A 60,948-nucleotide genomic window follows, 5' to 3' on the forward strand; every position below is an offset into this window, starting at 1 on the left:
GACATCAGAGAGACAACCACGGAGAAAAGAGAACTGCCAGCATTGCCACCCAGCATCCTAAAAGTGCTTTATTTGACATGATTAGCACATTAGTGTGGAGAAGTGCTTATGCATTGTGTTGTTTTTTGCTTTGATTTTAGCTTACATTACATTACGGTTGTTCAATTGAGTCACAAATAAATTAACATTTTGGTAACAACAAATATTTTCTATTTTCATCTGTTCATAAATGCACATGAATAGTTCAGTTTTCAACAGAAAACACAGTTTTTCATTTTTCTAAAATCCTGTTTGTTTGTGGTGCAAGTAATATCAATCAAACTGGAATTGGGCTGTTTTAATTAAGTTATAATAACTCAAAATATACAGCTAACTGAAATACAATAAAAACATGAGAACAATGTTAAACATGATTTTTAAACATTTTTGAAAATGATCTGTTCTTCCAAATTAACTCTTCACATGTTCAGTCTCTGGAAACCGGAATGTTCCTTAAACAACACAAGGCGAATAATTCACAAAAAATTCACATAATAATACATCTCATAAAAAATCTAATATTCAAAACTTTTATAAACCTGTAATTGCCTAGTCGTTTGTGACACACAAATGATGAATATTTGATGAATATTGATGCTATTTTCTATAAAATAAAAAAAGAGAATAAGAACTAGAGCCTTCAAGTTGACAAAATGGACCGTAACTGTTTCAAAAAAGTAAAATGTTTTGAAGAAGGTTTGCCAGGAACATACTGTAAATGTAATTTACAATTTTGTTTCAAACATAAACTTACCTACGGAAGTTCTTATATTTTCTAAATATCTTCCGTCCGTTTTCTTGTTATGTAAATGTATCATTATTTAAGAAGTTTTAAATAGTTTTACTAGAAAACGAGATAAACATGCTAAGGAAGAAGTGTTGCTGTGTTAATGCCAGAAATGAGACCAGTATCTTCTTGCTCATTTTGAAGTGCTTTAATTTTGATTAAAGTAAGGTTTTCTCAAATTGAAAACAGTACTAATAGGAAAGTAGTATTAAGTAGTACATACATTTACAGTAAGTTCCTGGCAAACCTGCTGCAAGACTACAGCAAAGTTTCACAGTGTGAGGCAAGACGAAAAAAATCTGAATGAAAGAACAAATTGTCCTCGAGTATTCCCTCACGAAGCAGAGCAAGAGCAATGTTCAGACATTTCAAAACATATGGCTTCATGAGACAAACGACATGTCATATGGAATCAAACTTTTATGATAGTTTTATGTTATTTTTTAGGTGTTTTATGTTCTCTTGTACTTGACAGCTCCTACCCATTTTATATTCTTTTATATTTAAAAGAATGGGCAGTATTTTCCCTACAAGATAAAGATTTTTTTTTATTTGAAACATGAGAGGGTAAATACTTTCTTTTACATTTCTATTTACATATACAAATACATTTCTAAAAATGGGCTCAAAATTCATATTTGTACGGAGCCGTGGAAGGGACATTGGCAAAAATAATAAATCCGAAGACTTGCGCATGAGAAACTCTCGCCTGCGCTCGAGAAATTGTATTCATTTTCATTTTCGCCAATGTCCCTTCCATGGCTCCATATATTTGCCCCAAAATCCAAGAACCAAATTCATCAGATTTTCTTCCTTAACCATCTGATTTTCATATACTAAAATGTACGAATTACAACAAATTCATACGAATTAGCCAGAATTAGCAACATTGTATAAAGTTGTAAAAAAGCTGTTAGACTGTGTTGAATTTTCTTTCTTAACCTACAAGCATCCAAAGAGCATGAAAATACTCAATACTCTACTCAATTCATTGGAACTTTTTGTTGCCATACGAGAACTATATAGAGAGAAGACACAGCTCTACAAGCAAAGTAAAACAAAGAGAGAATAGGGACTGTGTATTACAGCCTCGCAAAACAAGGAGGTCGCCTAAATCTTTCTGCCGCTCTGCCTCTCTCATGTGTCCGATGACAACTCCCCTGGTTCACCTTTGTGCCGGGTCCTCACCCCAACCACTCCTTGGGGACTGGCGGTCATGCGAGTCTGAACCCTGCTTCCCTCGGACGACAATACAGAACGCCCTAGATCCCTCTCCATTTCCTTGAAGGGCTAAGCATGTCCACAGTGAGGTCAGTGGGGGCATCCCAAAGTGGATAACAAAGCTTTGAAAAGCATTGCCACTTGAAGATTGCCTGACAGAGCTACTGCATCCCTTCCCCCCTCCTATCGGCAGCAACTCAAAGTGTGGCCTGTCAGATTTGCCCACCCTCAGATCAAGCCCTGCAGCTCTCTCTCTCTGGCCGTCAAAGGAAGGCCTCGTCGAAGAGAATGAACCCACTTGTCTATATACAGTACATGCTGTAACAACAGACATGGCAAGACTGATGAATGAACAAGTGTGTGTGTGTCTGCGTGTGTGCTCGTGTTATGCTAACAGACAGAGCTACTGAACGCTGATCGAGGTTACAGTTCTCTCCAAATGTGGATACAGTAAACCGAAAGGAAAAAGTAATTGCATTATGAAATTTTCTATTACTATTAGGGCTTATGTTTTGTTTGGTTTTACATTTTATCATTGAAAGGATACTTCACCCAAAAATTCTGTCATTACTCACCCTCAGATTGTTCCAAACATGTATACATTTCTTTGTTTCCAAATTTCTTCCTGTGTGTTCAGCAAAACCTGAGGGTGAGTAAATGATGACAGAATTCAAATTTTGGGGTGAAGTATCTCTTTAACTACTTGATTTGTTGATTTAATACAAAAACTTTTTTTTAATTTAGCTGAAATAATGTTCTTTTTTATTAACCCATAGTGAGTTGAGATGGTTGAACAACTTTCAAGAAGCTAATGACAATATTAAAATGTTTTTAAACAAGTACTGATGTACTTTGGTATAACAATGCATCTTTTTGTCCCAGTAATTGGTTTTATTGCTTTTTTTTTCAATTGCTAAGAAGCGTTTGCCAATTCTTAAAATACTTTTTCTAAACTCTTAACACAGCAACACACCTACATCACAAGATTAGCCAAATAGTTAATTTTCTGACCAAAACCACAGTTTGTTAAATAAATACAAACTCTACATTTTAAAACCCTTAAAAACTTTTTCAATATACACTTACTCTATCAAAACACTGCAAACCTGTTTCAAAATCGAATCATTCAGTCAAACTTTAGCACTCGTTTTCTATCCAACATGAACACATAGTCAATCATACCGCAATGACTGTCAAAATACTAACAGTTGGTGGCATTACAAAAACTGCATTACTTGTCATGTTTCAGTTCTTTCTGTATAGAACATACAGTATGAATTTTTTTTTTTTCATTCATTCAGCTGTGTGTGTGTTCATGGTGCATTAAATGTGTGCAACATAATATCTAAATGTGAAGGAGTCATCAATACTTTATAGAATGTACAACTGGAAAAAAAAAACAGTAAGCGACAGAATCGCTGCAGTGAAAACTTTATTAGTAATATGAAATTGCTGTCAGTGATCAAAACAAAACAAGGACAAACATACATGGCCTTTGATTTACAGTAAAGTGTGCAAAAATAGAACAAAATGACAGAAAAAAAGGAATTTGGCCACATGTTCTCATCTACATCACATCTTATGTTGTCTCTCGCTATACACCTTGGATAAAAACGCTTTGCATGCCTTATCCATCCCTGACAGTCCACAACGGAGATCTCTCTGCAGCCAGCATCCATGGCATCCAGGAGGGACATTTGGTCTTGAGGCCGATGATCATAAACTTTCCACCTCCAAGCAGATTCCTCAATGGGGTTGAGGAAAGGAGAGTACGGAGGAAGAAAAAGGGAAATCACTCTTGGATGTTCTGCAAACCAGTTTGTGATTGCATGTGAATGGTGGAATGCTACATTGTCCCATGTAATCACAAATGTCCTCATGTTTCCTCCCACCTGTTCTACTTCTGGCACCAGTTGTTGGTGGAGGTCATCTAAAAAATAAAAGTCGCTCTGTGTTGTAGGGACCAATTAGGCTTTTCTGCAGGACCAAACAAGCACTTGAAATTGCAGCACACATTGTGTTATTTGCTCCTCTCTGACCCGGCACATCAACGGTGGCCCTTTTCTCAATTACAATTCTCCCTCGTCTACAATTTATAACCAGGTTAAACCCTGCCTCGTCTACATAAATGAATTCATGTAGTGTCTGATTAGCCTCCAACTCCATAATTCTCTGAAAGAAAAATCAAACACAATTTTTACATAAATGTTTTAGAGTAGCAATAGAGAATAGTGAAAAAAAGAAGTGTTTACTGTAGTCACTGTAGTATCAGACATGGTGTATAGACATCATACCTCGACATACCTATTGGTGCCGGAGTTCCTTGACCCGATCACTGTTTCTCTCAAATGGAACCGTGTACAACCGTTTCATTTGAATTCTGTGTTTGGTCAGAGTGCGAGCAATAGTAGCCAGGCTGATGCCTTCTACGTTTTGGAATACCAGGTTGTCCTCCACAATTCTGGTCTGAATTTCTCTCAGTTTTATTGCATTGTCAGCAATGACCCATCCCACAATGGCATGGTCTTGGTCTTCACTGAGAAGCTTTCTTCTTCCCCCAGAGCGAGGAAGTCGCTGTGTCCTTTAGAAGAACAAAAATGCAACATATTTGTATTTGTAACTTCTGGTGGCCAGCACACAATGTGATATTTTAATACAGTAAAAAGCAACTGCATTGATAGCTCTAATCAAACACATGACTTACCTGTTGGTTTGTTGAAAAATCTGGATAATGGAAGCAACAGTTGACCGTCTGAGATTAGGCTGGACTCTTTCACCAGCCACTCTCAATGATAGACCATGGTTTATCACATGGTCTATGATGGTGGCTCTGATTTCCATCTGTGACAACAGCTCTTACTCTCCTTTGAACAGCACCACGCATTCTTACTCCTCTTCCCCTACCTCTCCTTCTCCCTTGTCCTGGTCCAACTAGTTCATCTCTTCCTCTCCCTGGTCCATCTCGTCCTCTCCCTGGTCAATCTTGTCCTCTCCCTGGTCCATCTTGTCCTCTCCCTGGTCCATCTTGTCCTCTCCCTGGTCCATCTTGTCCTCTCCCTGGTCCATCTTCATTTCTGGCATGCTGCGGTTAAGCAGTTGAAAACAACACTATTAAGATCCATGATTTTGGTATTGGGAATGCTTATATGTACAGAAAATGTGAAATGTGTTAATTGATTGCATTTTTTGTGAAAACAACATGAATTTTGTTAATGGTATGGCCACAACAGACCGATGTTGTGTTAATTGTGTTTAGAGTTTTAAAAATGTGATTACAGATTGGACAAAAGGATGTTAGCAATTGAAAAAAAATGTAAATCTCAGAGAATAACTTTTTTGCTTTTAAAACATTATATAATTTATTTTGTTGCTTTTTAAAGCTGTTGTTTGTAAATTTTTGGAGAATCTATTGACAGAAATATATATATAACCAGGTGTTTAGAGGTGTTTAAAGACCATACATAATGAAGCACTCTGTTTTTACTACCTTAGGATGAGATATTTTTATGTACCACAGATATTTTCTTCAGTCACCGTAATGCTCCGAAAGGAAGGGGAGAGGGGTGGAGTGAGCCGTTGGTTGCAATTCACAAATCTAACCGCTAGATGCCACTAAATTTCACACACTGGGCCTTAAAATGCATCCATTTTTAGACATTACAACTGTTCCACAAGAAACAATTTGTCCCTAATAACCAGGGTTGCCAAATCAGGCAGTGATTTCCACTACTTCGGGATTATTTTTTATGACTATTGATTTCAGTGATTGTCAAGAAGAAACTGTGTGTAAAGCAAAACAGTGAGAGATAATATTTTTAAGTTTATAATAATAAGTTTTGGTATATGTGATGGGGTCATTGGGATAGTTTAAGGTTAGTTTTGATTGGCCATTGGATGGATATTTTTATGCTGGTCTGGCAACCTTTTCTTATACTTGTTAAAGACAAACTGTGTCGTAAATATTTCTATTACAAATCAGTTTTACTCAACCTACAATATTGTTAAAGAATTAAAAACAGCACAAAAAAATAACAATGAATGCAATAATTACTGAAGGGTGATGGTGTGATGTGAAGCACATGGTTGTTGACAAGTCGGCAACAGTCAGAGATGCTATATGCAACGCTTCAGCTCACTTTTCCTAATGACGGATCCTCTGCGCATTAGCATCACCTGTAGCTTTGACCTCCGAGGGCGGCTGATCTGCTCCTGTTAGGGGGGCCTCTCCGTGTGCACCAGGAAGAGCTGGGGGGCTGAAGTGTGCCGTCCGGCTGCCAAAAGACTCTTGTGAATGGGCATGCAGGAGATCAATGCAAGCCCCTGAAAATCCCATTAGGTCCCAAAGCCACTTGTTGCCTTGGCTTAGACCTTTGCTAGCCGTTCTGCCCAGGGCTACATCTTTCTCTTTGTCTACCTTGTCTTTTTCTTAGATTTTATCACATTAGTTCCAGGGGAAGTTAAAAATCTGCCATTATTGCCAGTTCTGTGATGCTGGCAGGACTAAAGGAGAGAAGGGGAGGGTGAGGTGATCAGGGCAAAAGGCCATACGAAGAAGAGCGCAAATGGTATATGGTCAAATTGGAAAGGCATCTCTGTTTTACACAGTTAAAAAAGTGGAAAATGAATTGAGACGGTATATCATGACCAGGCTGAGACATTTCTATGGTGGAATTTAGAGGATTTGTCACACTGGACCTTTAAGTGCACGAGGCTGACACCAATGCCACAGTTCTTTAAATGTCAGAGCATTTTAATGTGTTCATTGATTTCTCTCTTAAAGGGTTTTCAAAAAAATGTACCATGATGGACCCATCCGTACGTCCTTTTAAACCAGTAAGATCTACTGCGATCACAACAGCTTCAGTCACTTTTTACTTTTTAATGTATTAAAAAAGTGTGTTTAATGGAAGACCCAAAGTCATAGAGGTTAGAAAAAAAATGAGGGCAACTTTGATTTAGGTGCCTGCAGAAAATCGTTTAATGATGTGGGCAAAAAGATCACATTTTAAAATTCCTTTAAATGATTTAAGGTTTAAGATCAGCAGGACTTCATATTGGCCAGGGCATGATAATGTAAACATCAAATAATAATATTAAAAAGAATTTTAAGTAAGCAACTAGTAGGCCTGACATTTCCAACAACAAAAAGTTGTTTAGAAGAACGAATGAAAGCATGAGACTCTTTAATATTAATAAATGCCAAATTCCTGAATGCTAAATGCTAACAGCACGATAACAAATACCACTGAATAGGCATTTGCATTAACTAAATTTTGCCAACTAGCATTTGAAAATACAAAAAGATTTCAAACCTGGTGTAAGAAACACAACACCTAATATGATAGACTCCAAAAAATTGCATTCAGATGGATAAGTAGAGTGATAGAGAAGACCAAGTAAATGTTGACCTTTTAGAAATGTTGTCACAAATTGTGGTAGTTTGCAACAGTCATAGGCGGATTGGCCATCTGGCAATTCTGGGAAATGCCAGAGGGGCTGCGGACCATTTTTTTTAAATGTGTGGTCCAGTCAGATTTAAATATATATATAAATTGTTTTTGCAGGCCGACAGCGCATAAAAGTAGTGCCGTTGCTCAATGTGGGCCGGCCCGTTGTGGGGATGTTAAAAAATAATAACAATAATAATTTTCTTTTGCTCACTTGTTACTAGCTGTGTGATTTCTTTGTCCCAGTGGTAACAAGCGCTCATCAACGTTAAAAGATTGACCAATCAAAATAAATAAAGACCGGGTTCACAGAATTCCAGCCAATCAAATTACAGAGACCAAGCAGAATACAGCCATCAACCTAAAAAAGGATCTTTCTGAAAATCAAATTGAAGGAGGTAGAACTTACTGTTGGTATAGGGGTGAGCTTAACATGAACTCCAGTGCAGTGGTTGAGTTTTGAGATGTAAGAGAGCAAACATAACAAAAGCCAAGGGTTTTACATTAATAATATAAAACTGTAAATGGTAAGATTCAAAGATGCAAACTACATGACTTTTGTTAACTTTGCTGTTGAAAACTTGGAAAGATTAAAATTGGTTTGTCAGTTATTGTAAGACCTGTGTTCGAGTTGACATGTCTAAAAAATCCTGAAACAGATAAGTTTATAGCATGTGATGCATGAGATATGACTGTATGTGAATATGTTAAATTTTATTAGCCATGGAAGAATTCAATAGACTAAAGAACTATCATCACAGGTACTAAAATAAATTTTTGTCAAATTTGTATTTAATGTACAGTTTTAAAAAGCTTATTAGACTTTTTTATAAAGCTTTTAAGAAAACTAGTTATATATTAAGCCCAAAGAGTGAATGTTTTCTCTCCTCTAAATTTATAAAGCCTAAAAGTTAAATTGTTATAAAATACTTTATAGCTGATGTAAAACAAATTTTCCTAGTCAAGTCTAGTAACACCACGTCATGGTCAGTTTAAATGCATGACCTTATATTACATTGACATGTTAAGGCAGGTCATTTTGATTTCCATTTATTGCTTATAGACTGTTCTTTACGGTTTAATGTGTTTTGACTTGGCATGGTGGCATGAAAGTTCTTTTTTACATTTTTTAATTATAGTGCTATTGAATGAGTTGTGCATCAGTGTGTTGTTGTGTTATGTTGTTTTGTTAGCTGGGTTTTGTGGTCCGCTCCTGCCGAAGAAGTCAGCACTTTTTACTACCAGTCCGCCCTTGGCCACAGTGGCACCTGCCAGATTCATTTAAATAAAACAAATGTAAAAACATTTAAGCATGGTTTGGACAAAAATATTGTAATAAACACAATTGATACATTTATGAAATGTAAGCATGCATGTTTGTCTAAGAAATCATGTTTTAAATGTTTTACACAAAAAAAAGATCACAAATTTTCATTGATGCATGAAAAATGAATGCTGCTATTGTATAACAGTCTAAGTTCAATTACAAAGATGTTTTAAATCACTATAAGACACATTTCTCAATAATTGTTTCACTTTTGCAAAACGCTTTACATAATGATCAAAAACCGTTTGTTTTTTTAAATTATACAATCCCAAAATTAAACATAATCTACAAGACATGATGATTCCTATTCCTATAGTTGCTGATTAGTCTATACAGGGGGTTACAGTTTACAATATCCTACTTTTACTTTTTAAATTTGTATACACTATTTGCAGTTTTTATCAAGCTAGATAGATAGGCTACCCCGCACGCGGCAACTAGCCTGCTAGCTGACGCAACAAGACACGTTCAAAAATGTTTATTGAGGAGTAGCATCTCCGAACTGCTGCAGTATTGCAATGTTCACTGTGCATACGAAATCGTTTACGTCGACACGTTATGGAACTGCAACAGATTGATACAAAGCATCAAATAGTCCCACTGATCTTCTGGTCCTACATCAGCACTTCTCATCCAATCAGATCCGAGGACCGAATAATAAGTTTAATAATTTATTTCCTCAAATAAGAGACACATTAGCCTACTGAATTATAAAACAATGCTTTAGGTGAAATATTGAAATAAGGCGAATGACCGACAGGCTCAATGTCCACATAGGCTGTCTGTAAACCACGCTGGAACAATGTCCATTGGATCTTATTGATCTTGAATGGCTTTGCAAACAATCTGGCTGTCAATAACAATCATTTCCATGTGGTTGAGTCCTTGATAGGAGTTTTTTAACAAATATTCAGATGACTACAAACGCTATGGCTCTATTATATACAAGTTAATAATCACTCTTCTGCAATGGACATGCAAAGTTTCTTCAAAAAAAAGAAATTATGTTTGCAGTAGTGTTTCATGTAACTTTCTTGCAAATTAGATTGTGAGAAGCTTTACAGGACATGGAATATGATGGTCTCCACACTTTTTATCTTTTGTTATTAGTCTGTATATCTAAATATATCTTCATATATCCTGAATAAACATTCTCCTCCAATGATTTGTGCTATTGTACTTTCCAGCGCATGCTAAAGAGGCTCGTGTCAGAGGAATAATGCCGTGAGGGGACAGTACCTGCGGTGTGACATACGTGCAACGCCTCAGCTGCTCCGCTTACACCTCCAGATTGGCAAAACAGTGGGAGCAGTGATCAATGAAGCTGCCGATCAATTGCGACTTCTCTTTTTCTTATTCAGCACGGAGGAACCCACTCCACTCTTGACGTAGCACTTCTTTTGCAAACCGGGCTTCCTGTTCTTATTATTGAGAAGCCAGAGGAGATGGTTGATCACTCCTCTGGAAGCTCAGAGAGGGGCCAGCATCCATCACTCGTCCTGAGGACCTGACAGTGTGAGTCTTTTGAAGGGTTCATGCCAGTACTCTGTCACGAGAATGATTAACACAGTACCGATTAGCCTTTCTAACCTAAGTAGACCTGCCACCTCTCTTTCATAGGGTAATGCTGAGGAATCATCAGTTCTTCTTGTTCATTCCTATTGCAATTCCTGTGTGAGAAGATGAAGTTACGTCAAGGTTTTGATGTGAGAATATACAGTTTATACATACATACATCATCATGGCAAACAATTTTGTTGTCGGCTCCTTGTCCAAATGCAAAATGTATTTTTTTTTACATGTGCACCCTAATTTTGTATCTAATAGACACACTTTAAATTTGGACACAAACTGAACTACAGGAGCTTCTTCTACCTCCTGTTTGACTTTAAAAAATATCTTGACTTTGGTCATAAATAATATATTCAAAAAGTAAAATGCAATATTTATGGATTTTAGAAAAGCATTAGTATCATTTAAGGTTTAATACATGAATGTGTAAACATTAACAATAAACAATGGTGATGATGTTAAAATGCCCCAGTAATAGGATTAGGTCAATTTGGTCAGTCTCCTCTATGCTCATTAAAAGTCTTTTGTTTTCATAAATCCCATAGGAACTGAATTCCATTTATTTAATTTAATAATATGTGCACACATAATTATGTTTAAAAGTAATTTCTAGTTATAAAGCAATTTGTTTTTGCGGTTACATTTGAGTAATTTATTCTTTTGTTCATTTATTATGTGTTATGATACTCCTTTTTAACTGTAATGCACCATCTTAGAAAACAATGACACAGTTAAAGGGACAGTTCACACAAAAATAAAAATTCTGTCTTCATTTACTCACCCTCGAGTTGTTCCAAATATGTATACATTTATTTGTTTTGATGAACACAGAGAAAGATATCTGGAAAATGTTTGTAACCAAACAGTTCACTGTGCAACATTGGCTACCATTGTAGGAAAACTTGCATGAACACTGTTAAACACAAATAAAAATATATTTTAAAGAATATAGTAAAGCAAACAGTTCTTGGCCACTTTTGACATTTATCCCATTATGCTAGTTGATCGTTGCCAAGAAATGTTTACAAGTATTCTTCCAAATCTTTCTTTGGGTTAATCAGAACAATGTCAGGATTTTTATATTTGAGTGAACTGACCCACTAATATCAAGCCATGAAAGAAGTATAGGATGGAAAAAAAAGATATATGCTATTGTCACATTTATGATTCTGCTTTTCTCCCAGTAACAATTGTGAACTGGCAGGTTAATCAACATGAACTTCTGAACCCATTATTTTGACCACTGTGTAAACACAAAACTAGAATCTCTGACAAACTCTGATACCATAGAAACACATATCTAAACAAAAGCTTAGTATCCTTTGTTATTAACTGCATTCAGTGGCTCTGTTATGGTGTCCAGGAAAATTTGCGAAATTGTCACTTTTCTTTGATTATTTTTTCTTTTCGATGAAAATTCAGGAACAACCGTTATACTTTGCCTATGTTTCTGCAATTTGTGTTCTAATGCAAAGTTTATTGCAAAATTAGAGTTGCATCTTTCTTTCTAAATGTTTTGCTGAATATAGAATATAAACTTAAGTCAGCAACAGCGCCTATAGAGGAGGTTCGAGACTCTTGGCATCTTAGCATTTCTTAAGAAAAAATATCACGGATGTGTTATTATATTTGTACTAGTCTGTTATCTGTTCAAATATAAGGCAATATTTTAGTGTACTGTAAACTGGAATTTGTGAATTTGTGTCATATATCTGCTATCTTAAATAACTATGATTGAAAAGTGACTGCACAGTGGGATGCTTTGAAAAATTTAAACAAAAAAACAACTTTTTAATTATAAACAATATTTTCATTTCTAGGGGTTATTGTGGCCATTCCAGTGCAATGTCTGATGAATTTCAACAAAAGCAAACCTCAGGAATGACAAAGTCATCCAACAGCAGTGTGAAAGACGGTTGAAGAAAACTGTGATAAGAATAAAGGTTAACCCATAAAACAATAATTGTTTAACTTTTCCTAAGAACAAATATACAAAAAATATTGTATAAACATACAAATAGAACTTGTTTTCATTTCAGCATTTGAGATCTGAAATAATACACAGCATCTTTTCTATTATGTTGATTTGTTTCTCCAGTATTCATTTTCTGCAAATAGAAACAATATTTTAATTTGAAATTTGGGAGAAATGTTTTAAGTAGTTCACACCATGAAACAAAAATTACGATTTAACCTAGACAAACACCTATAAATAGTTAATTCAGAGAAGCAGGAAATCATTTTGAAATGATCTAAGAAAAATGATGCAGGTGAATTTTTATTTTGTACATATAATTAACAACCAGATTGTTCATTAACAATAAATCTAGAATAAAACGAGAACTCAGCAGGGATGTCAATGGCGATCCAGAGTTCCTTGTGAAACCTGATCTGTGTGCATTGGTCCAGAATGCTTGGTTTTTCTTTGGGAAGATTTTCGTGGTGCCACCTTCTTACCATTCTATTGTGTATTAAGAGAGGGAAGGATTATGTGGTCATGTTTAAAAAGCTTGGGGAAACAACTCCCCTTTGCAAAGTGCTTAAATGGTGGCCATAGAATGGGATCCTGCTTTTTTCTGCATTAGGGACTATACCCTTCAGGTTGCTCTAGTCACCTGGTGTCTTTGCCACCCAGCAGGACATGCTTTCATCTTTTGTTGTTGAGCAGGGAATGGGCGGCGTTTTGCCATGCAGCTGGTTCAGACCGACGGTTCCCAAACCTCCCTTCCACCCCATGCAGCCAAAGTAACCCCCAATAACTAGCCACCAGAGATCACGGTTACACGACTTTTAATGCGTTAACAATCCTCATGGAGATGAACGATATTCATGAAACACAAAGTTCTGCATCTAATATTTTAATAAGTATTCCAGTGCCAATATCTTTTCAGAAATTTCGCCCCCACTCAGGTGACACTCTTAACGCCATATCTAAGGGCAACAAGCTACGGATACAGAATGTGGGACTCTTTATTGGATAAGTGGAGTTCTTTTGTGCTTTTGAACTGAAGATAGCCCGTCGGGATCTTAATCACTGGCTTTTGGAGGTAACCAGTGTTCAGAGGCTAAAGGATAAAGAAGCTACCGCCATTCAAGGAGCTGTTGATCTAGACCTCATTGTTCTCACTACTATGGCTTGGGCAAGCAAGGTAAATAAATGGCAAACAAAGGGCGGTGCTTCACAGCGAAGCAGGCTCTGTGGGGGGCTCACGTCCTAAAACCGGGCAGAGGCCTCAAGCCTTCATTATGAGCCCCAGTGATGATCGCACCTCTGAACTGTGTGTCTCTCTGTCCCCTGTCAGACGATCTCTCATAGGGACTCATAGTGGAAAACGGCACAATTAGCACTTTGCCCTCCTGATAACTGCACTCATAGGAAAACAGCTCGACAACAGCTTGTTAAGACAATTTAGCAATGACAGAAGAGTTTAAATTTTGGGGTAAGCATGCTTAGAAACATGCATAAAGTATATTAATCTTAACTAAGGCAACCCCTATCATAAAACCATATTAAGGCCATAGAACATGGTTATGATGCTGTTTGTGTCTGGTATATGGTTATGAAGCATCTATTTGTCAATTAAGTTCATTATCTAATTTCAGTGGATTACGCTGTGCCATCTGCTGTAAGTTCAAAAGAGGGTGAAGATCAAAAATATGAATTCCAGAACAGCCAAGTCATGTGACCAGAGATGCTTCACACACTAGCATGTCTGAGAAGTGCAGCTGAAAATACCTTTATCCAGTTGTCCTGTCTATGAAATTTAGCGACCTCTAGAGGTGAGGACGCAAATTGCAACCAACGGCTCACTCCAACCCTCCCTTTCCCTTTCAAAGCACCACGGTGGTTGACACAGAACTCATTTATGAAAGTTTGTTTGTTTAGGGCTAATGTGGAAACAAAATGATGCATTCCATCCTATAGGGGACAAACAGTTTATGTGGATAGAAATAGCTCATTCTAATGTAATAAAACCATGATGCTTCATTATGTAAGGTCTTTATACACCTCTTAATACATTGTTATGTACATTATATTGCATTTATGTACATATGTACATTATAAAACAGATCCTTGAATAAAAACTTATTTAATTTCAAACCTTAATGACATGCTTTCTTTTGCACAACACAAAAGAAAATATTGTGAAAAATGTCTCAGTGGGTTTGTGTCCATACAATGGGAGTCAATGCAGGCCAATGTTGTTTTACCAAAGTTTTTTTGTTACCAAAGTTCATAAAAATATATTTTGCGTCCTGCAGAAAAAAGAAAGAGTCATACAACTGGAATGGCATGAATTGAAACCTTGTAGGAATTGCCATGCAATTCGCAATGAGCAAAAGTTACAAATAAACAAATTTTGAACACCTTTAATGGCAGGCAAGTGGAATCATTGATGAGAATGTGGATGCCAAGTCTTTTATCCTCATAAAAACACTTCCCAGATGGCAGAAAAAAGTTAGCAAAAAAGACATTCATCTTTCTACAAAGGCGTCTAATAGAGAGCAAACAGTTACTGATTTAGATGGGACCATGACGGAGGGCCGAGGTGGGCCGTGCTCCAGCTCGTGTGCATTTGGCTGGAAGAGTATGAAGTGCTGCAGCACCATGGGCCCCTCAGAAGACACACTTGTGTAGTGGTGCATGCATGGTGTGTGGTCAATGTGTGCCCCACAGCAAAACTTGAGGTTTATATCTTTTATTATTATAAAGGCAAGAGATACTTAAAATGATGTTCTTATTAACTTGTTTATCATCATTTGTTCAGCTTGATGAAACAGTGATAAGGCATTTAGTTTTGACACTGCATGTAATACAAGACAAAATCTAAAATCCTTTTTTTTACACTTACATTTAAAAAGTGGAACTAGTATCTAAGGATTAGAATATCATAGAGACTTTTGAATAGACAGTTTTGACTGCACAAACCTCTCAGAAACCTTTGAGAACATGCTAACAATGTGTTTTTGCAAGATATTTTTGCAAGATGTTTAATGTTACTATAAAATATGGACATTTTTTAATAAACTGCTCTTAAAAATGTGTTTGGTTTAACTTTATGCTTTAAGAAAATACAGTTTGAGTACGAATTCTGCAACATGTTAAAGGGATAGAACACCCAAAATTTTCAAATCTGTATACTTTCACTCCTCTACAGAGTACAAAAGAAGATATTTTGAAGAACGCTGGCAACCAAACAATATGGGTCGCTTTTGACTTCCCTTGCACGTACACAAAACCTCAGAAAAAAATCTTAAATTATTCTCTTTTGTGTAACACAAAAGAAAGAGTCATATACAGGTTTTGAACTACATGGGTTAAACTACTCCTTTGCGGTATTAAACCATTAACACAATTCCAGAACAACCAAGTCGGACCAGAGCTCTAATCTCAAACACTGTTAGCCACAAATATACCATAATTTGTTTGGAATAAGAGTTTAAATAAAATGAAGCAAAGGGAATCCTTTGGACACATGAACTGACACAACTGCTCACTGAACCCTCCATAACAAGGGTTTGTACGGCTGACAGTGGCATCACACATCTCACACCCTCATTTTAGTTGGAAGACAAAGAGTAAAAAATAGAAAGAGCTCTGTTTGCAAGAACAAAAGTTGCCCCTCAAAATTATGAAAATGCACCAAAAAGGGAGTTTCCTTCTCTCCCAATGCACCATCAATCATTCTGAACTCTCAGTCCCGATGCCAATACAATCTATGGGTATTTGGAAGTTGACATGTCACTCCAAACCTCAGTTCTGTTCATCTGTCACTTTAAGAGTAATTGCCCTGTCCGTCTATTTTGGACTGCGTGTCTCAATGTTATGTCCACTATTTTAAACATTTAGCCCTACATTTGAATTATAAATAATACAGTATTATTTAATATATTGCTCCTGTCCTGCTGAAACCTCATATCTTAAAAAAGCATTTGACACAATCAATCATAACATATTAATGAAAAGACTGGAACAATATTGGATCAGAGGGGAAGTATTGCATTAGATGGAAAGTTATTTAAGAGACAGGAGACCATTTGTGAAGTTGGGGGAATATTCATCTTCATGTTTGGATATAATTCGTGGCGTCCCCCAGGGGTCAGTGCTGGGTTCAAAATACTTTTTGCCCTGTATAAATTGTATTTGCAAAGAATAAAAAATTAGTAATATTTGCAAATGACACAAATATTTCTGTTCTTGGGGGGACTTAAAAAGGCTATTGGAGACTACAACTTCAGAAATTTGCAAATTTAAAAGATGGTTTGAAAGTTATAAATTATCATTAAACATTAATAAAACGAAATGTATATTATTTGGTCATTTAAAATAGAGTACACAACCTCAGATACAGGTAGATGGTGTAGACATAAAAAGGGTTAGTTAAATTAAGTGTGATATTAGATGATAAAATTCTTTGGTATCCACTGATATTTCCATATTTAAATTACTTTGTGGAGGTTTTGGGTAAAAGCAGACTATCATCACTATCTGTGTTACAAAAAAGAGCAATTAGGAGAATTCACTACACCGGTTTCAGAGATCATGCAAATATTAAAGTCAAATGCATTAAAATATAATGATTTGGTTTATTTTCAATCTGTACAAGTACTGTATAAAGCAAAATACATCCTACTCCCTGGCAATATTCAAAAATGTCATTCTCTATTTATAATAGAGAATGGAGATATAATTTAAGGGGAGTTAACTTCAAACATCCTTGTGCCCGTACTACTTTAAAAAGATTTTGTATTTCTGTATGTGGAGTGAAGATGTGGAATAGATTAAGTCCAGTGATCAAGCAGTTTCCAAGTATGAGCCAGTTTAAAAAGTGGTACAAAAATATATTTTTTACAAGGTACAGGGAGGAAGAAGAGTTTTGACAAGGTGTTCTCACCAAGTATTTATTTATTTCTTGTATTTTTTGTTGTTGTTGTCGTGTTTTTTTTTTTTGCTTTGTTCTGTTCTGTTCTGTTTTGTTTTGTTTGCAATGTTTATCTTTACGGTAGACATAAATGTGACTATTTGATTTTTTGGATTTTTTGTTGCATGGGGATGAAAACAAATGTATGCAGCAAATTGTAATTAATTTATTATTATAGGTCTATGGTGACAGAATAACAAAGATAATATGATGATCATAAATGAGCAGTGAAGTAGAGGGTAGGACTATATAAGCTGTTGCTTGTTAAGATTATTTCGTTTTGTCATTGTTTTGTTTATTAGCTGAAATTCTATAATTTTTTTCATGTTCTAAACAAAGCTTTTATTCATCATTCATTTCATTCAAGTACAGTGTTTTTTCCATTTCCTGAAAAACCGTGAATTTGGAAATCAAGATTTCTGAAGGACAGCGAAGGTGTAGAATATTATATAGTGATGGCTGAATGTGATGTCTGGGGGGTCATATATATATATATATATATATATATATATTTATATATAAATTAATATTATATATATATTCTTTAATCTTCCTTCAGGTAAGAGTACGCCATATGGGGTGTATGGTACAAAAAGGACAAAATACAATTTATTTGCTATTTATTGGGCAAATGCATTTGGCAACAATAAAATCTACAATTTAATCAATTATTAATATTTCTTGGTGCTCCCTTGTATTAATATTTTATAGTAATTCTTCTTGACACAAGCTTTACACATTTGTGTGTATTCTTTGCCAAGCCCCCTTAAAAGTACAACTCTGCAAAGTAAATGAAAAGTTTTATTTTTATATATTTAAATAAAAAGCAAAGACGTCAGTTTCTGAGGTGGGGCATCACTTTTGACCTCGACTGTATTATGTATACACACGAAAGAATAAAGGTGTGACAGGAGCACACCTGACAAGACAGAAGTCATTTGATGGCTGATATGTCACGCACCATCTGCACGCACTCCACAAAGTTGAACTATCCAGACACGGCGCAAGTCTGCGGGGTGGCAGCCATTGGTCGAGTGTCACACGGCCCATTGAGAGGATTTATGCTTGTGTACTTTATTCTGTTTTGTATAAACAACGGCGCAACGCACTACCTTTATCGGCTGCAACACGTTCTGATTATTCCACCCTAAAGTCTTCCCATCTGTCCACGATTCTGTGGCCTGAGCCTCTTTCAGAAGCCTGACAGGGAGTATCCGTGGAAAAAAGTAAACTAGTAGGGGGCCCTCATTTCACACCAACCCTCGATTGTGCCCTTCCAAACCAAAGCACTCTTCTATAGCTTTTTGATAGGCTTTCAATCCCAGCCCCACTGACAAGGTTTTCTTTTGGAGGAGTAGGAGTTGTGGCTTTTTTTGGGCGGTGGGGTGGTTGGGGGGGGCTTACCGCAGAGACTTAAGGGAGAGCAGAGGTGATTTTTTTTGTTGGGAGGGGGGCAATGGTGGAAAGGAAAAACTGCAGCAGATGGGGCTGATTGTGCTCCCTACGCAAATTAAGGAGAGAGACATCTGCAGCCGAAACATACTGGTGGTCTGGGGCAATTAAGGCAGGGGTACGAGGCGGAGGGGTGGGGGCAGTGTGGAGCGTAGGACAGGGGAAAAGACAGTTCTGCCCGTCGGTGCATAGGCTCACATTACAATGAGGCTGGCTACAATAGAGGGAGCCGTCCAAGTGGAGATGGGGGGGGGACAACCGGGGGGTTGAAGATTAATGTACGGAGAAGCCCGCAACAACACTTTGTGCAGGCAAAATAAGAGGTGGAGCCTTCAGGGCTGAATTGAGCCCGAGTTATAAAGTGTGTCCTTTTTGGCCGTCTTCTCCCATTTGAGCCCCGGGGTCATTTAAAGAGGTGACAGGACAGCTTAGATGTGCACTGTTGTGAATTTAATGCGGACCATTTTTCCCCATTTTGGGGGGACCCGCCCCCCTTCAGCTCTGGAGAGGTGACGTGACAAAGCGGGGTCATCCCGAGGATTAGACCCCTTTAACGTTGCCTTTATTTATCGACTGGGCGCTGAGGGGGAAATTTGGGCTGAGGGAAGAATGCCGCCATGGTGTTTACCGGCTCATCCCTCCAGGGATATATGTGCAACAATGCAGCCCCGTTGCACATTTGCATAACTCGCTCACATCTAAACAGGCTCAAGTTGTTTTAAATAATTGGGGCAACTAACAGGATGCAATTGTTTTGTAAGGGAGGCTCTCTCTGTGGGTAACCAAAGACAAATCCTATTCTCGTTAGCATGCGCGCATACCGCCATCATGAAAAATGTGCAGGTGCACCTTTTAATCAAGTTCACGTAGAAATGTGCTTAAGCGTGTTTTATTCGGATCAGAGCTGTTTATTAACATGGATCTGCACATTTGTTAAGCCACAGGTTAATGTGAAACATTTTAGATTTTAACATTTCTGAAATTTGCTAACAATTTGGTCTTTGTGGGTGTAAGGAGTGACAAATTGTGTTTAGAGAAACACTGTTCAAACGCTCAATGGTCCCACCCGGAGATTAGTTTGACCTTTTATTTAAGGGGGTTTTGTTAAAGTTTTATGTAGATATTGCTCTTTCAAAGATCCAGAGATTTGATGGAGTTTTCAATTGTTTCATTTAAATATCAAATTTGACTGAAATGTTTCTTCAAAAAATGAGTGAAATAAATCAGAAACAAATGTGTCAATTTTGAAAATACATTAAGAGTATGGAGGTGTGAAATGAATGTAGTTTGTAGAGGTAAAATAATCTGGATTTGGTTAAATTAGGCGGGTCAAAAAAAATTATTGTGACAATTTCCAAGGTGTCAGCTGTCAGTGAAACATGTCATTAGATAAACCAGTGAACTTATGGGGAACTCACTTTATGTATTCACTAAAAATAACCTTGACACCAGTTGGTTAGAAATATCACCTACAAAAGTTAGATCTCAAAGATAAGCTTTATTAATTTGACAAATCTGACTATATGTTTTATAAATGCACATTCAAAAGCAATTCAATTTTGAAGTGTTCAATAATTGTACAATACTCTTTACACACTAGACAAGTGTTATCATATTAGTGAATTGTTGTTATGACCACTGTTTCCCCCTAAATCAGTCCAGCTGTTCTCCAGGCCGGGTCATATAAAAGGGATACTTCACCCAAAAATGAAAATTCTGTCATCATTTAATCACCTTCGAGTTGTTTCAAATCTGTATAAATGTCTATGTTCTGATGAACACAGAGAAAGATTTTTTGAAGAATGCTTATAACCAGACAGATTTTGCCCCCCATTGACTCCCATGGTAGGAAAAACTACTTTTTAATTTTTTTTTGTTCTGTTGAACACAAAAGAATACATTTTGAAGAATGTAGGAAAGCAAACAGTTCTGGGGCACTTTTGACTACCATAGTATTTTTTCTTACTATGGTAGTCAATGGGGGGGAATAAGCATTCTTCCATATATATATCTTTCTATGTGTTCATCAAAACAATGACATTTATACAGATATGCAACAACTCGAAAGTGAGTAAATGATGGCACAATTTTCATTTTTGGGTGAAGTATCCCTTTAAACCAAGTCGAGAGGTTTGGTTGGTGACCATCCAATGGAAATCCTAATTGCTAGGCCAAGGGACAACTATAATGGAGGTTATCTGAGAGGCCGCCTCGTCTTTGAAGAAATGCAACTCGGACAAAAGTCCCAATTACTCCCAATTGTCGTGGGTCTCGGAAAGATTGAAACGAGATCCGGGTCTGTGGTAATCCTGCGGTTTCTTCACCTTTCTGTAGCTTCCACCTCTCCATTGGGTCAGACACCCCGAGTGTGAGGCTTACTCCAAAAACACTATTAAATGGGTCTGGAGTCCCCCTTCAGATCCACGCTGAAGGAGTCTGCTTTCAAAGACACACTAGAGGATCCTTTTGAAGACGGAGCGGACAGTTCAGAGCAGCCTGAGGTTACTCATCCATGGACTGAATGAATCCTTTCAGAGCGGGGTACTCATACACAGACAGACTCAACAATAAGTGTTTGCTCACAAGAGCCTGCCCGGCGCAGGAAGACCTACACCAGTGTATCACATCACTTGACAACTGTCCATCATCTCAACATTTACTTTTAAAGCGATTCAGTGGGCCATTAGAGAAAGTAAGCGGCACTTGACTATTTGAGGTCAGCGATGCGTTCCAATGATCTTCAAATATCTGTCCTTGTGAATGTGCAGAGAGTGTTTGTCATACAAGCATTACATTGGCGAATAAATCTTTCTTTTCTTCAGTCATACAGAATTGATACATTAACTTTTACACTAAAAAGGAACAAAGGAGCACAAAGGATCTTCTAGAATCCAACATTGTTCCGGTCGAGGCCCAAGCGGCTAGCTCACAACTTCATGATTTAGAGCTTTTTTGTCCCCTTGTTCTCAATGAAGGCCTAAAACCCCGAGGATATTTTTCCTCCTGCTTTCGGACGAGCTGATGTTTCTTATAATTGTTCACTGGAGTGAATCACGCGCCACAAAACACTGCAGCACATTGAGACCACTAGCAGAGGGCACTAGGAAGGTGACGAATTGGCAGTGAGAATGAACTTAATCCCCTAAGCTCTTGTTGGGGCTTGTCTTTGCTGTCCCTTCTTCCCCAGAAAAGACCCCAAACCTATAAAGCAACTCAAACAAGAGGTCCACTCTGAGCACGCTGAATGCTCACAGAAATAAAACCCGCGCACACATCTGTGTGCTTAGCCGAGCGTGTGGGAAATGAATGGAGCTGCAATATTTCTGTCAGATTCTGAGATGATCGGTTTGGAAAACTGATAGCAGGAAAGGAGTCAATACAGGATATATCATGTCACTTGCAACTAGATATAAACTGTTACTTATGTATTTTACATTTTGTATGAATAGCAAACCGATTTTTGCAGATCTGTTACTTGAAAATGTAAAACTACAATGTTTGTGATTTTCTAGCAACGCATGTGACTAAATAAATATAGAAAGTAAATAAAAATCCCATTTATAAAATGAAACCACACACACTTGGTAAACAGTTGGTTAAGGTTTCACTCAGTATGGACTAGATGATATGTTTGTTGCAGTTATAAAGAAACACTTAAATAATTTGAGTTAGAGGGTTGAAAGTTGATCCTTGACAAATACAGTGAACGTTATAATTTGTGCTAGAATTAAGAAATTTGTTCATTTGTTGTAAATAACAAAATCAAGAGTTGCTAAGTATGACACATCTAAGTGATTCAGATTTTTTATTTGTATCTACTAAACAACAAAAACACAGAATTTGTGCATGTTATGTTTCAAGAAAAAAATACGTATTTGTTAAAAGCCTCATAAATGAGCCACAAATATAAATGTAACAACAGTTGTATATTTCTTGAAATCAGTTTCTAAAATGCTCATAGTTTAATGTCTTATACCGGCATGACTTAACTTGTGTTGAGGGAAATATTCTTCATTAATAAAAAGTATAAGAAATTATTTCTTATAAAACAATCAAATCAAACATAAGAAAGAACGTTTGCCATTATAGTCATCATTATGTAATAAAATATGATTAATAAATGTTTTATTTATAGCGTTTACAATATTGCTACAAATTAAATAGATATTTCCCTGATTTGGACAAAAAAATTATATAAGGATTATCTTCAGGAAATGAGAGGCTGTTAAAACCCTAGATAATAAGATTACTCTATATCCAAACCCCACCAATTTTGATTGACTGCTCTTCAACCAGACGGACATGTTTTCCCTCCTGGGCAAAAATGATTTTCAAAAAATCTTGGTTACTATGCATTGTTTTTACAACTTACCTTTTTTTAATAGTAATATCTGAAGTAGTTTTAATGCATTTAGACATCATTTTGTTTATTTGACAAGTAATAATCTGATGTGATTCAGTAGTATTTAGGAAACTAACTAAATTATTATTACACTATTAAATCTCAGTATTTACATTATGACATTATTCTTTCAAACTAAAACATCAAATCCATCAAAGCTCTACAGATGACACATTAGGTTGAGTGAGGCTTTGAATTTCATGATACTCATAACTAGCAAATCACGCATCTAATTAAAAAACTCTTTCAATGTGTTTAAAATGTAATGTATTCAGTGGCAGTTTACAATTATTTATAAAGAGAATTAAAAACAAAGGTTTGAAAAAACAGGGAAATTTCATTGATCAAATAAAAGAGAAGGCTGTGGTGAAATCAGATATTTATTTTGTTATTAGACTTTATACATGCCTTGAATAAATGCCTTTAAAGAGAAGTGAAATTTGGAAAATGCTGAAGCAGATTGTCAGAAAAGGATGTGCTGTATCTATACTGCCCTCTATTGTCAAACCTGAAAATAATTCCAGTGATTGCCTTCATTTTTTTCAATTGCCTTCACTTCTGTGGTTGATCATACTTCAAATAGTCTATATAAATAATTCAATAAATACAATAAACTGTATAAAAACAGTTTGAAGTCTCAGGAGAAATGTTCACAAACAGCAGTCATTTAATTTTCTGTATGAAGCCAAGGAACACCAAGATAAATGTTTTAACAAGACTACTGTTTATGTAATACACACAGTATGCATTAAGATTCACGTCTTACTGTCATACAGAAAACACTGCAATACTGAGCCAAGAAACAGTACAAAATATATAAAACAGTTATTAAATTTAAATCAAAAGTAATTACATCTTTAGGTAAAACTAATACAATAAAAAGACATATAAACCTTATTGTCAAATGGTGACAGGCTGAAAAATGCTGAGAGGTATGTCAGTTTAGTGAGACAAAGAGATGCACAAGGCAAAGCACATTTAACCCACTTTTTAAAAACAACTATAGCAGTTTTATAGACTTGTATCTTAATTTTGGTGTTCGCTTTGGCACAGTACTTACAATAATAATCAAACCATGCTAATGCTGCTTTCTTACTATCCAATATCAGTCAGATAAATTAAAATTTCCAAAGCAAATTTGCATTTGGGACCAATCTAGGCCAACTATTCTAATAATCTGTGCTTTCAGAAAAGGTTCTCAGTAGTGTGTTGCTTTTTAGACTCTGGTTTCTTGATGAACATAGTGGAGAGTTCCTGTAACAGCATTTCTTGTTGGGGACTACATGGGCTACATGATCTATGGGACCTGGGCCTGCCAGTGACCTGCAGAGAGTCACCGGGATCTTCTTGTCCCAGAATGTCTATAGATTCACCAGAGGACAAGGTACTTTCTTCGCTCAGAGTGTGAGCCGAGATAGAGCCAACCATGCGATCCAGGGAGGCAGTCTTCCTCTGTCCGAGGCTGTCGGGCCGTGCTGGCACCTCCTGTGTCACAGCAGGGGTGCTGGATAGGAAACTTGTTTCTAAAGACTTGAGCACCTGCAGGCCAAAGTCGCCCACCTCCTCATACAAAGGCTCGGGACTTTCAATGCGCTCCTCAAATGAGTCCTGCTGCATCTTCATGGGCTGGATAGAAAAAAAGCAGAAATATAAAGGAGCCTATTAGGAAATAGGCAAGGAAATAGACATAAAAAGTTATACATTACAATGATTTGATAGTGCTTGGGGATGTTTTTAAAGGAATGTTATAAGCTAAGCGCTATCAAGAGTATCTTTGTCATAATGTAAAATTGCACAAAAATTACCTTTGATTCTTATCTTTGTTTGCAAAAAAAATGTGCACACAGTAGTGGACATGGTTGTACAGTACAACACAATTTAAGTTTATATCACAATAATCCAATAAATTCAGTAACGCAATAAATGTATATATAATTATATAAATGTATATATAAACAAATAATTTATATATATATACACCATCGCTCAAAATATTAGATTTTATTTAAATATTGAAAAACTTCAAATAATTTAATTTAAAGATGTTGTTTTTTCAAAGTTTGCATGCCTGTAACTCAAGATTTATTGCACATAAATAAAGTAAAATTTTGGCTCCAAATTTCTGGTAATAGAAATAATAATCCAAATCCTTATATAAAAAATTATAAGAAAATGCATGTAATATGTTTGTGTTTCTTCAGGAAGAAATCAAATCAAAACAAATTAGAAAATTGTAGCCAAAATTTGGTTGATTTATCACGGTATGACTCAATGTCAATCAAATTAATGGGCATTCAATCAGATTTTATAACTCAATCAGATTATTAAAACACAAGCAGGCTCACATTCCTTGTGTACACAAAGGTGTCTGTGTGTTTGAATGAATCCCTAAATCCCCAAAGAAACGAATGCTAAACCGTGTGGTTTTAGATTACGACCAAACCAGTGACTATTTCCACCTGAAAACACCTCATCTAAACATCAAGTGAATGATCTAGCATTATGCAAACAACAAAAGTATTTGTGTTTATCCGGACCTACACAGAAAAGGATTCACCCCTGAACAATGTCCAAAACAAATTACTTCCTTTTCTGACTTCAAACTTTTGTCTCAGTATCAGAGCGACAACATCAAGATAATTGCCGAATACACAGAGAACAAAAGCGTGAAGCCCGCAGACAATTTGCTCGCGAAGGCTTTTGGGCTGGGACGCACCAGAGGCAGTGGCATTTTTCCCAAAACACAAGAGGTGAAGTGAGATCCCTCCTTCCCTCAAGGCTACAGTTGCAGAACAATGCAGCAGAAGCATTCTTCCCTCAAACGCATCCTGTCATATCAGGAAGCCTGGTTTCCCAATAGGAATTGGGTGGAAGAACAGAGGAAGTCAAAGGGAATTCCTCAATTAAGTACAGCTTGTTTTGTGAAACGTACTCCTAAACTCTCAAAAGCTTGTTAGACGCAATTTGATACTTTCTAAACCCCCGTTTTTTCATTTTGACCAGCCGCTGTAAACTGAGTAACTGTGACTAAGTCTGGGTTGAAAAGCAACATTGCCGTGAAAGCCGAAGAGGTCAAAAAAAAATCTTGAAAGTAAATACTTACAAAAAACATTGAAAGTGCCCTTCTCGTGTGAAGCTTCCTCTGCAAAAATACACACACAAATGTTAAGTTTAAAATGTAAAACTAGTTTGTAATGAATATGCTGAACCACTAGAGGACGCCCATGTGCCCTACCAGAGTCTGGTTGGCTGAGAGCATGGTGGAGTTGGAATTGCTTTCCTCTCCTCTGATGGGCACCAGTGGCATTGTGCCGAATTTCTGCTTTGAAATGTCAGAGGAAGAGTGCCGTCTCATCACAGGCGGGCGCAGGTCATCGTTCTGAGAAAAATGTAAATTGATTGTTATTGTTGAATAAAGTAAGCATTTACTCTACGTGCAAAGTATATTTGTACCTGTGCTTTAAGTAAATTTGTCATCCAGTCCCATGATTCAGTTTCAGAGGAACAGCTGAGATACCTGTTAGGTCAGAAAGAGTCATTCTTGAGTGACATTATATATATATAGCATTGTATTATATACAGTATATTGTATGCATCAAAAATTGTTGCAACACATTTTTGTGTAATGTCACTTTTATTGTTGTTACTTACATTTGCTGTTTATCCAATATCACAGTGAGTCCCCATCTGCAAGCACAATAATTTTGGTTATTTGTAGTTAAATATTCTACCTTTATGAAAGGGTTCTTATTACTTTTGAGATATGCATCTTACATTGTGGGTGGCTTTAGTTTCTTTTTTATCCCCATGTATATCTTCAAGGTCTTCAGTTGCCACTCTTTCTCTGGCTTGATGCTCTGTGAAGTTGAAAAGATATAAAATTACATTTTAAACTTTTGCCTTCAGTTATGTGTTTTACAACTTCTAATGAGTTAGAAGAGTTTGCTTGTGTACTTTAAACATACTTTTTTGTCCTTCATGAGCAGTTTGTGGTCTTTAATTTGAAATAATCGCTCCTGGAATTTGTTTCCCTGCAGGAGTTTGGGCGGCTCATCCCGACACTTCAGAACTCCAGACTTTACTATATCACTCTTGTAGGCTGTGAACCACAACATAGAGAACAGACACAATGTCAGAAAAAAACAACAACACAGAAAATACAAAGTTGGTGTTCTTTATGCAACATGTACACAAGTTTATGCTTAAATGCTACAATTTAAAATGCTTTAATTTAAAGCACACACATTTAAAATATGATGTCTAAAATGTAATATGTTTGTTTGTGTGTTATACAATGGCTTGTGAAAGTATTCAAATACCTTCATTTAGCTTGCATTTTGTTATGTTTCTGCCTTATTTCAAACTACTATTAATAAAAAAATAAACATAGAAAAGTTTTCTTTAAGTAAGTACTGAGTACAGGGTTTGAGCACTTGTGCAATTTTTTAAGTCGTTTTTTTTTATACATTTGAAAAGTTGTTTTTCATTATCGTGTCTGGAGTGATTGATGTGACAAAAGCAAGGGGATTTTAGTTTACTATAATTAAAACTTTAAAAATGTTTCTGTTTAAAATGAAATCAAATATGGACCTAAAAATTATTGGAAAAAACTTAACCAAAGTAAAAATTTAAATGTTTCCTCAAAAATAAACTGAATAAGTTTAAAGCACTAAAATTATAATAATTAACAAAATCTAAAATAAAACTAGAATAAAAACTAACTAATATTACATGGCAATATTAAAAAATATATATAAAACGACAAAAGGAAATACAAAAATTGCTAAAACTTTAACTAAAAATTAACATAAAAATCTAAAAATAAAAGCTAATTTTGAATATTAGTAAATAACTAAAATCAAAACTATTATAATTCTGGACATAAGTTAGTTTAACATAAAGCAGCAACATAAAAAATGTGAATAAAACGAAGGAATTTGAATACTTTCGCAAGTAACTTTATTTTTTATTTTATTTAATTTTTATTTCTTCACTTGTCTGAAACGGGTGTTGAGTTCACCTGTGAAAATGTCTATTGCTTCTCCTCTGGGCACCTTCTTCACCACCAGATATGCTGAGCTGGGATCAGCCATTTTACACCACTGCAGGGCCTGCTCCAGAACTTTCTCTTTGGGGTGAAGAGGTCGCTCTGTGAAAATAACATCCTGCATTTATCTTTATTTGTATTTTTTAAATATAGTTGTATGTTTTTTCATTCCAAATTTTTGTATTTTTGTACCAAGCTCTCCATCCTCAATGGCCTCAAAAGTCATCCACACGTCTTTCTCCCCTGCAGGGATGTTTCTCATGAACAGCACCTGATTGGTCAGCTCTTCAGCACACATTGTGGGTGACACCTGTCATAGAAGCAAAACCGGCATGACTTTATGTGATCAATGGTTTGTATCTGCCACCATGTGGTTGTGTTTTGCAACAGCAGCTTAAGAAGTAAAGTTTTTTTATAATCTTACCTTTAACGTGATGCAGCAGTCTGGTATCTTTTCCTCAAGATAAACCTCAATGATCAGGTCCCCTGCCTGTGAGAGCTGAAGAAAACACAGAAAACAACATTTTAACGTTTGTGAAATTTTAACAGAAATAATAGCAGGTTGGTTTACTGTACCTGAGTGTGTTTCCAGGTGGTGATCAAACTGATTTCCAGTTCAATCTGTGTTTGGTGTTCCTCATCGATCTAAGCAATAAAAGGAGAGGTTAAACGACGAATAACAATGAATGAAACAATTTTATTAATTTAAAATATATTCCACTGACAAAAGAGTACCAAAATGTACAATGGTACAAGAATGCATCTTGATGGTTTGTTCTAAAGATAAATAAACAAGAGAACACAAATCATTTTCTAAAATGATCCACTTACATCAAAAATATATAAGTAGTTATCAATGAGGTCTTCTATGATCTTGACCTCATGTTCTCCTTTCCCATCCGTCTGAAACAAGCTTGGAGCAAACAGCAGGGACAGGTTCTTAGTACACATCTGATTCAGGTCAGCACACTTCTGTACTCTGAGAGAGGGAGACAGAGACAGACAAAAGTGAGAGACGCTGGTGGGATCGAACTGGAAAAGAAGATGGGATCTGACTGACCGGTAGAGGTGACTGATGAGCGCCGCTAATGTCGTTCTGTTGACTCGCGGTAAACCACGGATCAGCTCTTTATATCGGTCCAAACGCTGTGTCTTTTGCGGTGTCTCTGCATATAGTATAACAAATCACTGAGATAACTCACAATATTTAAAAAGTTTTATTCATTTAGATTTACCAACATGGTATGTGATGCATTACAAATTCACGATCATTTTCTCTTTTCATAAAGTCTGAATGAAAGCTGTACTAACTGGCAGCTTCTCTCCAGAAGGGGTGCAGATCAGCCATGAATATGTGATCGTCGATTTCCCGGAAGAACCTCTTAAGCACATCGGTCACGTCTTCGATGAAATTGTCTCCGATACGGAGTTTCACATTCCGGGCATCCTTACGAAACTCGTCCATGAGAAGTTTGATTCTGGACTTGGCACCATTTTTCCTGTATATACCCTCATGGCCCAAACCTGTGTAGTTCAGATAAAATCGTTTTGATTTTCATTCTGTATGAAATTATTGATTTGGACGGAGTAGAATTTCTTAAAATCGAACACAGGGAATGTATATCAGTCTGTCTTACCGTATTGCGTTATAAAGGCAATGCAGCTGTCTACGATGATGGGAATGTCATTTCTGCTCAGCTGCTGGTCTTTAAGGGTGTTTCCTTTTCCTCCCGCAGCTTTCTGGATGTCTGTGTACCACAGAGAGAAATCTGTCCGGCCCATGCCTTGCAGATGCAGAGTCCTGAAGACAAAACCATTTCATGACAATGATTAATATAAACGGGACTCGAAGAAATAGATCACCCAAAACTATTAACTCATCCTGATGCTCTCAAATCACATTTACATTTCTGGATATTTAGACATATTTGATATGCACATTTAAAAGAAAATATAATTAACAATGAAGGAATTGAATGCTTTCATTTAACTTTATTATTATTAAAATAAAGTTATCTGATTATAGACGGTTTCAGCGGCAACAACTTACAACGTTATGTGGCCTAAACCTAACTTCCGGTAGACCTCTGCCAGAAATCAGTTACTGCAGAGTAGTTTTAATTTAATTTAATACAATTAATATACAATAAAATGCTCATATAAATTAAATCTAAAATAAATGTTATATTATAACCAAAGACAGACCAGAAGTTAACATTGGGCCAGCGTGTGCATCCTATAAAACCGTCTATACAGCACAAAAGTCATACAACAGCTATTGTTTTGGTGTTATGTCAATCTCCATTCACTTTTGCTGTGTAGAAGAAGAACATCTGTAACATCAACACTACAACCTGCTAAACATCTGAACAAGACAGAAAAAGTCTAATGCTCATAGCGTCTATAAAATCCAAAACGATGCATTCAACAAGGTTTGGTCTCCATTCCTTTTGTAAGTAAATCCCTGATTCTTCATTGCATCCCAACATACTGCCATGAAACAGAAACACGTCTGACTGTAAAATACCAGTAAATAACATAGTCACCATAAGTATTTTTTCTAACAAATTGATTTACTAATAGACTTATTTATATTGTCTCCTTTCCTCTTTCTAGCTTCCATTTCTGCTTGTTATTTTGCCTTTTTATAAACAAAGCAAAAACAAACCCATTAGGGTGAATAAAGGATGATGAAATTCCTACTGTTTTAGAGAACTATTCTTCATTTTTGGGAAGAACTATTTGATTTCATGTAAAGTGCAACTTGGATGTGTTAATAAAGTGTATAAATAAAGACCGACACCCACCTTCCTTTCTCAACAAGAACTAGGATGTCCTTCTTCTCATGGTTCTCAGTTTCTGATGCAATACCTTGATTTTTAAACCAAGACAAAGATGCATAAACACATACTATTAAAGTAACACTTCATTGCTCACAGAGCAACGTTAAAAAAGAATTGAGAAGCATTATTATCTGTGTAACACACTATCAGGTGATTGAGGTAACAGACTCACTGAGCTCCTGGAGGCGCTTTAGGTTTATGATATCCTCAGCGGCACCGTCATTTCCAGGACAGATGAACAGGTTGGACTTCTGCAGAACAAAGAAGCCTTCTTTCCACTGCTGTGGGTCTAGCATGGCCTTGTATCGCAGCACGCCCACTCGCTCGAACTCTCGCGCCAGCAGGCAGTGACAGCTGAGAGGGGTGGTGGCCTGCCAGCGATTAAAACATCGGTCAGGCTCTAGTGCACTGGTGTGAAAAGTTATTTCCTGTGTGTAGAGAGCACAGCCCCACTGATTCATATTTACCTTCCCGATCGCTCTCACCCAACTGTGCAACGCATCCGGAGTCTCCAGGCCAAACTGGACCAGTTTATCAGATGTGAGGTAAAGCTCGAAAGTGAATCGAAATCTGAAATGAACAAAAGGAATAAATTAGGAATGTTGTAAAATTGTGATGTAAGATATTACAATCAGTTGTGAATGTGAAACACACTTGTCAATAAAGCCGCTGTTGTTAATGGAGTCGGGCCTGCTGACTCCTAAACAGATGATGTCTTTAACATCGATCTTCATACTGGGCTCATGACATCTGTCGGACTCATAAAAGAGGATGGACTTCTCCACCGAACACCAGTACTTTTGAAAATCTGCTGAAGAAAATAAATCAACAGGATTTGAACGGCTCAGCTACACTATGTGGGTACTAAAAGGCATTTTTGTCTGAAGATGTACATTCTGCTCCTTGAACTCTGCCAATTGGCTTGTGCTTGGCACATTCGCCTACCGTCTCTGGTTCTGCGAGATAATGTCCCTTTGTTGAGGGAGCTTGACTTGTAAAGGAAGCCCGAGTACAGGATGGCCTGCATGATCTCATCATACACGCAGGAATCTGCATCAAAACAAGATTCAATAAAAACGTCATTTACGAAATATAATTGACACTTCTGCTGTGGCGAAATAGTGATAGAGGAAGTTCTGTGATGTCATCATACCTGCAGACTGCGTGTATGAGTAGTGTGGAGACACGCGCTTGTTATTTCCGTTCGCGTTGGAGAGTCGCAGGGCCTCTGCGTCTGCAAAAATCTGAGTGACTGTTTTCAGCAGGTTCTGCTCGGTCACCGCGGTGCACAGGACCTGCGGGGCGATTACACACATGCACTTAAACAAATGCACCAATAACAGCACATTCAGCCAAAGGACATTAAAAGAGTTCAATCCTCCAAAAACCCATTTATTCACAGTAGTGCTTTTAGCTTTCTTAATTATTTACAATTCACAGCACATCCATCTGCCTGTTCAGGGGTATGCCTGAAATGAAGAATAATACACACAAATCTTGGCTTGTCCGCTGGCATAATCTTAGGATGGCTTTGGATATACTAAGAAAGGATGTCCTTGCTGCTCCACCTAAGGAAAAATTAAAGTTGTCGTGTTCGCTGTTGTGGTGGAAAGAGGAAACGGATTTGTGCATTTGTGCACATTGTTTGGGGTTATACGGCTTTGACGAAAATATGACCTCGCTGTTGTCTGCGCAAAAGGCTTGGTTCATGTGAAAGAGGGTTACGCAATGGTGTCGGTTATTGCCGTCTATTGGGAAATCCCTTTTGACTGCTGAATATCTGTGACTTTAAGAGTTAGTCATATTGGATAAGAAATCAATTTAATAAATTATAAAGAATACTTTTTAATTCATTCAAAAATGTATTTATAAAGACTGGTCTGACAAAGAACAATTCATAGTCAATAAAATGTTTTGAAGAATAATATTGAAAAAAATATTATACCTTCTGCATCTCTTCCTTTAGAAATTTCATTAATTTCTGCTATCTTAGGCATGAAAATAAGAATTTTTGTGGTAAACTCATTGATATATATATAATTTTAGAAAATCATTCTGTCGCAGTTTTTTCACTTTCTTGTCATTTCAAACCTGTATTCTTCCGCATAACATCAAAATAAAAAGATATTTTGAAGAATGTTGTTAACCGGCACCCATTCACTTGCATTGGTTTTGTGTCCATACAATCGAAGTGAATATAGTAGGTGCCAGTGCTGTTCGGTTACCAACTTTCTTCAAAATTTCTTCTTTTGCGTTCTGCAGAAGAAAGTAATATGGGTTTAAAATGACAAGAGAGTGAGTAAATGATGGAAGAATTTTGGGCTGAACTATCTTTAAAATCTCATTAAAACTAAAATCTAAAATAACTATACTAAAACACCTTATTTTAAATGGGGCTTATGCTATATATTAATAGCATTTGATTTTTAATTTGTAGTTTACTCAATAATATTCATAAGCATGACTTGAACCAACAACAGTGGTTTTAGGTTTTACTTCGGTATTTCCATCCTCTGTCTGAACTGGAGAATTCATCATGCTAATTTTACTACTGCAACTTTAAGACACATCCTTTACCTTAAGAAGCTCTTCCTGGGTGTTAAAACTGGGATGCGGGTGGCGGTATCTGCCCTCACGATACTTGTGGGTAATAAATTCCCTCCGCTGTTCTGGAGAGGCATCACAGTCCAGCTCTTCATTCGCAAGAAGTTTGGCCGCCCAGAATTCATTGGCTCTGTCATTGCCAAGCATTATAAAGAGCTACAACACATGAGAACGAGGGTTCAAGTTGACCTCATTTGTCAATTTTGAAAAAAAAACAGAGAAGGAATATCAGGGTCTCACAACTGCCGGTCACCCTCACCTGAACGATCTCATTGCTCCACACGCTGGTGTCTAGTTTCAGACTCTGCACTTTCGACACCATTGTGCCGAGACCTCTGTGCTGGCCTGTGGGCAAACAGAACAAAAGAGGCATCACATCACTCTCCAAACACCATTCACTCTGTTTGGCCCACAATGACTTCCTGATATGGTGCCTCTGAGCCACTTTTATCTGTCGCATACGACATGCTGGACCTCTCATGAACTCTCCAAATGAGCTTAAGAACTCTAAACAGCATCCACATTAATCCTAGATGCTGCTTTGCCATTACACAACTCTTTCCAGGAACCGGCTACAAAATAAAGTTTTGCATCAATTATAGAAATTACAAAAATGTCTTAAGAGGATAAAAATGTGAGTGCATAAAAACTGTCATATATATATATATATATATATATATATATTAATATTTTCCCTGCTTGATCTTAAGAAGCAATTATTTATTTATTTTCAGATTATTAATCCTTAAATGCTGGTTTGTTTACATAATGTCACTGTTGTGTTTTATGAAAATATATAATTTTAAAAAATTATAAACATTTTATTATCACAGTCTTGAATATAAAAATATTACATATTTCCCACTTTTGTTGACTTTTTAGCAAGTCCTGATTATAACTAACTAACTTTCATTCATTTTCGAGATTCTAACTTTAAATACTAGTTTGTTTTCATAATGCCACATTATTATTTCCTCATGGTGAAAACAAAAACAAAGAACTGACAGGTTTCTAAACCTCCACATCAAAATCAAGCTCACCTTTCGTCTCTGAAGAAAAAAACAATAACAAAAGAAAAACATGGAAAACATGTAATCAAAAAATGTGTTTAAATTAACATATTGAAGGCTCATTACACAATTCTGTGTGAAAACTTTGAACAATTTTATGAAATGTTACATTTTTGAGGCAAAACCTTGGTTGCCAAGACGGCACACAAAAAGTGGGACGCTTCATATGACATGTTTTGGTGATTAAAATAAATGAATATTAATTAGTAAAACAGTAAAACAGTCAACACCGTCAAGATAGTCTTTGCACAATAAGTCATCATGACAAATAAGCCATCAAGCTGATAAGATTCACATCAACCACACACACACCTGCGCAGTTCTTGCAGATGACCACACAGAGATTGATGGACGCCCAGTCTGGATTGATGGCTTTGCAGTCAGCGCAGATTTTGTTAGATCTGTTGGACCATATCTTCTCCGCCACCTCATAATCAGATAGTGTTTCTGCTATAGATTCCTGCATGGCCTCCATCCAGTCCCTCTTGTCTCGATCTGACTCTGCCGTGAAGCTGATAGACAACACACAACCTGCTTAATACTTCCAACCCGAAGATGCTTTTAATTGTCCCTATGGAGACAAAACCACTGAGACATTTCTCAAAAAAAAAAATGTTTGCGTTCCACAGATGAAAGAGTCATATACAAGAGGGTTAAAATTGCCCTTTAAATTCAATGCAATATTTAAGAATCAGGAAGAAGTATTTGCAACAAGAGCAAGCTTACTTAACAGACAAGCATAGCGTGACTTAAGTGATTTACCTGAAGGTTTTATAAGGTGTAATGAGATCAAAGCTCTTGCCCTTCCCATCACGGATTGTAGCACCTCTGGCATCAATTACAGTAATTCCAATCCCATTCTTAAAGCACTGCAGAGCACATACCACACAAGTCACTTAAGGGAGAATAGACCATTAAACCACATTAGGAAAACAATACAGGGCTTTTTATGAGTGTAGTAGTCAGCAGAGTGTGTGCGCCCCTAAACAAAATTACATCAAACCAGACAGTAATAAGATAAAAAAGACCAGAATCAAGAGCATAGTGTCACTAACAGCATTAACCCATCACCTGCTCACTCTTGTACAACCAGATCTGCTCCATTATAATGGCAGCGTAGATCTTTGACTTGGTTCCTTTGAGCTCCAGGAAACCGCTCTTTTGGCAGTGACTGCCGGGGCCAAAACGTGGGCGGCCAAAAACCAGCTGTTCCTTCACTCGCTCCTGCAATGTGCAGCACCATTTGCTCCTTTGGACTGCAAGGAGACATTATTAAAATTATTAGCTGCAATGTCAATGTTTTCAGTCAACAACAGAAAGGTGTTAAACGCGGTTCATACCGTCACTGTCGGCACGGAAGATAAATGTCCTGTGACTTGTCACAACCTCAAATTTGTTGTCTTTGGCTAGACGGGCCATTTGGATCGCAGCTAAGGGAATCACACCTTTGGGATAAGCGTCCTGTGAGAAACAAATAAAAACATTTGGGTTAGGAATGTACCAGCATGTGTGACCTCGGCAGATAAACAACAGGAGTTCAAATGCAGAAGGTTTTCAGATTAAAAAAGGTCATCTCGTGAAATAACACATCTTAAAGTCACTGTGTGTGAATGGAAAAGCAGGATAGGTATTACTCCTTGACATCAGAAAAAACAATGAGTGTAAAAAGTAGAAATATTGTGTTCTTTCTGGTTGTGTAGCACCTGAAAATTAACTTGCAGAGTATGTGAGTGTCTGAAAACCTACATTTTTTTGTTGCAAAACTTGGACATGGTAAGTGGATCATATTTTATCACAACAAATGATAAATGTATGATATGATTTCACACGTCATGAGTTTGTTTGTGTACAAGCACCTTTTCACTACCGTAGTACATCAAGTTCTTCCCATCAAACTTCACATATCGCTTCTGGAATACATAGTTTCTACAACACAGAAACACAGATTTGATTTTACATCAGACGCTGTAAAAAATCCTTTCGTGTATTGAGTAAGTACTATGTTAACGATTAATCACTTAAGCTGTCAGGTGGGATTTCATGGGACAATGTCTCTTGTATTTAAAGACATGGGAATAAAAAGTACTCTACAATTATTTTGTTTGAAACCGAGATAGATAGACAGGCAAAAGTTACAGATTTTCAGTTTTAAATCTATACAATCTGTCAAAGTTATTATAGTTTTCTAAAATACAAATTTTCTGTTTATTGACATCAAATAAAATATTGACCTAAAAATTATTATAAAAACTTCCTAAAATTATAATACTAAACAAAAACTAAAATATTATAAATTAATCTTATATAGCAACATAAAAATAAATGACAAAAGCATATAACAAAATTGATGAAAGAATTACTAAAATTAACATAAAAACTCTATGACTAAAACAAAACTTTTATAACTCTGTGTGTACATTAAAAAACATTAGGAAGCTTTAAGAAACCAACATAGCATAAAATTAGACTTGTATTGTAATAAAACATAATTAACGCATCATGTATTTGGTCTTATAATTTTTACTCATTTGGAATGCCGTCAATAGTGTTGAAGTTCTTCATTCTGAAAGTAAACCACAAGGAAGTGAATCTAGAAACTGGAAAAGGGTAAGCAGAGGACAGAACACGGAACAGCGGGAGACACAGACAAATACATGAGGTAGGACAAACCGGCTAGAGAGGACAGACAGAGGGCAGAAACAGTCTGTGAGGAGAAAGCAGGAAGTGAGGAGGTGAGAGGAGAGCAGCAGACCCGCTGAGGCGTACCCTTGAGGAGAGAGTTTATCTAGCCAGCCGCTGAGGATGGGTGCCACCCGCTCGGACAGCGAAGTAAAACTGGCATAGGGAGAGATGGTGTGGTCCTCGTCCGCTTCATTGGAGCAGATGCTAGAAGGAAGGGAGAAGGAGTGAGCGGCCGGGGTGGGCTCACCCACTGTACAGTAACCTGGAGAATCAAGACGCTTCAACCAAGAATGATTTCGCTGCCTGTAAAAGCAGAAAAAGGACATTGTGTGAACTGATAAAAGTGCTCAAAAATGTAAAGTTATGCCCCAAATAGATATTTTGTTCAACTCAAAAATGACATTTCTTTAATAATTTTCTCATATCGCTCCAATCTTGTTTAACTTTCCTCCGTGAAACACAAAAGAAGAAATTTACCATCTCCAAGCTGTTCTGTTATAAACCCAAGGATTGATGTTATTAAAGGTAAAAAATGTGATGATCTTGACATTTTTTAGCTCAGGGTTTTAAGTGACTTTAGTGTCTGTCTGTCCATTTATTTTTATTTCTTGAAATTGTTTGGATATTATGCAGAACTTTTCCTTTTGTGTTTCAAAGAATTAAATTCATGCAGGTTTAGAGTGATGAATGACCAGAATAGGTGAATGATGATTGAAAATAGTCATTATAAGAATAAATAACATCACGAGCAAAGTTACAAAGTTACGAAATATTATTAAGCCTTCAGAATCTTTATCAGCAGATATCACTCGGAACCATCGGTGGAAAAAAATTTGTCGTTGCATCCCAAAATAATATACATAACACCACCAGAGCTTGAAGAAGTGATGTCACAGAATTCTTTGTTTTAGGCAATACTCTATAAATAGCTGTATATGACACTCACAGCAAAACATTTGCTTATAAGCAGGTAATTAAGTTCACTTACCCATCATCTCTTAATTTATCCTTATTTAAAGTTCCAGTCATTTCCTCACTTTTGGTCCTCTCAATCTAAACATATTAAATCATCAATAAACTCATTATATTCTTCTTCTCTTCTGTAATAAAGACTCTTCTTCTATTTCAAAGTATCTCTCACCTCTGAATGTTGATATTGTCTCTTGCTTTGAAAAACTGTTTCACAGTATGGGTTGATCATTTCATCATCCTCCTCAGCAGGCGCTGTGTTGTTCGGACCAAAAGTTGTAATTCATTTTTATTGAGTAATTAACAAATTTTCACTTTGCAAAAACAATGTTTTCTTAATCATTATTTTGTTTTCCTGTAAAATATCTCAATATCCTTATAAAAACGTATTGGTAAACCAATATCCTTCAAAATAAAAATAAATGTGGATTATAAGCCTAATTTTCAGAAACTATTACATGTATTTTTAAAGAGTTCATTTTTAAACAGAAAACAATTTGCCAGTTGTAATAGACAACTACAACTAGTCATGAATGATAATATGTGAATTATGTGGTTATAATAAACCTACCAGACATTCTTGCAGGTGTTTCAAAAACATTTTTTAAAGTGCTGAAAGAATACAAACAAAATTGTTGTTAAATGACTGAACCATGATACAATCTCATAAATAAACAATACTTGTAGAACCAATAAACGGTTTTGGCGGCAACAACGTAAATAAACGTTATGTGGCCCAAACGTAACTTCCGGTAGACCTCTAAGAATCAGTAACTTTTGAGTGGTTTTAATTTTATATAATACAGTTAATATACAATAAAATACTTGAATGAATATGAATGAATATTAAATGTAAAACAAATTGTTATACTATAACCATCACAGACCGGGAGTTAACTTTCGGTCCGGCACGTGCGTCCAATAAACCGTTTATAGAACAGCTACAGTACATTTAAACATTGAACTACAATTCATCCCAATTATTCACATATTAGTGTGTAAATACACATTACAAAAAGGTCCCTAAATCCCTTAAAAAAATAGACAGCACTTTTGGAAAACAATATTTACCTATGGTTTTCAGTAGATAGGCTGACCTCCTGGCGCGGAGGGGGAACGGGTAAAGCGCGACTCCACGACATGCGAGGGGTGTCTGATAAAGTGCCACAGTAGATATCATTCGAGACCATCTCCAGCCCTGAGCAGGGAGGACTTGGGGGTGAACCGGGTGTGTTGGTGAAAGGAGAACACTGATAACCGGAGGGAGAGTCAGGGGGGGTGGAGAGGGTTGAGGAGCTGTGCCGGTCCTCGTCTGACATTCTCTTCAATGTGGAGGGAAGGATTCCTCGATTTAACCTGGGGGGTAGGGGGGGTGATGGTCCATCGGTCCCTGCAAATCTTTGCGGTGATCCAGTAGACGTTTTAACAGTGTCTGTTCTGGACGTATTAGAGAATAAACTCTGATCATCTACCGCTATTAAAAACTGTGAATCTTGCAAGGACTTTCTGCAAGGCTGTGCCTCATGTTTTTTTGGTGAAGAAATCTTTTCTTCTCTTAGTTTGTGGAAGACAGTTCTTGGTTTGGGTACCGGCTTCACAACAGTAGTACTGCGCTCAGAGAATGAACGTCTCACTTGTGCACAAAGATTCGGGGCAGATCTGTTACGTAAGGCTTCAAAGGACGTTCCAGAATGTCCTGAAGGGGAGAGAGGCTCCGCTTTGACAGGGGTCACCTCGTGAATGTCCGACTCTGAATTACAGCGATCTAGCAGTGGCTCTTTCCTTTGATGCTGACAGATCATCTGAACGTGCTCTACCAGTTTGAGGATCCGCTTCCTGTGGCCGGTGGCAGTGACTCCTACCCTGTTTAGGGCCACATTGTCCACATGACAGAAGTCTCGGGCGAGGAGAAAGCCGGCCTGACGGAAGTGGTTTAGATACCTCTCGAGGTGGATAGAAGCCAACAGGTCCTCTGCATCTGAGCACGGACCGATTGTTGCCATGGTGTGCATGAGTGCTCATTAGGCTGCAGGCAAAACTGCAGCAGATTTGTCCAGGAGAAGACGGCAGCAGTTTTTCATCTGAGAAAACAAGCAAAGAATACTGTGTATATGTTATTTTTTCCAATTACTACACATTTACATTACTTAATCACCTAAATAAAAATAAATTAAATTTAAAGTCCAAGACAAAATGTTAAATATTTTCTTATTTGATAGATGGCTTTGGATAAGCATGTCTGCTAAATTAATAAATGTAAATGTACTGTTTAAACAATTCAGCACCCATTGAAAATTTGCCTTAAAGTGATAGGTCACAAAAAACTTAAATCATTTCAAACCTTTGTGACTTCTTTTTTTCTGCAGAACACATAAGAAGATATTTTTAAGAATGTTGATAACCAAACAACAGCAGTACTCATAGGGACCTATTGCAGCCGTGATGCAAAGGTTTTTTGCTAGTTTCAGTCCGACGCAGCTATCATTTTCACATCCTGCGCCACTTTGTTCAAATCGCAAATGCATTTGCGCCCATTTGTGCGCACTAGACTGAAAACGAGGGGTGTTCATGCGCATTGATGGCACGTTGGCAATTGAAATAGCCTGCGCTACTGACCGACTGAAACCTGGTCTTATTTGTGGGGTTATTTAAAGAGCGCGTAAGTAATATGCGCCTACAGAAGGGTGCACAATTCACATACTCTCTGCTTTTTACAAACAAAGGGACGCACAAACATGCAAAATATAAAATAAAAGGATTACAATGTAAAAGATTATTATTGTGTACATAGGATATAAAATCTGGCTTGTCCTGTAGATGGTTCACTCGTGAGAATTAACCTCTGGCACAAGCAAATGCGTTTCCTCTCTGTAGAAGCGTTCAGGGCCCTATCATACACTCAGCGCGAAACGGCACCAGATGCGACGCAAATGTTTTTTTACTAGTTTCAGCCCGACGCAGTTTTCATTTTCACATTCTGCGCTACGATGTTTAGATAGCAAATGCATTAGCGCCCATGGCCGTGTGTGCTGGTCTGAAAACGAGTTGTGTTCGGGCGCATTGTTGGCGCGTTGCTATTTTGAGGCAACTGAAATTGCACCATTGACCATTTTTTTTCAGTAGATGGTCTGCCCATGCTTTTTAACCTCGCCCACGAGCAGATGCGTGTCCTCTCTGGAAAAGTGTCCAGTCTTTGCTAATTCCTCTGTGTAAATATCGAATCCGCCATGGTGCAAGCACTACTGTCTCTTAAAAGGAATAGGAGATAAGACTCTGATTGGTTTACAGCACGTTTTGCCTAAAACACACCCATTACTCATTAAGAAAATAGCAACCCTTTTAGACCCTGTGCTGGATGCGCCAGCCATTAAACCCGTCGTTAAACTAGCAAAAGTGGATTCTGACACACCCTAAGTGCACGAACATGCGCGTAGATTGTTCAAATAGGGCCCGTATAGTTGCATAGGTTTGTGTCTTTACAAATAATGAATGGGTATCGCCAATGTTTAGCTACCATTATTCTTCAAAAAAAATATGTTGTGTTCAGCAGAAGAAAGTGAAATCTGATATTGTGCTGTAGATGTAATCAGGGTTTATTTGCTAAAGTGCATAACAAAACATTTAAAGCTGCAATCCATCAAGTTTGCCTCTCTATCACCAACTCTGTTTAAAAAATAAAACTGCAGGTTACTACAGTTACATCTTTACGTATATTGACGTCAAACTGATATTTCCTGTCAAATCTGTCCCAATGGATGAAATGATCAAAACCTAATTTTAAGCTTATTGTTGCGACTAAAGATAGTTTCAACAAAGTTTTATACACTTTTATATAAACATTTCATCAATAACAAACGTTACTGCACATTTGCACCTTTGTAACCCCAACTTAACTGCGGGTACACATTCACAAATAAAACAGTGCCTGTAGATTATTTCTGGTAACAATCAAAAGAAACCGAGAAGAACCGTTACTTTCCAAAACTTTTCTCTCTAATATTTTGACTTTAGACTACGATAACAAGCTAAACGCTAGATGTCAATCTCTGCCATACAGTTTGTTTATATGCAACCAAACTACAGGAACCATTCAACAAATTTTTATTTGATAAAATTAACATAGAACAAAAATTCAATAAATCGTTTTGTTTTAATACAATTATTGTACAGTAAAATAATAATACAAATTAATATTAAAATATAAATAGTTATATTATTAGACACTAGCCATACAAACCGGAGGTTAACTGGGGGTCAGTCGCACGCACTCCGATAAAACAGTGCGTAAAATAACTGATTGTTGTTTATTTTAACAAGAAGTTGCACTTATCTTCCTAAATAACTAAATGTAATATAAAATATAAATTAAAAATGGAATTCTTAGACAAAAGACAAGTGTGATGGTTGCAGTGGGTTCAATGGCCATTGATGACAGAGAGCAATTTTTCAGGGGGATGAGATGGAGTCACTGTGGCATTTTCAGATGAGGCCATGACCCCACTCCCTGACTATTAAAACCACCGTAACGGAACAAAGAGCACAGTCATCTACCGTGCAATAACACATCTGTACTTTTTAAATGAGCACTCCTGGAAGAAACACTAGAATATTAGGCTACGCGTTCACAAATCATAAGATATAACACAACACACGCACACAGAACCACGATACAGCAAGATTTCATAAAACTATTTTAGAAGGCTTTATTCACAGAAGCAATGCCGCTGAAAATCTGGTAAACATAAGGTCTCCAGGAACTAGCAACAAGTCGAGAAAAGAACTGACTCCACTGGGGAAGGCCTGGGAAAAAATCTGTGTGGGTGGGACCACATCTGTTTAGAGAGGGTGGCATAACTTGCAGACTGACCCGGTGTGAACACATTCGATAAACATTTATAATGTGTTCCCGACAGAAAGACATTTTCCTCATTATGTGTCCCAAAGGTTGACGGCACTTGAGAACCCTCGGCTTGCAAGAATCTCAAGGATACAAATGGCACCCAGCCAGAAAACAGAGCCGCCAGATTCCATGACACTAAAGAGGGCGGAGTCTGATGGGTGGGCATGATGATTGGTTGAACCATCATCAGAGGTTGTCTCTCTAAGCCGCAAAGGAAGCACAATGCTCGAAGGACTCTCAAACAGGAGGTACTTAAGTGCAATTGTGCATGCAGACTTATTTTTGTAGTCAATTTCCATAGAACTCAACTTCAAACTTATAAAAGTTAAAAAGCTGGGATGACATCAACAGGGTCTGTTTCATTCAACGGCACTAAGACTGAGTAAAAAAAGGCAGACTTTAAGGGCTGTTAAAAAAAGATGGTGAGTCATATCCTTTTCTTCCTTTGTCTGGACTCTGGATGCTAACCTTTGGCTTGGGCGCTCTGATTCACCGGATCCCACTCAGAGAGGGTAGGCAGGAAGCTTGTGAGGCTGACTGATAAAGTGTGACCTGAGGAAAGCAGAGGAACAGGTTCGGGTGTTGTCCCTTCCCCTGACAGCAATGCAGAAAAACTCACTTCAGAGCCTGTCATCACGAAATAAAATATGCCATCCACCAGTGGCAAAAATATCTTATAGTTTAACAAAACTGTAAATTGGCCAAGAGCAATGAACATGCTTAACCAAGTATTTTTTGACCTCACACAAAAAGACATTCACACGTTGTTGAGTAACAACACTCAACCATACAGTCGCCACGATTCATGAGATGTGCAAACTTGCATTTTTTGTTTAGGCTTGTGGCTGACAATTACAGTATACTGTATGGTACCGTCAGGTTCAGTAAGACTCGGCTGGGTACAGTTCGTCTCACTTAGGCTTGGTTTGCTTTTCCACAGCAGTTTAGTACCGCTTCAAAGTGGCTGGAGATTGCAACCTAATCGTCATGGTTGCGCCGCCTCTATTGCCGTAGCATCATTGAGACATCATGTGACATAAACACACGCACAACACAAGAGAAACGGACCATATCGATGGCGGATGGCAGCAAAACAAAATACTACTAAAAATAGCAGAGAGTTTGGGAAATCTTACAGCAAAGAGCAGACAATGATCATTTGGTTTGCTCGACGGCGCACCAGGGTACCGTGCAGTACTATGCAGAGCAAAAAGCGCCATATGTGTGACCAAATCTGCCACTGTTGTGTACCAGGAAACAGAACCGTTACGTTGAAAGATCAAAACCACAATTTCGGTTTGATTACACATAGATGAGATCATCGATGTGTTTATTTTGAAACAGATCTGATGCAAACCAGATCTGAGAAAAAATATAAATGTACTTTAAGTCAGTATGTGCCTCTACTACAGAATGACAAGAAAGCCTGTAAGGGGAAGAAATCCAAGTATAAACCGCTAATCCATTTGTACTCTGGATATAAAGGGGGAAAAAAATGATAAAATCTTCCATTGCGCTGAGAAATGGGGTGCCGTTTCTTCTAAAAGCAGTAGATTTGCTTGCAAAAGTCCCATAGACGCCCACTTACACAGCGGCTCACGCCATTTTAGGAGGACAGAATATAAAAGATTTTAGTGGCTCTTTAGTGGATCTTCTAGTACAAATATAGTAAAAACCACTGTCATGTTAACTTCTCCAAAGAAAAACACACTTTAAAGGAAATAGGACAACTTTCAGCGCTTAAAAATGGACAATGCACTGTGACCACATTCCCTCCAAAGTGTGCCCTGGGGATGCCGGGGGAAGGGACCTGTGAAGATAAGGAATGACCTTAAGAAGTGTGGAGATGAACCCAGACAGGCCTGTTCTCGCAGCTAAAGGTCTGGAGAAGGTAAAGATGATGGCCACCACCAACAACAACATTTGTCATGTGTTTTGCAGGGAAAAACAGAGCACTGCTCTGTCCTCTCCACCCCACCTTCTTTTATCTTGATGGCCGATCTGGGTTTTCTCTGCACAACTGAGTACACAGGATAAAGCTGTCCCTCAAACAAAGCCCCTCTCCCACCTGCCTTCTAATGTAGAGGAAAAAATATAATTTCCTTGATACACAAATCAACTGGGAATCATCACAGCTATCAAAATCAAGAAATGTAAGAAATGTCCTTGAGCATTGTGCAATGCAATGAATGGAAACTGATTTGAATAGCAGGCACCCCATGTTAAAATAGACATATCAGCTCTGATTCCAACATGCTACATTTAGCCGAAACTACAAAAATCTGTAATATTCCGGCAGCTGCAGTAAAATAAAAACATTATAAAGTAAAACTAGAAAGAAAAAGATTCTAACACTTGTACATTTTTACCGCATTTCAAAAAATGTCAGTTTTGTACAGTTGACATAGTCGGCTTCTTTACTCAGTAAAGTATCTAGTTGAGAATAAACCTTATAACAACATAAAAAAACGCTGGGTTCAATCCATGGCATGGTAAAATATGGAAAGAACAAGCGTTGGGTTATAAATTAGCCTATGCTGGGTTGTTGTTACCCAACCATGGCAAAGTAACCAAATTGGAACAACAAAATCAACTTAGACCACACTGTAAAACTTTGTTGTAGTTTTGTAGTGTCTTTCCCAAACTCAAGGACGCTTTACAAGGACAGTGGCAAGGTAAATATGGACAATCATACAGACAGATTACACCGGCGCTCAGTTACTACATGTGAAATTGCAATTGCATACCACCTCAACAGTGCTAGCAGTCATTGCAGAAAACACAAATCAGTACATGTGCCATAACAGTTATATATCGCAATAGCAATGCTAACATAAAGTACAACCACATGAGTTTAAGAAGTAAATGGATTATGACCTGAAGTATAGGTTAAACAGATAGGCTTGTCGTAAATTCATGCAGTGTGAAATTTTTTCTAAGAGTTAGGGGCAGTGAGTTCAAAAGTTTAGGAGCCATTACAGAGAAAGATCTGCATCCCAGAGATGACAAGCGAAATCTTGGTACAGATAGTAATTTACCTTCAGATGATTGAAGTGATCGGGAGGGGATATAGGGAGAGACTAGGTCACTGAGTTAAATAGGACCAATGATTTCATAGATATTACGAGAGACCCTGGTACCCAGTGAAGATTAAACAGAGCAGGGGTAATATGGCCAGACCATTCAGTGTAAATTAACCTGCGTGCGGCAGAGTTTTGAATATATTGCAAACGAGTGTGCCGGTAGCAGTTTGGTGTGCAGAGTCAGGTCCGCAGGAGGTATAAATCTGAATATTGTCCACATAGCAGTGGTACTGAAAACCATGGCAGCGGATAAATTGACCAACCGGCATAATGTAAATAACAAACAGTACTGGCCCAAGAACTGAGCCCTGTGGTATACCCTGTTTGACTAAGACCGTGGGAGATTTATAGTAAGGCATGGTAATGTAATATTGTCAGTCAGCCAAAAAGGAGTGAAACCAAGAAAATGTTACTCCTGAGATGACAATGACAAGAGGCGCTTGAGGAACAGCATGTGACAAACAGTGTCGAAAGTTGAGCTGAGATCAAGTAGTAGGAGTAAGGAAAGATTACCAAAAAGAGTCATCAAAAAGTAAATGGTTGTTAATAACATAACTTGTATACATAATTTTTAAGCAAATAAATAGTGAACAGGGTTCAAAATTAAAAAATTTCCTTAGAAGCACTGGTGCTCATATCTTCAATAGTTAGAAGCATCCACCCAGAAATGAATGGTTGAAAACAAAATAGTAACAATTGTACCATTAAAACATGCATGTGATTTCCTGAAATCATATTTAATGGTAGGCTTAAATTAGATTTGCAAGAGGAAAGCTATCGCATCACCTTATTTCTCATCATAGCATATAGAGAAACAGTTCAGACTAAATAACATCACATTTTATGCTTATATTGAGCAGATATGAGGGGAACACAAACGATTTTTGAAAATGTTTGTTTGTGAGTATATTTATTATAACGTAGGCCTAATGTGAGCTTGCAATTGCTATACTTGTGCAGCTGTTCAGCCCTGAGGTGCGCTCTCCCATTGCGCCGGGAAAAACGTAACATTACTCCTCATGAACCAGACGCACGCAAACATCCATCTGCCTCCGTTTATCGCATGTTTATAAAGAAAAATGATGATAAAGAAGTACCGCGGCATAGAAAGATGCATTCTGTGTGAATGGCCAGTCACAGTTTAACAGTGAAAAGGGACCCCACTGAAACAGTGTCGCACTGTGCCGCATTCCGCACAATTTTTAAGCGAAACGGAGCGGTAATATCATAACAAAAATACACACTGGTATTAGGTATGAACCAGTATATTGCCCAGCCCTATGCTAGGCCGGTGACACAAGTGATAACGAGTGATTTCTCAAATTGAAAACAGTACTAAAAGGAAAGTAAATAAATCTACAGTAAGTTACTAGCAATTTCTAAATTAGAATTTTTGTCTTGTTTTCTAGTCCAAATGTCTGAAAATGTTTTAATCAATGTATATTATTTTATGAATAAAAATTACGTAATCTTTAGTCTTGTTTTCTGGAGAAAAAAAACTTTATGATTAAAAGAAAAATGTTATACCTAATTTCAATTTTCAACCTAATTCAATAAACCCTAATTTAAGTTTATTTTTCTTACTCAACTCACAGATGTTCTTGGTTGTTTTAAGCAGAAACTCAATTTTGATGGGGTTTTTTTTCAGAAAACAAGATGTCATGTACTTTCCAGGTCAATGTATCTTATCTTTGACTTTGAACACATTTGTGATTGAAAATAAGACAAAACTACTAAGAAATTAATTTCTCCAGAGTAGGGACATCAATAATCATTCTGAGTTTAGAGCCCCTCCATTAATGAAACAACTGGCATTGCATTGCAAGGTTACTACATTATATGTTTGCATGCGCATTTCCTATTCCAGCCATTCAGAGGTTATTAGCAAATGCAATTAAAGTGGTGATGCATGTTTTCTTGTAATGATTGAGGTTTTGTAATGTGTACAGTTATTCATTTCTACACTCCTAACATCAGTGGGGTTGACAAATAAGCATTCTGTCTGTTATTCTTTCAGCATGGTATTTACAAATTAGTTTAAAAAACAGTAAACAGATTTTTTGAAGATTTCTTCAGTATTTTGTACACAAGCTCAACATCTCTCTTCCTGTGACACTGTTATCAAACATTTCGATTTTCAGATCTCTAGCATATCTGGCAGGCATCCCAAAATAACAACCACTCGCGCAAAACATGAAATCAAATTTGGATTACTTGACTGGAAAAGTTTCTTCTTTTTTACATAGACAGTTCATCGAAAAAAGATTCTCTCATCATTTACTCACCTAAGAGCTGTTCTAAATCTGTATAGACAGATTTTATCCCCCATGACTACCATAGTAGGAAAAAATACAATGGTAGTCAAAAGTGCCTAAATTGTTTGCTGTCCTACATTCTTCAAAATATCTTCTTCTGTGTTCAACAGAATAAAATAAAATGATAAAGTAGTTTTTCCTACTATTGGAGTCAATGTGAAGCAAAATCTGTCTGGTTATAAGCATTCCAAATATCTTTCTCTTTGTTCATCAGAACAAATTAATTTATACAGATTTGGAACAACTCGAAGGTCGGTAAATGATGACAGAATTTTCATTTTTGGGTGAAGTCCTGAGTACCAATGCTATCTGACACACAAGCACATTTTTTATGCCGTTTGAGAAACTATACATTTATTCTAAGGAAACTCATTTGAACAGCAAAGCTATCTCAAACCATAGTGTAACTGAAGGGGCTTGTTTCTCACTACGCAATGATCAAGAAAACACTTCCAAAGAATTTCTGATTTATTCCCGAATGGGTTGCAATCTGGTCCGACGAGGAGGAAAAATTACTATTTGCATTTTCAACAATGTTTCAAAAGCCCCAGCGACTCAGAAGAGCACCAGTACAGAGCTTCTGTTAATCTAGTACATTTTAGAGAAAGTGAAGACATTAGCAATCCATCTAAGAAATGGCACAAGCACTAACACAGCTAATGTATGTTTATACAGTAAAGCCACAGCTAATGTAAATCTATCTCAAGGGAGCAAAGTGAGAACGCACATGCAAGTTTTATTCTTTGTGTGTTAAATTGTTGTTGCATTAGCATATTATAACAAACACACCACTACCAGACTATACTGGGCCACATCTGCTGATTGCTTTGTTTTGTGGGTTAAGAAAGAAGCAAAGGAGAAAAACATCTTTCCCTCTCATATCCTACTCAAACATCCCAGAGCTTCCAGAATGAACAATTAGTGGAAGCTGTAGAGTCAAAAGCAATTTGTGAAACGCAGGAATCAAGGACGCTTTTGGGATGCAGTGTAACAAGGAGGGGGGGGGGTGTAAAAAATAACAGTGAAGCACTATTGTGCGACACAATACGACTTTGTTCACAACTGGTGGAGGCCGCGTAGTTTAGATGACAGAACACACTTGTGTATTAATATGCTGCACCCTTTGCTCAAACACAAATGAGATCTCAGCTCCGTCAATGCACTACCAGCACACTGTCGAAAGATAACCTACAACATTCTGTGTTCTTGTTGCTCATTTGGTAGAGCATTGGGCTTGCAGCGTGGGGTTTCGATTCACATACTGACAAACTGTGTACCGTTAATGCACTGTAAGTCACTTTGGATAACAGCATCTGCCAAATGCACTAATGTAATGATCATTTCATTGTCTTTATATTTGAGGTCTATCTCTTGATGGTACGACCAGGGTGAAACCTTAAATATAATAAATATTCTGTGCAAATAAACGTACTTGCATGCATGTACAAAAAATAAGGAATAACTTCCTCTCCCTGTGATAATGGAAAGATTTATATTTGAGAGCACCTGCATGTGAACATGAGTCATCTTTTCTCAAAATATTCATGCAAGCAATAGGCTGAGATCATACGAGTCACACCGGATGGTTCTGACAATTGGGACTGTGGGTTTAAAATAAAATAAAAATGACGCTTATCATTTCAGAAGAAGTCCAAAGATATTTCCTCGAAGTCTAAGGAAGAGCCTCGAAGGGAAATACGGGTCAGGTTATGCAACAAGAGACTTATCATAATTAATACTTGTCCATGTTGTGAGAACTTAATCTGCATTTGTGAATCTGCTCAGTTAAACACACGCATTTAAAGTAAAGGGACAAACTGACAAAGACATTGGTCATGAGAAAATCTATTTGTTTGCCAAAAAGCGTCTTTGTGGAGGATTTCTGTGCATGCATAATAATACACTGAATGAAAATAGATCCTGCAGAGGCCTTCAAAATAGAAAAGCATGTTATTCCCCAGTGACTCCCACTGTTCTGGTGTCTGCACGGGTCTGCACATGTAATTCAATATAAACTACACTGTGACATTCAACAACAGTAAATTTAGGAAAGAGACATTCTATATTTTATACATAATACATGTATTTATTATATATATACAGTATTAATAGAGCTAAATATGTGTTCGTGTGGGAGAGGTGGTCATGACGACGTGAGGGAAATAATGTGATCAGTCAACACATTGCTGGGTAATATTTAAACTCAAGACTAACTTAAATAAAACCTTTCAGATCACTAACTATGGAAATTAAGAAAGAATTTCAACTGTTTCATAGCAGAAATTCAACGCGCATCCGTTTAAACGTCCTGCTTAACATCGGACACCATTCAGACATTAATGCAACTGTCCGTTATAATTTAACACAGTTGTCAGAAGCGGACAAATGTCACTCTGAATTAAAAAGGATCGCAACTTACCTTAACTGCTATAAGTTACATATCTCGTTGTATATGGGTAGCGTGTATAAATCCAATTCTGTGTGTTAAGCCGATGAAAGTTTGTCGTGTTGTGCGGTGTTAAGCTGCTGATAGTTATGATTGTTGTGTCGGAGGTTACAGAGTTAACAGCGACACTGAAAAGTAGAGACCGAGCTCTTAAAGGGAAAGCGTCTGTGAATGTCCGCCGATAACAATAGCGCTTTTTAACTCGCAAAAACCTCGTTTGCAGTCTCAGAAAACGTAACAAGATTAAAAACTTCTAAAAGAGGTCGAGTTAAACAGTAAATCAATCTACAACGAAAGTTAATAAATAAACAGAATGCTAATTCTTTGTTGACAGTAGAAGATACGCTAATGGCTGTAGATAAGAACTGTGGATTATGTATTCCTCTTTTTAGATTTGCTCAGCATTTTAGTGCAAATCCTAAAATAAAAAGATGATTCTTGTGTTCAGGTGTGATATAGGGATTTGAGGATTTGGGATTTGAGGAAAAGCTGTGCAAAAATTGTGCTGTGGGAGAAGGAGAATGGTTCAAATGCAGAATTTCCTTTTCTCCTCTCCAGCTCAATCTGATTGATGTGGGCAGGAACTGTTTCCAATGGGAAGCAGGAAGTGTCTGAGACAATAGAGGTTTTGAGGAGTGGTCTCCAGCTGTAGGCTTATGGAAGAAGAAAAAGGATACCGTTGTGAGGAAACTTTCCTTATTGCCAAAAGAAAAAGGAAAGCATTTTAACTTGAACAAAAACAAATTCCTAAAGGATGAAATATATAGATATGAGGAGCAAAACAGCTTTTATATTGCTAAATATACTTTTCTTAACAGTGCTGGAATTGAATATAAGTCTCACAAATATTTTTTTAAATAGGATTTAAAAAAAAATCCAAAAATAACCAAACATTTATTTTTGATAAAGTGTGAAACCAATTAAGCAGGTGACTTATGAGGCAAAAGCGTGTCTTATTAAACCAAACTGTTTTTACTTATTTAAAAAAAATCCTCTTGGTAAAGATAAAGAAGTGACAGTGCTATTGCAACAACTTCACACAGGAAAACAGCCCTTGAAATGTGAGGGCTGAAAGATGGTGCCATGTAACTGCTTGACAGAATGTGTTGTTAAAGATGTTGGTGAAGTCAGTTAAAGAAATAGTTTGAACGGAAATGACAAGTCAACCCCACAAACAAATCCTTGTGTTGTTCAAAACCCTTAGGACTTCCTTTCTATATGCAGTGTGTATATATATAGCCTAAAAGACACAAATGAGCACTTGGTCCGTCATACAATGTCAAAAAGTAGCAGAAATGTATTCTAAAAATGCACCCAAATAACTTGTGCACCATATTCCAAGCTTTACGGTCCCTCTTTCATCTTCATAAATCTTTATAAAAATAAGCTTGTGAACAACATAAGGATACAAATTTACAGAATTTTCTTTGGCTAAATTATTCCTTTAATAAAGGTGCATCAAAATAATGTTTGTATAGCCATGTGAGTGATAAAGTTAACACACTTTCAGACAGAGATATTCCACAAATAAAAACATTTATTGATAAGACTTTTTATGTTGAATCAGTTAATCAAACACCTTTAAACTTGAAGTCTTGTTTGTTAAATATGTCTAATACAATGTGATGCTTCTTAGATGCCAAAATCTCTGCAAAACAATATTATGTAATTCTTTTCAATCCATAAAAGCCATGTACATTTACAGAATACATTTGAGGAAACCATCCTTAACAGAGAATGTTGCAAACTCACTTATGTACACACACACAGGCTGAGAGAGAGAGTCATTGTGAATTTTAGGTCTCATCATCATCGCTGTGGTGCTGGGCTTTCTCCTCACTCAAAGTGCTCTCATCGATGTTTTCCAGTGAATCTGCTCTCTGGACCGTCAGGTCAGCCAGATTGATGCAGGGTAGCATGTTCTGCTCTGGATACCTCCAAGGCTTCAGATTTGGGTCATGTTTCCGTTTCCATTCAGGGTATTTTAGGCAGGCTTTGTAAATCTTTTTCATGGCCTATGGAGAAAGAATTTGCAACGCTTAACATGATGTGGCCCATTGCACATTTCTGGATCTGCATGAAGTGCATATCTTTAACCACCAGATGGCAGCAAATGAAAAGTAAACATCTTGATTTATGGCCTCTGAAAGGTTTTTCAACAATAAGATGTCACATTGGTCTTGTATGCTCGTTTTAAATCATTTTTGTGTGTTAATCAATTAATTATATTATGTTCTAAGCTTATCCTGCCTTGATGCCCGATGACTCCTGAGATAGGCACAGGCTCCCCGTGACCCGAGGTAGTTCGGATAAGCGGTAGAAAATGGAATGGAATGGAATGGATGTTCTAAGCTACAATTACAATATTATTTATTATATTAAGTAAATGATAAGCAGATTTTTATGCAAAAGTACATTGTTATTATTATTAAGGTGACAGCAAACAGTAATGTTTGAATGAACTGAACCCTTTTTTCTGGGTTGTAAATGAATGTACAAAGAAGAGCCAGGACATAAACTTATCTACCGTATCCATACTAAAAACTTATTTTAAAGCATAAACCTACCATAATAAATATCGACTGGAGTAAAAGTGTAACTATCCTCAGGGTCCATTGTAAACCCTTATTTTACCAAACACATCTTTTACGATCTCAGAATGTTTGTTTGATGTTTATTATACAGAAGTGTTTATCTATTTAATTAAATGTACTCATTATTATGCATATAAAAAGAAAATATAATCGAGTCATGCACTGTACTGTTACCTTTGGTGCCACAAACTGCGAGACCCTATTCACCACCCATTTAGGTAAAGACCCTGTATGAGCAGGATAAAGCGTTAACATCAGACATTCAGCATTAAAACATTTAGAAACAAAATTGCAGTTTAAACATGATCAAACAGTTAGATATTATACTGTCATAAAAAACAGCATGCAAAACTAAAGGTTCACACTACTGTGCTGTGTCTACGGTACAGTCTACTGTACAAGTGCTACAAACTTGTGTTTGTCCCACAGGTCAAAAACAGCTGGTACATCACAGCAACGGAAAGCATTAATAATCAAAGCCATGCATCGCCCCAAGCAACATGGAAAAGATGACATCAGCCAATTCATAAAATATGTTTAAAGGCAGAGTTTCAAAGGATTTCTGGCTCTACACTTCATAGCACAGGAGCAGCAATAAATGCAGAAGAGGGGCATTTCATACAGCTATCATGAAATCCCCTTTTAATCTAAACATGAGCATTTTTGGATGTTTTTAAAGAAAACATTATGATAAAGCTGCACCACTCCACAGATGTTGGAATGATGTAGTAGCGTGATACAGGCCTGAAATTGTAAACTGTGTAAGCGGAGTGTAAGCACATACAGTGTGTTCCAGCGAACAAGCATTTGTGTACTTTTCCACCAAAGGAAGGAGGGGCGACCACATCTGTTGCTGGGGCTTTAGTATACAGATATTTCAAAGTTAAACCTTCATTGAATTGAAGTATGAATTTTAAGCCTGTTATTAAAAACAAGACATTTTAATACATTTGCGTGCTTGGCTATAATGTAAAACCATTAAAATAATAATTTAGCCATAATGAGTCATATACTTTTATAACACAGTTCTTCCACAGACCTCTAGGGGTTGCGGACTAGCCACACTGCAAAAAATGAATTTCTTACCAAGCATTTTTGTGTTGTGTTCTAGTGCAAATAAATTCAAGATTCATTTACTTGAGAAGAAAAGATATTTAGTCTTGTTTTGTGAAAGAAAATATAAGAATTAAGGAGGTTTGGGTTTAAAACGCTAAAACACGTTAAAGTTTGCCGATGGGGTAGAATACACTTGTTTTGTTTGACCTTTTTCTGAAGTACCAATTAAGGTTTATTTTTCTTACCCCTCTGTCCGATTTTTATGTTAAACTTACTTTCTTTTACTTTTTACATATTATCGTTCTTGTCTATTTGTACTAGAAAACAAGACAAAACTGCTTAAGAAATTTGTTTTTGTGTGTCTTGAAGACCCCACTGCTTTACCCAAAATGGCAGTGTTAAAAAAAATAGAAATGCTCACCTCGTGGATCCACTTGCGTTAAGTAATAGAGAGTACAGCAGTTTGCTCCATTGTTTTGGATCAAGTATCCAGTGAGTAAAGAGACAGCTCTGACATAATCTTTCTTCGCTGGGTATTCCTGAAAAACGGCAACAAAGGGCATTGAGTTTCCTGGGACACAATGCTTAATTAAAAACGAAATAAATAAACAGCAATATAACATCAACACTGACAATTGCTTTTCACTAAAAGCTGACTTTAAACTGACGTGTAACAGATCATCTTGCCTTAGGTTAACAAATTGTCATATGGAGAAAATGTAGAAAGATATAAGGACGCTAGACATGTAATTATTTATTACAACATGAGGATTCAGTCACCCGACCGTTTACTTGATACCTGTCAGACTGTTGCAACCGATCTCTTCTGTTTCAAATGACTCAAGAAGGCCTGGAAAGCTGACCTACATACCAGCTGACACACTGTGCTGTTCTTCATTGATGCCTTTGCCAAAACGTCTAATAAAATCAGAACATCTACAGACCTCAAAGTCCAGACCAAACACAGACATACCGGGTGTTTGACGGAGTAGTTGATTATAAGATAGTCATTGCCGAGTGGGAGCCATGATCGCATAGTGACAAAGTCTCGGTTCTTCAGTGGATGTGGACATTTCCCTGTAAATTAAAAATGCATGGTGTACAGTGCTGTTATACCACTAAGACAACAACCAGGTAAAAGAGCATGTTACCTATCCGTTATCAAAAGAGGTATCTCATTTTAGGCTACCCTGCCGTCTGTAAATTGACAGTATTGTTGACTCATTAGTATGTGTCCAAAAGTAAATATGTTTTACCCTACGATTTTTTAGGTTAAAATAATTGAAAAAAGTAAATAAAACTTTGGAAATGTTTACAGTTTCGACCATCACACAGAAGGCATGATGTATGGATATATATATATATATATATACAGTATATATATATATATATATATATATATATATATATATATATATATATATATATCGAAAACAAAAAAATAAAAATACTTACCATATGGTATATTATGTATTTGACATGCTGTATATATAAATATAAAAAGTATACACATACCGTATAGAAATCAAAACTACTGAAGTTTGATATTAATTGGAATGCAATTTTTCAAAACAAATTTTTTAAAACGGAGTTATCTCATTTTGGAAATAAACTCCAAATGATATATAATGTATATATGCATACACCACATGGCTAAAACAGAGCAAAGTTGTTTTTTATACTTTTAACTATTGCATGACAATACTCACAACCATTAGCAAATAAATACTTCATCTTCTGCATCTGACATAGTTCTCTCTTAAAGTGTCCTCATCCATGTCTCTTTATACATACTGTAATTACTGAAATATCCATAAACATTATATTAGAAAGCATGTATGAGAGTTGTTTAACCATAAGTCTGCTCAATTGATTTTTATTTCTGGCACTTGACTGCCAAAAATCTCCTGTAAAGACTACTTCAGACTTTTTTTAAATGCGGCCAAATATGGGCGTTTGATTGACTAATTGATTGATTGTGTGTATTGGAAGAACAAAGTGGAAATAACAACTCATAAAAGACAAAAGAGTGACTCACAGGAATAATATCCTACGTCTGCATTAACCGTCAGTCGTCCAATATCGAAAGTGTCAATCATGTTGGTGTCCCATTTTTTCCGGTAGCTTGTGTCGTGCAAGACGTCGTAGAGCGTTTCAGCTGTCACATCCTTGCATACAATTCTCATCTGAGAGAAAAAACAACTGACAAAATTAAGCGTTTTAAATACGAACAACTAAAAGGGCAAAAAAAGGGCAAATACAATGTGTTACCAGACAGATGATAATCAAAACCATTTCACTGTGATGACAAAAGCCAGCCTCTATTTATAACCATCTATTCATTTCATTAACGTTTAAAGCCCTGCTCATGATAGGTTAGGATGAGTTCAAAGTTGAAACAGTGAATGTAAAAGGATTCTCAGCGGAGTGAGAAACATTTATATTTTTAAATATTTAACCATGTTTGCTTCTGTGTGTATGTTCAAACCACACTTGCTGAGTGAAAACTGCTTTTTCCGATTCAGCTGTACCTTATTCCTAAACCTTACCTTGGTTGCATGAATACATCAAATGCAATGTGATCAGATATTTTATGTCTCAACGACGCACGCAACCGTGTAACCCAATCAACTCTAGCCTGGCATCATTTAATAATATATTAACACCCCCCTACAACCCCAGCTTGATCAGTCCATCCTTATTTCCATCAGGCTTCTTGGAACAAGTTTTATTTAGTCTCTATGAATGGAATGTCGTCAAGCCTACGCCACTTAATTATTCATGAAAAGAACGCATCTGTGCCCCGGAGAGCGACATTAATTATTTAGGAAGGCCTGTCATCTCCTTTCATTTTTTGTTGCAATATCAGAAGACTAAATAATTTCTCCACACCTGCCCGAATCGCTACCGAAAAGACCTTCGTCTTAGGCCCTCACCCTGGGACGATTTTTTCCATTGAAAGATGCGTCAAGAGAAATTCTCTTTTTTAAAAATGAAAATAAAAAGTCTGGCAAACCAGCTGGAGAGACTCAGGTTTCCTCATCTGAGCTCGCTGTTACCACTGTTTTCCGCTCTTAATTTTGCAGCACATCTCATGGGTGCAGTCTGTCTCTGTGTGAACGCTCTTTCATATCAGACACTGGCCTGCTTTACCGTACACTGTGGAGTTTACCCAGGGCAAATGGCCCATAACCATAACCCAATTTGTTTTTCTAGGATCTTCTGTGGAAGCGTATGCAGTTCAGAGGCACAGCTACTGTTTAGTAGAGTCCCTAAGGTTGGACTGCATGGTTCCAAAGAACCTTTCATAAAGAACATTTCTTTTCCACTAAAGGGTCTTTGTTGTGGATTAAAACGTTCAACAGACTATACAATTAGTGAAAATTTTATCTTAAGAACCATTCGGAGAACCATAAATGGCACTTCCTTCAAGGAATACCTGGTCTCATAGGAAATACATACCTCTGTAAACGTTTTGCAGCGCCACAAAATACGTACCATCAGGTACATATTGCTACCCAGTATCACAATTTGCAACAACAGTAACGTTAACAACACCATATTATATTATATTGGGGTTTAATGATTTTGAATTTAATCAGACAATGTATTTTGTATAGGCCTACATTTATGATTTTGTACGCACGATTTAGTACATTTTAGTACTTGGGCAGGTAACACGACCCCGCCCCTAAAAAAAGAAAGACATGGCTACATATCCTGTTTATTAAAAAAGTGCAGTTATTTCAATCATTCCGAGGCAAAAGAACAGACCGGAAAGCGATCCTCTTCTTCGTCCACCATAAAACTCCAATCCGGACCGGCATGGCTCCGATATGTCAACGGCGGCTCCGTCAGCGGCGGCTGGGAAATGGCATTGGCTCTCATGTGTCTTGTGACTGGTTAAGACATTACGCTAACTTACGCTAAGAAATGGCATTGGCTGCCCCGCTCCGATTGCGTCACACGCAAACCTCGAGTTTACAATTCTTGGTGCATTCCTAAAGCGCAATCGTCAGTCATTAAAACCTGCTGTGCTCACACAACAATATTTATGTTTGTAATGTTTTTATAATGTTTTTTGTCAGTATTTGCAATAAATATCGGTGTCTGACTTCTATTGACTTGTTGCGTGTTTACGTGGTTGGGAAGTGGGTAGTTTTAGGTTTAGGGTAGGACCAAGGTTAGGCGCTAAAATATCTATTACAGTACAAATCATAATTATTTATAAAATCGTTTCGGTGGCAAATCATGACACTGACACACATTCTCTAGCGGACCAATACATTTCTTCTCTTAGTGCCCCCAGTGGACTTACAGCAAAACTATAGCAATATGATGGTACGTATTTTGTGGCGCTGCAAAACGTGTATGACAGGTACGTATTTCCTATGAGAAAATGGGTTTCCTACCACAAAACTTTACAAAACTCCTTCCATTTTATCACTGAACCCTATAGCTATAGCATTTGTTTTACTTATTTTTACTTATATTAAAGAGCGCACACACCTTTAAAAAGGTGCTTCAAAAGGTTCTTCAATGTCATAGAATAGAAGAAACATTTTTAGCTGAAAGGATCCAGAAATAAGTGGAGTTTAGTGGAGCATTAGATTAATAATTTAGATTTAGAATAATTTAGATTATTCAAAAGAAAGACGTGGTTCTTATACGAACCTTTGAGGGAATGAGTCTATTTTTTCTTGCGTCACTGTGTATAACCTCATGTATCTTATGAGACTTCTTCTAACACAATGCTACATAAAATAGCCAAATTTCAGATTTGTAAATGTTTCACACCAGGTAAAATGTTTTTTTTCATCACGTTAGACCACATAGTTGTCCCTCAAAATTTAAAAGACCTTTCTTTAAAGAATTAGGTTTGATGCTGATATGATGCTGATGGACCACACGTGATATTTTCCATTTACACATTTTATAGGCCTACCTTACTTACACATTTTCGTATTATATTTTACATAGTACAACAAAATGTGGACGTATTAATATCCTTGGCGCCTAGAATTGCAAGTGCATTTTGCATGCTGAACACAATGTAAACAATGAATCACCTTAAGCAAACTGTTTAGGTAACTCTAACTATTCGTGTTTGTGCGTCTATTGATTCCGCATTGAGGTATTCGAGCTCACTTGCCTTCAGTTTCTGGACAGTTTTGCACTCCTCATCTCGACACCACACCGTCACTCCTCCTTTATTATACCGGGCGACCCAGCCGTCATGACTCTCACATTGATCTCGGAACGATAAGAAATCGGTGTCGTCCGGTATCTGGACTGGCATCTCGCCTCCCGGTGCCGTGGATCAGACGGTTGAAGCTGGTCGTTTCTTCTCATAAACGCTCGGTTTTCCGGTGTCGGATTTTATTGCAGCAAAAAACCTGTCAATTATCTGAGTCTAAAGGATTGTGTTCTAGTTTAGTTCGACTTTTATGACAGCTATGTATTCCAGTATCTGATGTCAGCTATCATGCAGCAGGTGTATTGCATCCCCTCTGTAGTTCTGTATGACTCCTGTATACTGGAGAGAGAGAAGGCATTATATAAGTGAGGCATCACGTTACCATGATGTCGTTTTTCAGGTGGAGCAGTCTACAAGGGCTTATTTGGTCAGACTTAATGATGAACCGCGGATCAGGTGTCATGTTTGTCAAGTCAAAGGATTTCTTTTCCGTGAGTTTTTGTTTAACCTGTGCAGGTGTGTTGCCCGAATCCAGCTTCTACTGTTTCGTTTAAAGTCTTTTCTTCGTCTACTCGTGCCTGGTAAAAGTAAAATTCTTTTGCTTTGAACTGATTAGGAGTGTGGTTTGGGCAGCTATGTTTGTGTTTTTTGGATAGATGATTCCTTCCAAAGCCTACAAAAATGTTTTGTTGGAAAGAATTTTCACGAAACACAGCAAATTCAGAAGCAAAAATATTCTCCAGAAATCCAGATCCCTTAAATTTCAATTGAACTGTTAAAGTCAACCTGAAACTTCCCTTTGCCATAAAATAAAATTAATGGTGTTGTGTTTGGATGCTAACGGAATGTTAATAAAATGAAAATCTATTTGTATTTGACATTTAGAAATTGAATTCATAAGTTTGGAAAGACAGAATGATACTAATTTATAGCTGCTGGGCTTTTAGCAGATTGCTATTTCAGGCCATGTGC

The 60,948-nt window shown here is 37.0% G+C and overlaps 2 protein-coding genes across 6 annotated transcripts; both read right to left on the reverse strand.

Annotated features, from left to right (window-relative positions):
* Window positions 1–23,532: 23,532 nt before the first annotated feature.
* On the reverse strand, window positions 23,533–51,230 carry arap3 (ArfGAP with RhoGAP domain, ankyrin repeat and PH domain 3). Of its 3 annotated transcripts, none has more exons than XM_056770173.1 (34): window positions 51,103–51,230; window positions 39,457–40,466; window positions 38,957–38,997; window positions 38,558–38,640; window positions 38,405–38,469; window positions 37,501–37,719; window positions 36,591–36,660; window positions 36,075–36,195; window positions 35,806–35,990; window positions 35,497–35,603; window positions 35,047–35,246; window positions 33,924–34,009; window positions 33,638–33,820; window positions 32,214–32,355; window positions 32,006–32,110; window positions 31,715–31,868; window positions 31,528–31,630; window positions 31,233–31,431; window positions 31,025–31,088; window positions 29,855–30,018; window positions 29,529–29,741; window positions 29,278–29,383; window positions 29,049–29,196; window positions 28,794–28,862; window positions 28,642–28,716; window positions 28,410–28,527; window positions 28,191–28,319; window positions 27,136–27,269; window positions 26,945–27,027; window positions 26,822–26,857; window positions 26,624–26,687; window positions 26,406–26,549; window positions 26,274–26,312; window positions 23,533–24,796 (listed from the first exon to the last, which is right to left on the reverse strand). In XM_056770173.1, exons 2-34 carry the CDS (start codon window positions 40,395–40,397, stop codon window positions 24,356–24,358), a joined length of 5,031 nt encoding a protein of 1,676 aa, XP_056626151.1. In that variant the 5' UTR covers window positions 40,398–40,466; window positions 51,103–51,230; the 3' UTR covers window positions 23,533–24,355. The 3 variants fall into 3 exon arrangements, with proteins under 3 accessions (XP_056626151.1, XP_056626149.1, XP_056626150.1); XM_056770171.1 differs by having other exon boundaries at window positions 31,715–31,871; XM_056770172.1 differs by having other exon boundaries at window positions 31,715–31,871; window positions 39,457–40,488; window positions 51,103–51,218.
* Window positions 51,231–52,733: 1,503 nt separating this feature from the next.
* Window positions 52,734–60,292, reverse strand: stard15 (StAR-related lipid transfer (START) domain containing 15). Of its 3 annotated transcripts, none has more exons than XM_056769983.1 (6): window positions 59,932–60,292; window positions 56,818–56,965; window positions 55,753–55,856; window positions 55,201–55,318; window positions 53,898–53,950; window positions 52,734–53,144 (listed from the first exon to the last, which is right to left on the reverse strand). In XM_056769983.1, exons 1-6 carry the CDS (start codon window positions 60,076–60,078, stop codon window positions 52,926–52,928), a joined length of 789 nt encoding a protein of 262 aa, XP_056625961.1. In that variant the 5' UTR covers window positions 60,079–60,292; the 3' UTR covers window positions 52,734–52,925. The 3 variants fall into 3 exon arrangements, with proteins under 3 accessions (XP_056625961.1, XP_056625963.1, XP_056625962.1); XM_056769985.1 differs by lacking the exon at window positions 59,932–60,292 and adding an exon at window positions 58,554–58,646; XM_056769984.1 differs by lacking the exon at window positions 59,932–60,292 and adding an exon at window positions 58,554–58,639 and having other exon boundaries at window positions 56,818–56,981.
* Window positions 60,293–60,948: the final 656 nt, after the last annotated feature.

Source organism: Triplophysa dalaica, chromosome 16 (assembly GCF_015846415.1).
Source record: "Triplophysa dalaica isolate WHDGS20190420 chromosome 16, ASM1584641v1, whole genome shotgun sequence".
NCBI classification, from domain to species: Eukaryota; Metazoa; Chordata; class Actinopteri; order Cypriniformes; family Nemacheilidae; genus Triplophysa; species Triplophysa dalaica.

Coding starts and splice junctions, on each gene's coding strand:
- arap3 (XM_056770171.1), bottom strand. CDS start 40,397: ATGCACACCATGGCAACAATCGGTCCGTGCTCAGATGCAGAGGACCTG. Junction 32,111..32,213: donor CTCATACACGCAGTCTGCAG/GTATGATGACAT, acceptor GTTTTGATGCAG/ATTCCTGCGTGTATGATGAG. Junction 27,028..27,135: donor TGCTCATGAAGGACAAAAAA/GTATGTTTAAAG, acceptor TCAACTTCACAG/AGCATCAAGCCAGAGAAAGA.
- stard15 (XM_056769983.1), bottom strand. CDS start 60,078: ATGCCAGTCCAGATACCGGACGACACCGATTTCTTATCGTTCCGAGAT. Junction 56,966..59,931: donor AAACTGTCCAGAAACTGAAG/GCAAGTGAGCTC, acceptor TTTTTCTCTCAG/ATGAGAATTGTATGCAAGGA. Junction 53,951..55,200: donor AACGCAAGTGGATCCACGAG/GTGAGCATTTCT, acceptor CTGCTCATACAG/GGTCTTTACCTAAATGGGTG.